This window comes from Dermacentor silvarum, chromosome 7 (assembly GCF_013339745.2).
Source record: "Dermacentor silvarum isolate Dsil-2018 chromosome 7, BIME_Dsil_1.4, whole genome shotgun sequence".
Taxonomy (NCBI): Eukaryota; Metazoa; Arthropoda; class Arachnida; order Ixodida; family Ixodidae; genus Dermacentor; species Dermacentor silvarum.
The window spans coordinates 182,542,013-182,614,101 of record NC_051160.1 but is presented as its reverse complement, the minus strand read 5'-3'; the positions used below and the strand labels follow the sequence as shown (position 1 = coordinate 182,614,101).

General features: G+C 49.0%; 1 protein-coding gene, 1 non-coding gene and 1 pseudogene across 2 annotated transcripts; all 3 read right to left on the bottom strand.

The window, feature by feature from the left end:
- Positions 1-26,365: 26,365 nt before the first annotated feature.
- On the bottom strand, positions 26,366-29,194 carry LOC119459385 (uncharacterized; annotated as a pseudogene).
- A 4,438-nt stretch (positions 29,195-33,632) lies between these two features.
- Positions 33,633-33,706, bottom strand: Trnas-gga (transfer RNA serine (anticodon GGA)). Its single transcript has one exon. It is a non-coding gene; the product is annotated as a tRNA-Ser (tRNA).
- A 192-nt stretch (positions 33,707-33,898) lies between these two features.
- LOC119459384 (uncharacterized) lies at positions 33,899-38,918 on the bottom strand. The gene is made up of 3 exons (XM_037721178.1): positions 38,710-38,918; positions 38,122-38,494; positions 33,899-33,928 (listed from the first exon to the last, which is right to left on the bottom strand). Exons 1-3 carry the CDS (start codon positions 38,916-38,918, stop codon positions 33,899-33,901), a joined length of 612 nt encoding a protein of 203 aa, XP_037577106.1.
- Between the last annotated feature and the right edge of the window lie 33,171 nt (positions 38,919-72,089).

Here is a 72,089-nt window from a genome sequence, read left to right as displayed (position 1 = left end):
AACTACGGATTCTAAATAAAGGTGTCTTAGCTAACACCGTGTGTCGCTTCTTGTTCGCTATATTGTGTGAATGTTAATCGCATTAACTTCGATACTCATCTTAACATGGGTTCTGCAGGAATTATTTCGTCTTCGCGACACCAACTAACTCTTGTCCACATTGTTCCCAGCCTATTAACACCTCGAATTGCTAGAGGTGATCGTCCTCAGGCTTGTGACGGACGACCCGAAGTTTGATGGAGGTAGCGGTATGATTTCCACAGTGGCGCCGCCTATCGACAAGGGGAAACACATTTGGATGGGTCGGAATAGCGGCGAAAGGCACACTTCAAGAGTTGCTAGACATCACAGATTTGAATCAACCTGACAAAGAGTTAAAAATATATATGCATTGCAGTCGCGCTAAAGAAATTGAAAACTATTGGATTGGTGCGAGACTCGCTGCAAAAACCTTCATTACACTGTCTCAGGTACCCGAGCTATCCGTCATTGACGTCATAGGAACCTCACAGCGACGGCGACGGCGACGCCGACGGCGGAAATCTGCTTTGGAGTGTCCATATAATTGCTATCGCAATAAAACTTCCGATACATGCAGGCGCGTCCTCTGCCAAGCGATAACGGTTAACAGATAACGGTTAGCCGGTGAAAAGCGTTCACCGGTGAAAGATAAACATGTATACGTGTCAATAACCTCCGCTTAAAAAGCATCGTCCCGAAGCTACAAAGAAAAAAGCGAGAACAAAAAAACGCGTACAGAGAGAGAGAGAAAAAAACAATAACAAAGTAACAAAGCACCGAAGTTCTTCAGCGGACGTAGAAAGGCTTAAGACGCACCACGTGGATGTTTTCAGGTCGCGCCCGGCGCCGCTGTGATTGCGAAATGCCGTCGGGCACGACCACATAGTCCAGTGTGCCAATACGTCGGATGATCTTATATGGTCCGACATAGCGACGTAACAGTTTCTTGCTAAGTCCTCGTCCCTCGTCGGCGTATGGGAGTCCAGACCCAAACACAGTTGCCGGGCTGGTACTAGACGTAGCGTCGTTGAAGATTGTAGTGTCGGTTGTCGGTCCTCTGCTGGTTCTTGATACGCAGGCGGGCGAACTGTCGACCTTCTTCGGCACGCTGCAAATAGCTGGAAACGTCGAGATCTCCTTCGTCGGTGACGTCCGGTAGCATGGCATCAAGCGTCGTTGCCGGGTTCCTTCCGTACACCAGGTTGAACAGCGCCACGTGCGTCGTTTCTTGCACGCCCGTGTTGTAGGCGAAGGTCACGTGCGGAACGATGGCATCCCACGTCTTGTGTTCGACGTCGACGTACGTTGCCCGCATGTCGGCGATAGTCTTATTTAGGCGTTCGGTGAGGCCATTGGTCTGCGGGTGGTAGGCGGTGGTCCGGAGATGGCTTGTGTGGCTGTATCGCAGGATCGCTTGAGTTAGTTCTGTCGTAAAGGCCGTACCTCTGTCGGTGGTGACTTCTGCGGCACCGTGACGCAGGAGGGTGTTCTCAACGAAGCATCGGGCTACCTCGGCGGCACTGCCTTTGGGCAAGGCTTTTGTAGCGGGTGAGGTAGTCCGTAGCTACGACGATCCATTTATTCTCGGACGTCGACGTCGGGAAAGCGCCAGTAAGTCCATCCCGATCAGTTGGAACGGTCGGCGAGGTGGCTCGATCGGCTGTAGAAGTCCGGCTAGCCTTGTCGGCGGTGTTTTGCGTCGCTTACGTAACGGGCGACGTCGGCAGAGAGGCGAGGCCAGTAGTACTTTTCTTGTATCCTCGCGAGAGTGCGGGAAAAACCGAGGTGTCCAGCCGTTGGGTCGTCATGGAGAGCTTGCAGAAGCTCTGGACGCAGTGCTGAGGGTACCACTAGGAGGTAGTTGGCTCGAAGAGGCGAGAAGTTCGTCTTTAAGCGAATGTGGTTTTGCAAGAAAAGCGACGCATATCCTCGCCTGAACACCTTTGGCACAATGACGGTCTTCCCTTCCAGGTAGTCTACAAGGCTCCTTAGTTGCGGGCCAGGTCGCTGTTGTTGGGTACCAAGAAAGTGTCGTCATCCTGGTCGTCCTGTGGCGGTGGTTCGACGGGGGCACGAGGCAAGCAGACAAGGACTGATGGGTCCCGATAAAGTGTCATCCTGGTCGTCCTGTAGCGGCGGTTCGACGGGGGCGCGAGACAAGCAGTCGGCGTCAGAGTGCTTTCGCCCGGACTTGTAAACGACGGTGATGTCGAATGCTTTAAGTCTCAGACTCCATCGTGTGAGGCGACCTGAAGGATCCTTCAAGTTAGCTAGTCAACACAAGGCGTACGTGGTGGTCGCTCACAACTTTGAAGGGCCTGCCATAGAGGTAGGGGCGAAACTTTGATGTAGCCCAGATGATGGCGAGACACTCCTTTTCGGTTGTGGAATAATTTGTTTCCGCCTTCGACAGCGACCGGCTAGCGTAACTTACAACCCTTTCTAGTCACTCATTCATCTGCACAAGCACGGCGCTGAGTCCTACACTGGTTGCGTCGGTGTGCACTTCGGTATCAGCGTTTTCGTCGAAATGTGCAAGTATTGGCGGTGATTGCAGGCGTCGCTTCAGTTCTTCAAATGCTTCGACTTTCGTCGTCTCCCACTCGAACTCGACGTCGGCCTTCGTGAGGTACGTCAGTGGTTCAGCGATCCGTGAAAAGACCTTGACGAAGCGCCTGTAATAGGCGCGCAGTCCAAGAAATCTACGGACTGCCTTCTTGTCGGCGGGAGGAGTAAAGTCAGCGATGGCCACCGTTTTCTGTAGGTCAGGGCACACTCCAGACTTGCTGATGACGTGGCCCAAAAACAAGAGCTCCTCGTATGCGAAGCGGCACTTTTCTGGCTTTAACGTAAGTCCGAAGGTCTTGATTACTTGAAAAACTGTTTGAAGGCGCCGGAGGTGTTCCTCGAAGCATAAGGCAAACACAACGACGTGGTCCAAATAGACGACGCAAGCCTGCCACTTCAAGCCTGTCAGTACATTATCAATGACGCGTTGGAAGGTCGCAAGTGCCGAGCAAAGACCAAACGGCATGACCTTGAACTCGAACAGTCCGTCTGGTCTTATAAAGGCAGTCTTCTCGTGGTCCTTCTCGTCGACTTCGATTTGCCAGTAGCCGGTTTTGAGGTCCATTGACGAAAAATACTTTGCGTTGTAGAGTCGATCCAAGGCGTCGTAAATACGTGGGAGAGGGTATACATCCTTCTCGGTGATTTTATTGAGGCGACGATAATCGCCGCAGAAACGTAGCGTTCCATCCTTCTTCTTTACTAACAACACGGGGGACGTCCACGGACTCTTGAACGGCTGGATGATGTCGCGTAGCATTTCATCGAGTTGTTGCCTTATGGCCTCGCGTTCGCGTACGGGCTCTGACGGAGTGGGCGGACATATTCGTCGGTTATGATGCGGTGCTTGGCGACAGGGGTTAGTCGAACGTTTGACGACGGCGAGAAGCAGTCCTTGTATTGCAGGAGCAGAGCTTTTAACTGTTCTTTCTTATGATTGGGAAGGTTCTGATTTGCGTCGAAAGTTGGTCCAGGTACTACAGTCATCGTTGCGGGTGCACTAGAATCCGTCAAGGTGACAGTACCGCTGGATTGTACTATTTCGTCGATGTAGGCGACCGTGGTGCGTTTGTTAATGTGCTTGTATTCGTGGCTGAAGTTCATGAGCATCACTCTTGTTTTCCCTTCACGTAGCTCAGCTATGCCTCTAGCGACGCAAATCTCACGATCGAGGAGTAAGTGATGATCGCCCTCGACGACGCCCTCCATATCTGCAGGCACTTCGGTACCGACGGAAATCATTACGCTGGAGCGAGGCGGAATGGCGACTTGTTCTTCTAGCACATTCAAGGCGATGTTTGTATCCAGTGGTATCGCGTTGTGCGTTGAAAACGTTATCGGCTTGGACCTTAAGTCGATGACTGCACCGTGTTGGTTTAGAAAGAGTCCATGCCTAGGATAACATCCCTGGAGCCGCGCTGCAGGATTACGAAGCTCGCCCGGTAAGTGCGGTTGTTTACCGTGACTCGCGCTGTGCAGATCCCAGCCGGCGTTATTAGGTGGCCTCCCGTTGTCCGGATATCGGCTCCTTGCCAGGCCGTTTTCACCTTCTTCAACTTGGCGGCGAACTCGCCACTGCAGACGGAATAGCCGGCTCCAGTGTCGACAAGAGCGGTGACGTTATGACCTTCGAGTAGCACGTCTAGATCGGTAGACCATCGTCTGCCGTTACGGTTAAGTCGTGTCGTCGGATCACGGCTGCGTCGGCTTGCTCCACAGCGGCTACGTCGCATTGGTAGGTCTACTTTCGCCGGCGAAGTGTTGCCGTCAAGGCTCTTGCCAGGCGCAATGCTGATACCTCGTCATGATGATTTGGGAATCAAGTTCGTCGTCGGCGGTGTATCTTCAGCATTGCGTCGTACAGCAACCGCACCTCCATCGGTTGCTGCCTTTAGTTTCCCGGGTAAAGGCTGGGAGACCGGCCCCGGGTTGGGCCGGCATACAGCCGGCGATGCGGTGAGATGTAGCGGAATGGTGACGGCGAGCGTGAGGGTTGTCGTGGTTGCCACTGGGCTCTGGCGAGGTAGTCGGCGATGCCACGTGGCCGCTCGCCCAGCTGTGGACCAGGGGCGTAGCCCGGGGGGGGGGGGGTTCACCCCCCCCCCCCGAAATTTTTTCTGCAACCCCCCCCCCCCCACTTACCTACCCTTTGTTGTCGTCGCTTCGCGCTGACATAATTCATGAAACCGGTGCTACTATCATAATTTCATTCCTGGGCGCTTCCGTTTGGGTTGGTAATTTACAGCGTAGCATGTCTGCATATGGAAAAAACTGTCACGGTGTTTGTCAAGGCTTTGACTCTCTGTGAAGTTTTGGGCGAGAATGTGGCGGTCGCATTCTGAACCAACAAATGCACAACAAATGAAGCAACAAATGCGGCAGCCGCATTTTAGATGATGGCGAAAACGCTCGAGGCCCGTTTACTTAGATTTGGGTGCACGTTAAAGACCCCAGGTGGTCGAAATCTCCAGTATACATTTCCGCCGCTTCACTTCAGGTGCCGCTTAGGCCGCGCTCGCGCAGGATCTTAGGCTACGTTCGCACTTGGTCTCGAAGCTGTCGGAAGCGGCAAAATCTTGCAAAAATCCGCCCGCCTAGGCGGCAAAACAGTCAGAAAAACAGGCTGCGAGCCAAATCGGTCTCGGGCCGATTTTTTCGCCATGGCGAAGCGGAAACGCCGCGGAAAGTCGTTCTCCTTCACTGGAAGCTACACTAGCATGTAAACAACTGGTCGTAAAATTGAACATGGCACCAAAAGTGTAGGCTGGAATGCTGATCAACGCGATCAAGAACCAGCCCTTGCTCTACGACAAGAGTGGCACTAAAACGTACTGTCAGCAATACTCGCGATAGTATTAACGTCGCGCGACCGGAGGTGCGGCAACGAAGCCTTGGCGTGACCCAACTTCTCGCGCTTTTGCAAAGCCAGGCGAACCCACCACCGCCATTTCCGAGGTGTCCGCGTCTTCCGTTTATTCATTGCCCATTTCTAGAAAACAAGTAGGTAGAAGTATAAAAGCCATTTCTTCTTCCACTTCCACGGCAGACAATATTTAGGCAGATTCCTCGTTCGCGCTCCATAATTCTCCTCGCACGTGTACGGTATGTTGCAGAAGTCGCGGGGTGCTTTTCTCGCCGCGACGACAGATTGGGAGCGTAGGTGTCACGTAGGACGCGCAGGCTTTGGCGATCCCCAACACAAGGGCCAGCCCGGGTTTTAGCTGTGGTGTTCCCGTTGCCCTTTTGGTGTCCTGGAGGCGCCGACAATACGAAATTATGAAATGTTATTACAACTTGTAAATAAAAGCTATTAAAGAAATATTATCACGCCTAGGCACCAACCTGTGACTCAGCGCTACCGCGCCCGTGTGAGGAGAATTACGGAACGCCAACGAGGAATTTACCGAAGGTCGCAGATGACACGTGAAGTTGTGCAAAATGATCACTTTTGATGACGGGTGGGTCAACGAATGAACATACGGCTCGAAATGCGATAATGAGCGCCATCACGGCAGCGGCGGCCGCGGCGGTAGCAAAACAAATGTGAACAACTTAAACAGGCGCGGAAAAAATTTTCCGGCCGCTTTGGCCTTACCGCCCGCTTGCCGCTTCCCAAGTGTGAACGTAGGCTTAGTCTGCGATTGCGCCCCTACGGAAGGCTGGTAATTACTGTTGTGTTGAATCCCAAACCAGCAATTACGGAAGGCTGGTAGTTGCTGTTTTGTTGTGGAATCCCAAACCAGCCATGTACACACGAAGGGGTTGATGACAGCAGTGAAATTCCACCGACTCGTAACAGAATGCACGAAACAGACAGCCGACAAGCATGAATTACTGCTGTGCGCAGTACAGCGTAAGTAAACTCTTCTTGCGGGCGCTGGCAGTTCTCGTCGGAGTTCACGCGTCCTGAGAAATTGATTATGTGTACTATGCACTGAACAAGACCGGAGTTCATTCCTGCATCACTAGTACACCAATCAGTCGAGATTCTGTGAGGTACAAGGCCGCTTCCTGTTTTCACCGGCGTAAGTGAAGCAGAAATGAGTTGCACGCACTACTTAAAATGCGTACACATGCCATATCTATGCTGTGCGGTGAAATATTCTGTACAATTCTGAATATGTTGACGTAAAGGCAAATGACGGCTGCACGCTCGCACACAGCGGAAGACACAGCGGCCCATGCACTTGCCGCAGGAAATGCAACCCTCTCGTATGAGGGAGCACGGCGACGAAAGCTTCGAAAAAAAAAGCCTTACGCGTTTTTGCGCGTATTTAAGTTTTCTAGCGCAAAGACGCAGCGAACAAGCTATTGCTATGGGAGTAGGTATAGCCTGGTCACACGTGCATTTTCACGCGTATAGCCGTCCTTGACTTCTGAAACGCACTTCGCCCCGACGAGGACGACGCCATCTACGCTTAATGGAAATTAACGATTAATGATGTCTTCTCCGATTGCACGGGTCGTCTCAATGATGCGTTTTCGAAGACTGGTCCATTCAGTGGCGCGATGAGAGACCGTTGCTCCAAACACCCACAGTACCTGTCGTACTTACTGTATTTACTGAGCTTACTTTACTCTTTACTTAATTTCTTCACAAGCAAACACACACGCGAGGGGGGCGGGGGGTCCCATGTCTTTGATATACATGTCTAGAGTCTGCTTAAACTACCGATATTTATTATCGATCACGTGACATAGAGCAAAGCAGAAGCATTTTCTGAGAGTGCGCGCGAACTTTTCATCTTATTCCTCGTGTAGATGATAATTTCTTTTCGAGCATCTCGGATTTACGGCCGACACTGCGCATTGCACAGCGCAGCTTGCAACACCGACACCGCGGTCCAATGCCGACACCGCGTTCCAGGAGACCGGCTCCGTGAATGCGTCGCTCTCTCTCTCTCTCGCTCTCATAGCACGCAAAACCGCGCAGAGCACGAGCGTACAAACGCGCCAGCTGTGGACGAATACGACGACGCTCGAACGCAATCATATGGTTCGCATAAATGCATGTTCTGGTAGCGTGGCTGTATATAGCCTAGTGGTTACGACGGGCTCGAAAACCACCTCGGCAAGAAAATGTATTTATTTTCTTTCTTGGTAGTTTCTGGGTACGCACCACAAATTACGGCTGGCTTAAATAGCTTCGCTGTTAAAAAAAAGTCGCAGTTTCGCCCGCAACGCGAAGCATCGATTGCGATAGCAAATTGGTAGAGCGCTATTCGGAGTAGGGATAGTAGTTTTATCGGCTGCATCAACTTGGACACATTGGCTTATTAACTGAATTAACAATCGTGGTGTCCGCGCGCACAAGCAAACATGAATAGATCACACTGAATGACCGCAGCCACCGACTGTCAAAACGCTGGCAGCAAGCGCAATTTCGCGCGGTCTATCGCTTCAACGGAAACTGAGCGTCGAATGCACAGCGCATACAAATGTCAGAGCCGTGTGGAGATAAGAGACGGTGCGGGCGACCGCCGGCCAGAGAAGAAGTTGTTGGCAGAGGAGAAGCTGCCCCCCCCCCCCTCCCACCCTCTTCCCGTTTCTTGCTTTCGCGTGGGAGATTGAATGGCAAGATACGCCTTTGATGCCGGAGCACAGCGCCGCCCCGCCGCCCTCCCTCCCATACCCCAACGACCTTTCGCGGGACGGTCGCGTTTGCTTTCCGCCGTGCGCTCGCTCTCCGTGATAGCGCGCGTTGGAGTTCACCCTCCGTGATAGCGCGCGTCCCCCGCGCGCTTTCGCTCGCGCATATGGCGCGCGGGGACGATATTATCGCCCTTGGAATCTATACGGAACCTCACGTCAACGGCGACGGCGACGACGACAGCGAGGCCGACGGCAGAAATCCAGTAGAAGTGTCCATATAATTGCTATCGCAATAAAAAGAAGAAATTCGGCAGAGACATTTCAAACTGCTTACGTGCGGGTTCCGCGAAAGCGATATGTTCCCTTTGGTGCAGTGTTGTAGGGAACGGCGTTCCAGGAACTAGTTCCTTTTGGGAGGAACGGAGGCATACCATTCCTTTAAGGGTTGGTGGAACTGTAACGGTAACTCGTTAATTTTACGAAGGAACGGCAGAGGGAACGGCGTTCCCTCTGTAAACGTTCCACGGCACTAAACAGGCGCACCGACGCACGCACGTATGCGGCCCATCATGCAGGACGCAAAGAACTACCGCTTGTCTGTCACGTGACTATGGTGCATTTTCTTTCGCGAGTTCTGCATTATATTTTTTTTATGACTAGGCTTCAAGATTGTCACGTGACGCTCCCTTCTGTAGTTTCTTTCAGCCATGGTGGCCTGTCGGACATTAGATTGAGATGTAACTCTTGCCAAGTTCAAACAAGGGTCTTTACTAAATTGCGAATATCTATTCTGGACATTTATTTTTTCCACTCACACTGCAATATTGCAACAGCATTCGATATATCATTAAACGCCTATGACGTAATAGTTCAGCGGAAATCCGCTAGGTGGAGATAAGTAATTAAAGGGAAACTGAGACATCCACCCAAATGTAGCAATTTGCTACAATGGAAACCCAACCGGGTTCCTCGAAAGAAAGCCTCGCAGTTCAAGAAAAATTCGTCTTGGTCCGGGACTCGAGCCCGGGACCACCGCCTTTCCGGGGCAGCCGCTCTACCATCTGAGCTAACCAGGCGGCTAGCAGATGGCAGGGCGAAGTCGAATTTGTCGACAACTCGAAGCAAAGGCAAGTGTATGACGTAATAGTTCAGCGGAAATTCACTAGGTGGAGATAAGTAATTAAAGGAAAACTGAGACATCCACCCAAATGTAGCAATTTGCTACAATGGAAACCCAACCGGGTTCCTCGAAAGAAAGCCTCGCAGTTGAAGAAAAATTCGTCCTGGTCCGGGACTCGAACCCGGGACCACCGCCTTTCCGAGGCAGCCGCTCTAGCATCTGAGCTAACCAGGCGGCTAGCAGATGGCAGGGCGAAGTAAAATTTGTCGACAGCAAAGGCAAGTGTATAACGTAATAGATCAGCGGAAATACGCTAGGTGGAGATAAGTAATTAAAGGGAAACTGAGACATCCTTGTACAATACCTTGCACATTGCATTCCACTTTTTTTTCGAAATTTATTCGGAAGTGATTACCCAAAATATTCACTCTGGGCGTGAAGTACGGTGCATGTGTAACTACTGTAAAGAAGTGGTTTACTCATATTCTTGTCATCCGCTTTCGAGAAATTTGATAATAAATTGGTCTAGATCTCTGTGTCGTCCCAGACGGCCGAAAGACTTCGAGGCGTATTTCGAAGTCACCGAGATTTCGTGAAAATACCGTACGCGGCAGCAATATGGCAATGTACTTCACGTAGTTTATCAGCGTTTAAACAATGAAATGCAGTTTTCACCACAGCTAACATGAGGAGATGATGGCGATAGTCATTTTTTTCACGTACATGGAGATGGAGCTTTTGGCATCTATCCGTGGTATTATAGCGCCCACTGACGCTGCAACACGGGGCCCTTTGGTCGGCGCTCTCAGCCGGTGCTGTCAAAGAAGCGAAAAATTAAGAAGCACAGCGCGTGCTCGAGGCGCAAGCTCGGCACGCGCAGTGTCGTTCTAGAAGCTAGCCACGCTGGTAATCAGTAATTCGGATTTCTTGGCAGAGCATGTTATCCCGTTTAGTTTAACGTAATTTTGGACCGTGTCTGCAGCCGTTTGCAGTGCCTCTGTGATTTCGCCATCTGAGCCAGTGTTTGTCCAGATTGTTATGTCGTCTTCATATATTGAATGGCTAACGTGGGGTATTGCATCTAAGAGGGGTGACAAGTTTCTCATGGTAATGTTAAAAAGGAAAGGTGAGAGAACTGCTCCTTGCGGGGTTCCTCGTGTTCCTAAGGTGAAGCGCTCGCTCTTAAGGTCGCCCAGATGAAGTTCTGCAGTTCTTTCCCTGAGGAAGTTTGAGATATATGCGAAACTGCGTTTCCCCACGTTCATCTGGTTCAGGTTAGTTAGGATGGAACGATGCGTAACACCGTCAAAGGCCTTGCTTACGTCTAGCGCTAGTATAGTCCTTGTGGCTCTGATAGGGCCTGGCTGCAGGATGTCGTGCTGTAATTGCCACATGATGTCCTGTGTGGAAAGATTGGGCCTAAATCCCACCATCGTGTGAGGGAATAGCCCCTCCGTCTCAGCGTATTCGTTTAGCCTTTTGAGTATAACATGCTCCATGACTTTTCCTAAGCAAGAGGTCAAGGAAATTGGTCTTAAGTTTCCTAACTCGAGCTTTTTGCCCGGTTTGGGTACAAAAATTACTTTTGCGTGCATCCAGCTAGGAGGGATGGTGCCAGCTTTCCAATGAATGTTGAAGAACTTCGTAATTTCTATGATTGAATGTCATCTAGGTTTCTAAACATCTTATTTGTGACCCCGTCTTTACCGGCTGCAGCTGTGAAATAGAACAGACAAGACAGACAGCCAACAGCAGGCCTCCACAATAGCGGTTCGAATGGAGTCTGGCCCGGTCCCGCCTGTGCTGACCATCCGGGTGCTGGGAATGCTCATACAACACAACACCCGCAACGCAGAGGCTATAGCCGGGCTGCAATCCACGATCCGACAAATGTGCGGATTGTGGATCGCAACAAGACACCCAGGCATGCGGGAAGAGGACCTATGTCGGCTAATTCAGGCCTTTCTGATCAGTCGCATAGTGTATTTCCTCCCTTACTACCACATAAGGCGAGTGGATAGGGACAAAATTAACGCCTTAATCCGTCTAGCATACAAAACAGCGTTGGGGCTACCCAAATATACTAATTCGGACAAACTATTGAGATTAGGAATACACAACACTATAGAAGAACTAATCGAGGGGCACAAAACGGCCCAGATTTTCCGCCTGTCCGGTACACAGGCCGGAAGGTACATACTAGACAAGCTGGGCCTGAATCCCACAATCGCCTCTGTGGGACGAACCCCCTTGCCACAAATCACAAGGCGGCAGCTCATCATTAAACCTATTCCTAAAAACATGCTCAGAGGAAGGCACGACAACCGTCGTACAGCCAGGGCAAAGCAGTTGTGGGTTAAGTATAAGGACGACCACTCTGTTGCCTATGTGGATGCGGCGGCGCAGGGTAACCGAAAATACGCTGTGAGCCTAGTGACCGGGAGCGGTCGCATTTTAAACGCGACCACGGTGGAGGCCTTCTCCGCCCTTGAGGCGGAGGAGAGAGCTATCGCTCTAGCCATCACGAACGACCTCGTTCATACAATCGTTAGCGATTCCAAAAGCGCGATCTTAAATTACAGTTAAGACACTGTTAACAAAACTACGCAGCAAATCTTAAACAATTATTACCACACTTTTTATCAAGCGGACAGACGTATTAATATAGTATGGGTCCCCGCCCACTCCGGAAATTCTGGGAACGAGGAGGCGCACCTCATCGCCCGAGGGTTAACAAGCCGGGAGGCGCGGCGCTCTGACTCGGATTCTATGAGTGAGGTGGTGACCACATATAATGAAATAACAAACTTGTATAAAGAAAGGAGGCGCACTTACCCGGCGCCTCATCAGGACCTTACCAGAGCGCAGACCACCGTCCTTCGCCAGCTTCAGACGGACTCTTTTCTCAGTCCGCACAGATTGGCGATTATCACAAATGGGGAATTTAACCCCATATGTCAAAATTGTAACATGAACGAATTGGCAATACAAGACCACATTCTTTGGGGATGTAGGGGTTTTCCTCCCCCAAGTACGCTCTTGCTAGCCCCCTCCAAACTTACCTGGGAGATCTTACTTAGGACTGCCGCCGATCTCAACGAACAACTGAAAGTCGTCACTTTTGCCGAGGGAGTCGCCCCCAACAGGGGCCACCCTGAGACCCCATCATTATGTTTAATAAAGATGTTGTAACTACCTAGCCACGCTGGTCGTCGCAGCCGCCGCTCGGCTCACCACCTTCGCCATTTTGAGTAGGGACGACGGCACGGCTCGTATGGCCGCTGTCACGTCATCCTAACTGTGGTGCTACACTATTTAAATTAAAAAAAATTGTTTTTCAAGTTCATGACATAACAGTAGGCAATAAAAACTACCTTGAAGAGCGATTATGTCCCGTTGTTGTGTCCGGGTCTCAGGAGGCTATTTGGTGCATGTGAAGAAGAAGAAGAACGTAAACTTTATTATCAAATTGATAAGATTTGAGTGCATGTGAGTGACTTTCGATTTGCAGATCTCAAGTGCAGTATCCTGACTGCGCATTTGAAGACCGAAGTGGAAAGCGCCGTATGTGTTGCACTTGTAATAGACGAGCACCAAAGCTGCAGTTAAACATGTCTGAAGTATGTCCGGTGGTGCTTGAAAAAAATTCGTCTAGGAGCGTTTCTTTGAATTCCTTTTATTTCCAGATAATGTTCCACCGGCAATGTTCAAATTCTTATAATATACTTAGTTCCATGTGAGATTTAAATTGCTCACTTTATTTCGCCGCAGGATTATCCGACACCATATTTTAATTTAAAAAATCAAATGTAACGTTAGTGTAACGACACGTTCCAATGTTAGAAATGTAACTGGAACGCGTTCCATTCGCATTAAAGTAACTTGTAACGGGAACTCGTTCCAAGATTGGGAAGGAACGAGGAACGAGCTTTCGTTCCTGTTTTAGAGGAACTGCTTTGGTGAAATGTTTTTTCCGCACGTTCCGCCTTCGTGCAAGTTCTCCCCTGCGCTCTAACGGCGCCTCGGTGAGGCCAAATGAAAACGCGCTAAACATCTGAACGCACTCGCTTGCCCACGAGTTCATAACTCGAAGGAGCGCTCTGCGGCGTTGAAATGGACATAAATTCAAGGGGCCAGGCCAGGAGACACAGTCGCTCCAATACTATTCACTGCATGCTTAGAAGATGTATTGAAGCTCTTAGACTGGGAAGGGTTAGGAGTGAGAATCAACGGCGAATATCTCAGCAACCTGTTATTATTTTGTGTTATTACTTTTGTGTTCACTTTTACTTTGTATGGCCCTCTCCTCTGTAATGTATTTATACCGTGAGGGTACTGAAAATAAATAAATAAAAATAAAAAACCTTCGGTTTGCCGATAACATTGTCCTATTCAGCAACAATGGGGACGAATTACAGTAAATGATTCAGGACCTTAACCGAGAGAAAGTGCAAGAATGGAGTTAAAGATTATTATGCAGAAGACAAAGATAATGACCAATAACCTGGCAAGGAAAAAAGAATTCAGGATCGCCAGTCAGCCTCTAGAGTCTGTAAAGGAGTATGTTTATCTACGTCAATTACTCACAAGGACCCTGATCATGAGAAAGAAATTAATAGAAGAATAAAATTTGGCTGGAGTGCATACGGCAGGCATTACCAAATCCTGACTGGGAGATTACCACTGTCGTTGAAAGGAAAAGTCGCAGGCCTGCACGGCACACACAGCGCAGTCACAGCGTAAGATGGTGGAGAGGCTTAAGAGTAGCAATTTCGGCACCACGCACAACAGGGTCTTCGCAGCAAAGTCTCTTTGCCTCGTCTTGACGAGAGCGATCTCAACTGTCCGCCCGGAGTCGACGGCGAGCTGCGGTTTGTAATGATCTCTGCACAGCAGTCTGCTGAGCCCGATGATGCATGGTTGTAGCCGCGCACGTAGCTCTACGATTTGCTTCTTCAGCAACGGTTCGTACCTTGCGAGGAAGCGCCATAACGTGTACCGAACAGGTACCGACAATACATTGCGCACATCTCACATCGGAATCGCGTTTATTGCACGCCTCATCTGAATCGCATCTCGTCGTCTGCGCCTGTGCATGCGGCTTTTGCAGGTGCCTCAACTAGATGGCGCCACCATACTGGCGGAGGCTCGGGTCGTCGCGCCTGCGCGCCTGCTTAGGGCGCTTTTATTAGCGGCGAGAAGTTGGAGTGGCGCCCTCTACGAGTGACGTCACAGCCAGGACGGCGCTTGCTCGGCTGCTGCGAGTGCTCGTTCCCTTCGTGCATGCTTGGGGTATTGGTGGCTCGAGCCGTACTTATTGAAGGATATGTCGGCTTCTTTTTACTGTCATGCCTGAACGGCAGTTTCTTCTTCAAAACTACGAGTCGTGAAAATTTGCAGCGCGGATATCGCCAGCTATATAGCATTGAAGGCGTCTACTGGTTTTGCAATGCGTATATGCGCAGTGTCTGTCCATAAACTTTGCGTAAAAAGAATATCCGCATTTTCAACACACGAAGTTGTGTATGATGCTCCGCTAAACACTTATCATTCCCTAAGTGCTTAGCTATGAGAGACATTGCATTTTACAAGGAATAAAAATCTTGGTATTGGTATTTGATGTCAACATTATAAGTTCGTGTTAGAAGGAAACTGCTCAGCGAATCTTTTATGATGATTATTATTACTATGGTGAGTTTTTCTAGTCAAATATGGCTACTTTATTAATGCATAAAAGGAAGAGTTAGGCGCGCATTTTGCATGAAAACGTTTGCGAATACATTCACCGTTCTCTGAAACAGGCACCCAGAGAACGCATTGCTCATGGCTGTTAACACGAGGGCGCGTCACGTATAGAGTATGTACACTTCACGAATACCATGACAGTAATCACCTGAAAGAACAGTTTCGGTGTTAAGATCGAGAGCCTATCAATTGCAAACGAGAAAATGTTTCCTATAGTGACCCTCAGTTGCCTTTATAGACATCATGGCACAGCCTTTACGCAAATAAATCGACCGACTGTCGTTATGGCGAGGCATGCATTCTTCGCGAAACCCACCCGTTCACTACAACTTCGAATTGAAACCATGAAGCAGTTCTTCAAGCGCCAATTGCAATGCCTAAGGTATACTCGAGGCTATACAGCGCAGCTTAGGCTGCGCTGAAGAGGAAAATTCAAACGCTTTCTGCCTCACCATGTCTCGATCCTGCGTTGTTTAATTACACGAACTGAGAACTTTTTGCTTCATGATTACATCAAATAGAACCTCACATACCCGCCGCATAGAGAAGACACCACTAGCCTCAAATGCATTCACTTGATTTTTGACCTCCACAGGGGAATCATGACATCTTCAATAAGCCCCATACTACTAATGAATGAGGCCATGGCTACTTTCTAACTGCAGCTATACGGTCCAAAAGGCATATTTCACTAAAAAAAGTTGGGCCGAGCAGCCTGTGTCAGTTCGCCAAACAGATTCGTAATCTCTGTTCCTCAAGAAAGAAGCAGCAGTAAATTGCACAAGTGAGATGAACGTGTAGCACGAAACCGTGAATTTGTACATTTCGTTGCGTATTCTGCAAATAGCTACAAGCCTGAATTTGCTTTACCTAAATTACCGTCACTTAAAATTAACCAATGAAGAACGGCCTAATTTTGAGAAGCAGTTAAAGGAACAAGTGGTGCTGGTTGAATCTAAACTGCAGTGTCGGGTCCTCGTGTTACTGCCGACCATTTCCGTGAAGAAATGAAAAATGAGATATTATACCGTTAGCTACTCGTCATGAGCAAACACGTTTTAATGGGTTAAAATCAAGGTAATTGTAACAGTCATATGTAGCAGACAGTGACATGCTCGTTGCACCACTCCAGGTATGGTATCCTAACTGGATTCTTATGTGCTATGTTTTTGCGTTTATGCTTTTATTAGTTACGTGCTATTTATGCTTTTTTATTAGTCCCTCAATCAGCAAAGTCTAGATCCGCACATGAAAAACACGCAGTGGGCTGGTCTGAGCTCGTTCGGCTGGCACTGCAGCATTGCTCTTGAGAAATATATTGTCATCTAGGAAATAAGCTCTTTGAATAAGTTTGCGCGAATGAAGACGTCGTAAAAATGTATTTGGCCTGACCGTCATAAGTATAGAAGCACAGGGAACGACAGCGAACAAACGGAAACACAGCAGAAGGCGCCCGGACAGGGCCCAAACGGCATCAGACGACAGGCGCGAGTCCGTGCCCTGACGTCACGCGAGTGGCGCTCGCAGCGCCCAACCGCAACAACCGCGCTCGTCGCTCGCCCGCACCGTCTCTTATCTCCAAACGGCTCTGACCTTTCTATGCGCTGTGCATTCGCCGCTCAGTTTCCGTTGAAGCGATAGAGCGTACGTACCTTCGCCCGCTGCGGCGTATGCGCTTGCTGCCAGCGTTTTGACAGTCGTTGTCTGCAGTCATTCAGTGTGATCTATTCATGTTTGTTTGTGCGCGCTCACACCACGCTTGTTCATTCAGTTAGTAATAGTCGGGCCACATTTTCCAACGCACGCTACACATGCAATGCTGCCCGGATCGGCAGTGCAGCGCTACAGGTGTGTCCCTTCGCACGCGCTGCCCACGGGAAGCGCTTCTCATCAACACCACCGTTTCACACGGGCCTTCTCGTGGTCATCGAGTCTCTCTTCATGTCGGTCTACTTACGCCGCAGCACACCTGCTTACTTAATCAGCTCATGTTTACTACAATTCATATTGCTACCAAAGCCGCTCACCTTAATTCGTATGACATTGCTGTGTTGCTATCGTATTCATTGCTTCGCCCTTAGGGTGAAACTGTGACATTTTTTTATATAAATACACTTGGGTGCCGCAGCTAAACGTCGCCTCCCCTCCCTCCCATCCGCCCACGGCTTTTCGCGCGATGGAAGAAATCGCGTTTGCTCTCCGCCGTTCGTTCGCTCCACGTGAAAGCGCGCGTCCCCCGCGCACATACAGCATACGGTGCGCGGCGCCGATTTCATTGCCGTTGACGCCATACGGAACCTCACGGCTACGGCGACGCCTACGGCAGAAATCCTCTTTGAGTGTCCATATAATTGCTATCGCAATAAAATGTTAGGCCTAACGTTAAGAGACAGAAAGAGAGCGGTGTGGATCAGAGAACAAACGGAGATAGCGATATTCTTGTTGACATTAAGCGGAAAAGTGGAGCTTGGCAGGCCATGTATTGTGTAGGGTGGATAACCGGGTGGCCCAATAGGGTTATAGAATGGATACCAAGAGCAGGGAAGCGCAGTCGAGGACGGCAGAAAAATAGGTGGAGTGATGAAGTTAGAAAAGTCGCCGGCGCAAGTTGGAATCAGCTAGCACAAGACAGGGGTAATTGGAGATCGCAGGAAGAGGCCTTCGTCCTGCAGTGGACATAAATATAGGCTGATGATTATGATGACATTTTATTTCATTTAGTCATTTTATACGCTCATGACGTGGCGCCACCCCCTACCCATTGGCTGTGCCGTCATGTGCCTAACGACGCACGCACTAGACCACACGTTTAGTCAGCCAGAGGGCTTCGATATGACGTGCGCAATGACGCACGCACTATAGGCGCACCTTCAGTTAATCACAACAGCGGAAGTGCTGTGGCGTCGGGGTTGCGCTCGTCTCGCGCCCCGGAGGGTGGTGGTGGTGGAAACATTCATTGCCAAATGATTGAAGAAAGGGGGAAAAGCATCCTTACATGGGTGCTTTGCTTGCCTTGCTTGCCTTTGCTCTATAAGGCGGCTCTAAGGGCTGCCTGTAAGGCAGCGCTTAGGGAGCCGCCTTTATAGAGCAAGGGAGAGCCATTGAAGGGCTATCCGCTTCATGGCTGCGGCGATAATCAGGCGCTGGTCTGTAGCAGTGGAGCTGGCCAGGAGAGTCTCCCAGTGTGACTCCGCCGTGGTTTGGGATGGAGCGTGCGGAAAAGTAGGCCATGGGAAGAGGACATGAAGAAAATCTCTTGGTTTCCCGCAGAGCTTACAGGAGGACAAGAACTGATCGGGGTATCGGGCATGAAGGAGAATAGGGTAGGGAGCAGAACGGGTCTGGAGTCGGCGCCAGTGGGAGGCTTGGGTTAGGATTAGGGAGAGAGCCGGCGGTGCATATAGACGCCGGGTGTCTCGGTAATGGGTAAGGATGTCTCTGGAGGTAAGCAGACGCACCAGGGCTGGCGGAGGGGGTCCGACTCCGGCCCGGAAAGTAAGACCTCGGGCGAGGGAGTGGACGTCCTCGTACCAGGGAAGCCTGCGAGTGCGGGGGTCCAAATAAGGGTTACGGGGCAGGTGGGGTGCCAGAAGCGTAGAAGCCGGGCCGTGGTACCGGATAACAGGCCTTTCCCGAAATTTTATAGGGCGGATTTTGAGTCGGAAAGAATTTTAGCGGAAGAGGAGGAGATGAGACCGAGCACAATGGCCGCCTCCTGTGCAGTTTCGGATGAGTCTGTCACGGCCGCTGGATAAAAAAGAAAGGTGCGGCCTGCCGCGTGCATCGAAAACGGTGTGATCCGCCGCGGCGCCACAGGCCGGGGGCTGTTGTCTGGCATCGGCATAGCAAATGCGTCAGGAACGCGCTTGGAACGCCGTCGCGCGTGCAAGCCGATGCGTTCCATCCCCCACAGATAGCGCCGTTCGGCCCAGCCAAGCGGCCGACAATGCAACTACGGCCGTCACGTTCACTCCCATAGCAGCGCGCCCGACGCGGCAGGCCGCACCTTTTAAATGCAGAGCATTTCTTTAACTCACATGTAGCGTGCGCCGTCCGTCCGCAACAGCTCGAGCACAGGTGCGCCCGCTCCCCCACTCCTCCTCTCCCGCATCACGCTTGCAGCCACGGTGTAAGAATAAGGAGAGGTGCTGACACTCTCCCCCCAACGCGCGCGAAAGCGCCGCTCGCTCGCGTCCAGATTATGTTCGGCTTAGTTGCAGCTGGTTCGGCGCCGTCGTAGAGGGCGCTGCGGTATGCGGTCCCATCAACGCAACTGAATGATGAACGCAACTGAATGATGAAGCAACTGAATGATGAAGCAACTGAATGATGAAGCAACTGATGAATGATGAAGCAACTGAATGATGAAGCGATTAGTGTGTACGCCTTGACCGAAACGCATCTACGAGATTTGGAGCAGCCGCCTGTTATTGACAACTTTGTATGGGAAGGGTGCAACAGAATGACCGGGTCAAGGAAAGGCGGAGGCGTAGGCGTACTAATTAGGCGAGGTCTGAAGTGGCGAAGGGTAAACGAGACATGTAAAGAGCATTTATGGATTAGTGGTACATGGCAAGGTAAAAAGACGTGGCTGGGAGTAGCTTACCTGTGGACAGGTAGTGATAGCAGGGAAAAAAATAAGGAATTGGTCGATTGCATTAGAAGCGATATTAATGAGTTCAGTAACTCGGGCCAGGTGATATTAGTGGGAGATATGAACGCGCACATGGACGATTTAGACGGATATACTGATTACAACGGCTCTCTAGTGCTGGATTTGTGTGATGAACAGAACCTTATAGTAGTTAACAGGGAGAATAAGTGTCATGGACAGGTAACGTGGCAATGCGGAAACAGGCAGTCATGTATCGACTACGCCTTAGTCTCAGAAATGGTCTACGAACAACTGGACCAAATGATAATAGACGAAAATGGAAAAAATAGCCTGGGAAGCGATCATAGACGTTTAGCATTAAAGTTTGGGAGAGATACCAGCGCAGAACATGAACCAATAGCCTCAGAGTTTTTAAAAATGAATGACGAGCAAATAACAGAGATCGCAAACAACATAGAGAAGAAAATTGAGGCTTTTCCTACAGCAGTCTGGGAATATAAGGAACTGGTGGAGGTTATGCAGCATGAAATAAGGCGGACACGGCAATACAATTGTTGGATTGGAAAGAGGAAACCACGTAAGTGGTGGAACAAGGAAATTAAACAAGCTATAGAAGAGCGTAAAGAGGCATCTAGGGTTCATCGAGAAGCCAAAAAGTTGGGATTACAAGAAGAAGAGGTGCTCCTTAGATGGAATACGTACCGAGAAAAGAAAAGGGTTGCGAGTGAGCTCGTGCAAGAGAAAATTAAATGCGCAAGTGAACGTTGGGTGCATAACATTCACAAAAGAGACAAAGGCGCCCCAAAAAGATTCTGGAACCATATAAAAGCACTCGGAGCTCCAACTAGAAACTCGCAAACGGCTATAAGGGATGAAGACGGTAACATCTATGAAGGCGATGATGCGCTGCGGTACATCACAGACGTTATCAGGCATAACTTCGGTACGAGAAAAAGCCTAGTTCAGACACCAGATCCAGCAACAACAGAGAGGCCTGAGAGATCAAAATTCAGCATAGAAAGCTTTTATTGGAAAAAGGCAGCAGAAAATGTCCCTAACAACATGGCAGCAGGACCCGATGAAATCCCAATACAGCTAATCAAAAACCTCGGTCCAAAAAGCAAGGCACTGCTGACTAATGCCATAGAGCAAGTGATTAGAACAAAGAATATTCCCGTTGGATGGCGTGAAAGCAAGATGAATCTTATCTACAAAGGCAAAGGAGATAAGGATAAGACGAGCTCGTACAGGCCAGTTACAGTAACGTCGGTGATATATAGAATGGCAATGCAAGCCATAAAATTAGAACTGTCGAAGTGGGTGGAGGAAAACGGTGTATTGGGGGAACTACAGAATGGGTTCAGGCCAGGCAGACGCTTAGAAGACAATATGTTTGTACTAACTCAGTGCATAGAGATTTCAGTAGCTCAGAAAAGACCTTTATGGATAGCATTTCTAGATATTAAAGGAGCTTATGACAACGTAGACAGGGAATTGTTGTGGGATATTCTTCAATACGAAGGCATAGATGACGATTTCGTGGAGCTGCTGAGGGAGATATATCGAGACAACCAAGTACAAGTGGCATGGGAAGGCCGAAAAGGAAATGAAATGGTGGGAATTCACCAAGGATTGAAGCAAGGATGCCCTCTGTCACCATTGTTGTTCACGCTTTACGTCAAGGGCATAGAAAGACGACTGGAAAACAGCGAATTAGGTTTTGATTTATCCTACATGCGTAATGGACAAATGGTGCAACAGAAGATCCCTGGACTGATGTACGCAGACGACATTGTGCTACTAGCGGACAATAAAAAAGATTTACAGATACTTGCGAATATCTGTGGGAACGCAGCGACAAATCTAGGCCTTAAGTTTAGCACAGAGAAATCAGGGATTATGATCTTTAATGAGCACACGAGTAACTTCGTGGTGTCAATTCAACAGCAAGTAATACCCATAGTGAAGCAATATAAGTACCTCGGCGTACACATAAACGAAGGAAAGAATTACTCAATCAACCACCAAGATAATCTGAAAATAAAGGGGAAGCGGAATGCAGCATTAATGAAACACAGAGCACTGTGGGGCCACAATAAGTATGAGGTGGTGCGTGGAATCTGGAAAGGAGTAATGGTGCCAGCGCTAACATTCGCAAATGCCATTATATGCTTAAAATCGGATATATTGGCGGGTTTGGAAGTTAACCAAAGATCAGTAGGCCGGTTGGCTTTGGGAGCACACGGTAATACGACAAATGAGGCAGTGCATGGAGACATGGGTTGGGCCTCTTTTGAAGTCAGAGAAGCACAAAGCAAAATTAGTTTTGAAGAAAGGCTCAGGAACATGGATGAAAATAAATGGGCAGCTAAAGTGCACAAGTATCTCTACATGAAAAGCGTGGACACAGAATGGAGGAAGAGGTCAAGGAAGTTGGCAACCAAGTACAGGATAATCGAAACTGTAAATAGACAACCAGGGGTCATCAGAAAGAAAGTGAGAGAAATAGAGACCGTGAATTGGATGCAAAGAATGGAAACGAAAAGGACAATGGAGATTTACAAGAATGAGAAGAAAGAAATTAGAAGGGAAAATCTGTACGATAACACAAAGGGCAGTGCCTTGCTATTTGAGGCTCGAGCCGGTTGCCTAAGGACGAAAACATATCGGAACAAATATTCGGAATTAGATGAGACATGTGTATGCTGCAGTAAAGATCCAGAGACCACTCAGCACATCCTAATGGAATGTGACGGGATCCACCCAGCGAGAACCGTAGGTAACGTGCAACTCCCAGAAGCGCTTGGGTTTAAAGTGGAAGGGAACATAAACAGATCAGCCGTAGAGATCAGCAAGAGACGATTAGAGTACTGGTGGAAAAAAAGTAGGGAAAAGATGGATGCGACCTGATCTCTTAAAATCATAGGCAGCGGTACAAGGTAAATTTTTGAAAAAGAAAAATAATGATAGGTATACAAAAATGCAAGATAAAGAACATGTATAGTATACCTGATTAAATCAAGCAGGCTAGGTGACTATTTGTCGCCGCCCCGTTTCAAAGGGGATGCCAATAAATCATCATCATCATCATCATCACCAGCCTCGGCGGCAAGGCGCGTGCTGCCGCTGCTTCGTCTTCCTGCTTGCATGTGCGGTTGCGCTGTTTTGAAGGCATGATTTTATTGCGATAGCAATTATATGGACACTTCAACCGGATTTCTGCCGTCGGCGTCGCCGTCGCCGTCAGGTTCCCTATAGATAAAATCTTCGCCGCGCGCCGTATGCCCGAGCGGAATCGTGCGGGGACGCGCGCTATCACGGAGAGAGAACGCACTCAATCTCCCACGCGCAAGCAAGGAAGCGGGAAGCCAGCGCCGGAGGGAGCTGGGGGGGGGGGGGGGGCGCACTTCTACTGTGCCAGCAACCACGCTCGTCGCTCGCTCGCACCATCGCTTATCTCCACACGGCTCTGACCTTTATGCGCCGTGCATTCGCCGCTCAGTTTCCGTTGAAGCGATAGACCGCACGTACCTTCGCCCGCTGCTTGCTGCCAGCGTTTTGACAGTCGTTGTCTGCAGTCATTCAGTGTGATCTATTTATGTTTGTTTGTGCGCGCTCACACCACGCTTGTTCATTCAGTTATTAATAGTCGGGCCACATTTTCCAACGCACGCTACACATGTAATGCTGCCCGGATCGGCAGTGCAGCGCTACAGGTGTGTCCCTTCGCACGCACTGCCCACGGGAAGCGCTTCTCATCAACACCACCATTTCACAGGCGCCTTCTCGTGGTCATCGAGTCTCTCTTCATGTCGGTCTACTTACGGCGCAGCACACCTGCTTACTTCATCAGCTCATGTTTACTACAATTCATATTGCTACCAAAGCCGCTCACCTTACTTTGTATGGCATTGCTGTGTTGCTATCGCATTCATTGCTTCGCCCTTAGGGCTAAACTGTGACATCTTTTGTTCGCGTTCGTTTCATGAGCTTGTGCTTGGGTATTGTCGCCACGGGCCCTCGACGAAGGTGGCAGCGGCGTTCTGAGGGGCGTTTGAAATGGCTAGAAAGTGCTTCGTTCCGAACTGCAATTCTGGATACCTGACTTGTGCGGAGCGTGTGCCTTTATTCAAAGCGCCGTCCGACAGCGGTCGTCTAGAGCAGTGGCGCCGTGCAAATCTGAGGACAGACCGAACTCTAACGCCTACCGACCATGTCTGCACCAGCCATTTTTCAGAGGATACGATATCGATGGCATATTGTCACGACGTCGAAAGCTCGAGGGACAAACGAAACGCACTTGTCGGCAGAGGCAGTAACAAGAACGGACGGTTTTAAAATAGCGCGCGCTAGTCACTGCTTCTTCTTCTTCTTGCTATGTTTTTCATATGTGGCGATGTGTCTTATGCCGTCGTCATCGCCGCGCTAGACACGTGGCAATATTACGCGGAGCGCTCGATAAAAGGATTCCCACCTTATTTCCAAACTGTCCAAAGAACCTCACACGGTCAAATAAACCTCGAAAGCCGTTGCGGAAGAGACAACCTCCTGTGTGCCGCAGTAGTTTGTGCAAATTTTGCTGCATGTAAAAGATATATACTGGGTGGTTTACTATCATGCGCCAAGATTGGAAAATATGTATATGTCACGTAGCTGGACAGAATCAAGGTAATGTTGTCTGCCGTCGCTTGGAGATACTCAGATTATTTTTTTTATTCCGCTTAATTAACTAATTATTTTCTTAATTGATTAATCAACTCTTTTAATGCTATAGTTTGATAAAAAGTATGAACAAGAGAATTGTACAGCAGTATGGAAAACTCCCAATATAACTTTCTGTTGCTCAATACGTGATACATAAAAGTGTTTTCCGAGCGTGAAAGAAACCCGCGAATACAGCAATAATGCCGCGCGACTGGCCGCTCGAGGCACTTTGCTTGTATTCGTGAGCTTCTTTCATGCTCGGAAAAACACTTCTACGTAACGCGTATTGAGCAATACAAAGCTGTATCAGGAGTCTTTGATGTTGCTCTACAATTTTCTCATTGACACTTTTAATCTAATTATAATAATTGAGAAGTTGATCAATAAATACGACTAATTATCTAATTAGGCGAAATGTAAAAAATAACCGAGTATCTCCAAGGGACGGCAACAACATTACTATGGTTTTGTTCAGCTACGTGACATTTGCATATTTTGAAATATTTGTGCACCCTGTAAAATACTGCTGTTTTCTGTGCAGATGTGTGCCTGATTTTCAAATTTGTTCCATCCTGGCTACTGAATTTTTTTTACAATGCGCGTGCGGTGTATATTACACGCTTGCATGTTTTTATACATTTTTTGTTGTGTGAGTGTATGAGACCGCAAGCTTCTGGGATGGTTATCACCTATTAAAATTATCGAGCTGCTTCATGCACAAGTTTTTTCGTATTGTGTCTATGCAAAAAAAAAAAAAGATCTATGGGATTATTGTGTGGTGGGTGTAAGTGTATGTGTGGACAGGCTGTAGCCTGCATTGTCAAACACGCTTACATTGGCACATTCTCATATGCAATTTAAGAAAAAAGAAAGTTACCTCTTCTTTTTCAGATCCTGCAAGAGTCACTCAGTCCTCAATGGACGAAAACCCAATGAATAATATACACGGTCTATGTTAAGTGGAATTGGAATAAAAAAGGCATTTGCTCGGGTTTTCATCAGTAAACTATGGTAGTGATGCCCTAATTCAAGATAGACGCCTGCCTTCGTCCCGCCTAATAAATTCCCATTTGAAAGAGTTTTTACATAGCTGATGTGCATTCTCATCTTAAGTTCTAGCCATGAACAGCCACATTGCTCTAGTGCATTGCATATCGCAAGCTTGCGCCGTTTCATTTCTTAATTCATATCGCGGCCACATTGAATTCGCGCAACGATGATTTAATGGTTTCTGAGTGTGAATGGAAGCAGCGATAAGCATGAAATACCTTTTCTGGCGCAGTCACTATTTTCTTCTGATCGAGGGGTAGCACGTGGGCTAACACTTTCATTTTTTTTATGCTTGGATGAACGGCTAGACCGGACGAAACAAATTGCGCGTGCGAGGGTAACTTCAGAGGGCTTTGAGTGCTGCCCGATTGATCCGTGTTCACGTCATCCACGCCCTGCACAATGAACCTTCATGTTAGCGAAGCCTGGTACACTTATCACTTTAATGTGAAATCACGATTTTTTTTTCGCGCTTTGAGATTTACTCACTCCACTACGACCGAAAATTTAGCAGGGGCAGAGGAATGCCAAGCCGCCGGCGCCGCTAAGCTGGGACCGCTGGCCGCGGCGCCATCTATCTGCTCGCAGCAGAGCTACTCGGTGCGCCCGCGCGCGGCCGAACATAATCTGGACGCTCGCTCGCGCGCAGTGTCAACACCTAAATATTCTTCCACCGTGCTTGCAGCTCATGTGCAGCGCGCGAAACGTCGTAGTTGAGTCGCGTTCCGGCGCTGCAAGCACCGTAGCAATAAAGTCCCTTGATGTAGGAAAGTACCGCCACTCTTTGTACTTTGCCGCCGGCGCGCGACCTCCTCGCCTTCTCCTCGCCCCTCGCGAGTCCCCTCCGCGACAGACCAACACCCTCTAGAAAAATATGAAGGCCTTAGCTCTCTTCGCGTGACGTCACACGATGGGGCGGATTGAAAAAAAAGATATGGAACGCTGTTCAAGAGAGGTTGTCTCGCAGGTGCATTGCGCGGAAACATTTTTTTTTCTGCAAGAACAAGCATGCATGTATTTAAAAAAGAATAGAACGCCAGAAAACTGTAGCAGCAAAACATTTATTTACGAAGCCCAGTTTCTTTTTGTGCTGGCTTTATATTAGAAGCAATGCATGCAGTTATTTGGCCTCGAGAGTTGTGGCTTTCCTTTTTTTTTTTTATTTATCGGCAGCGTCGAGAAGTTTGTCGTTCAGCTTACTACAAAAGTTCTTTAGCAGAATGTTGGTGCTGCACCGCAGGATGTGTTTAAGCACTAATTCAACTGTGTGGCCATTCTCACACGTATCGAAGTCGGACTGCTCTTCACTAGCCAGCAATTGTAGCGTCATTTTCGTTACCACCTGGCGTTGTTCAGGCATCATAAGCAGTGCTGGCTCTGTAGCGAGCTGCTCTACTACAACGTAGCTATGAGCAACTGCGTTAAGTGCAAACATTGATGGATAAACTAAACCTCCTCGGTCCAGCTCCTTCACAAGACCATAATGTTCGTTTGTGGCAGAGACTGTGATCTTCTTGTCCACGGTCAACGAGTCCCTGCATTGCTCGCACTGCAACTTTTTAAGGGTCCCGTATACTGCATAACCTGCAACGTAGACGAGGACTGGGACGACGTCCTGCATCTTCGTAAGAGCCTGGCTGGTAACAACAACGTTGCTGCTGGGAAGCAATGCCTCGACTTGCTTTCGGACACATTCCCAGTGCTGGTCAGGGGAAACTGTAGGCAAGGTGCTTTGCAGGCGCAGCTTGTTTTCGACTTCATATATCTGCCTGATGGAGATGTGATATTGCGCACCTGCCAGCTGCCTATACTTTCCAAACCGATCTTCAAGGCAGTCTGTCTGAATCTTCCCAAAAAGGACATATGACATTCCAAGCTCTTCGAAGCTGTACCTAGCGAGCTCAACAAGCGCATAGGTGGTGTGTTCGAGAGCAGCGTGAGTCTCCTTTGTCAGAGTACAGTTGTCAAATCCTTTGTTCTTCCACTCATCCAGCCACTTCAGAAACATGTGCAAGAAGTCAATTTTTGGATCGTTATCAATGGAAAGCACTGGTTGTTGGAAGTGATCTCTAAGCCTTTCTCCCTTCCATGGAGTTTTGACGTTTACAATTTTCCACCACTTGAGTATGATCTCGACGAATGTAGCCGTGGCCTCGAAAGAGAATAGGTTGTGCTTTGCTCCAAGAGCACGTAACGCCTCTGGTAAATAGTCATTGAAGATTTGTAAAGCAAGCTTTACGTCCTGCCTTTCAAGACTCGAAGGGTAGAGGGCTTTTCTTGACAGCCCATAGCCATATTTCAACAGCTGGTCACACTCTTTGCTGTGAAGGTCCCTGATTGTTGCAAATGACGCTGTTTGCATTCGCTCTGATTCTGGTGTGTCTCCTTGGATCTCCGGGAAGTAGAAACAAATTTGGTCATTCTTCTGATTGATCCAGTTATTTCGTATGCATTTTAGAATGTGCACTGGGTCTATAACGAAGAACAGCGGCCTTGAAGGGTCTGATGGATGTTGGTACACAATTCTGTTACACGGAGGTGATTCGAAAAGTGACATCGCTTTTCTGTTCACAGAGTTGTTGTCGCTGACGACGCACATAACCCGGTACCCAATCTTTTACAGCCCACAAATCACGTCTTTAAGCGTCTTTTGCAGGAACTCCGCCTCTACTAGGTGCACCGGCACGATGTGCGCAACTTCTTTGAATTTACACGTCACGCTGCGCACCATGAAAACGAGCGCACAGTTAGCAGCTTCATTTCTATTAATTGCAGCGCCGGTAATATTGCCTCCTTTGTAGTCAAAGTAAGGTTTTATATGTATTTCATCAACCATAACTGTGACAAAGCGCTGGTCATCTTTCAGGTCAGAAATTCTTGTCATGTAGCTGAGGAATGTTTCACTCTGATGCTCTTGTTGAGGACTCATACCATAAGACGAGCACACTGATCTTATCGTCATAGGATGCGGCAAGGTGATGCTTCCATGGCTACGTATGAACGCGTATGCATGGTGCGATATAGTGAAAACAATACAGCAAAACATCATGAAATCAGCAGAGTAGCGCCTGCGCTGTTTTTTCGATAGGTGCAAGGTGACTTGCTCTTTCAGAAATTGAATACAGTTGGCGTCATCTTCTGCTTGGGACGTGCAAAGCTGATCAAGCAGTAAACAAACAGCCTCGCAAATTTCGGCGACTGAGTTGGACATCAGGTCACAGTCCCACTTCTCGATGCCTTCCAGGAGTTCCACCATACCCCTTTTACTGTTAGCGATTTCGGGAACGCAGAGATTTGCACCGAGCTTTTTTACGGCCGTTTTCATAACGTGTAGTGTCACGCTCAAATCTCCTTTCACGCAAACAGAGTATTTCAACCACGGTGCTTCATCGTCGACAATGTGAATGAGAAGAAGCCTTTCATTTCTTTCGATAACATCCCAGAACTTCATCTCTTGGCTCCTTAAGTGGTTGGCAAGTTCGCTCACACTGTTGACTTTATCCTCCTCGCGTGCTCTGATAAATGCCTCGTTGGATTCAGCGATGGCTTTCTGAAGGGCTGCATTCTCTATTCGCGCGCGCTTGGAGTCAGGATCTTCCCTCCTCGCGGTCTTTCTGGACAAGTAGCTCGAATGATTCGGGAACTTCGACGGTACAGCGTCTGGGCGAAGGCGCACATGAGATAGCGGCACTGTCATTACGCGGCCAGTTGCTTGATCTGTATGCGTCGCGTCTCGAATAATGTCCTCGTCCATGAAATGAAGTTCACATACCTAGAAAAAAAATACGCTCCAATCAGCAAACCGACGGCTACAGGTCACACAAACATGCGGCTCATGAGCCACTTACACATGTACGTTTATATTCTTTCAATTAACTAACACCTAAATAAAAAACTTAACCTGGAATGTTCGGTGACCGTGAGGTTTTCCCGTGGCACAGCGCGAATCCAAGCGTCCCTTAGAGCTTGATCTCTCGGGAACTTGAAGACGTGCACCTTCGTGTCCCCCGTGTAGTTTCCGCGGCATCGAGGTACACAGCATTTGCACGGCATCGCGGCGGGATTCTTTTCACAGCGAGGAAAACACGTCCGACTGAACAGCGAAGAGATGTACGACTGTACATACGCGCCGGGGAATGAGTTTCTGGAGACGCGCGATCAACGCGCACCAGCGCGATCCGGACGCGCGGATGCGTCGTGTCGCGGCGACGGGCAAAACCGCAAAACGCGCTCGCAGCCTCATGCGTCCGCCCCATCTGCTGACGTAGCGCGAGTGGAAAGGGAAAAGAACTAAGGCCTTCATATTTTTCTAGAGGGTGTTGGACAGACGGCCTTGGGCGCGTTTTCCTGCACGATGATTGGTCTCGCTGCCGTTGCGCTTGGAAACGAGCGGAGCTTGCGTTTTGCTTGTGTTTTGCTTTTTCGTTCGAGCCATCTTGCGCCTCAGCTCGGCTGGCTCGGCGTATAGAGAACGCCGCGCGCTAACATTGCAGGCTGTTTCGAGCACTGTCTGCTGGCGCTATGCCGTGCTGCTGCACATATAACTGTAGCAAGAAGCGTGATGATGGCTATGCAGTTTTTACGATACCGCAAGGAAAGCGTGATGGCTTTCGCAAAGTATTGGTATGCGTGTTGCAGTGTCTACCATGAAGTGATGTGGTGGTGACTGACTATGAAAGACGTAAAGAGGCTCCAGCTGCCTCTATTAAGTCGAATGCTTTACCTAAGCCTGCGAAGAATGCTTAGCAGTCAAGCGTCAGACTCGCTACGCCACTTATACCAGTTAAGCCAGCTTTTTGTGTGGCATATGAAGCCAAGCTCACCAATGTTCACTGCATATATACAGCTATTTTGTAAATGTCACTTGCGCTTTTCATCAACTACACTCGGACAGAACTCAAAACTTTTTACTCATTTACCTTCAATCCGGTAAGTGGCACCGGCCAATATTAATGATGTTGTGGTTAATGGCATTTCGAAGAAGCTCGTACCAGCCAACTGCGATGTCACGCTAGGGGATTAAGCAGGACGTCATGACAAACGGTCGATACCCTTGGTTGGAAGACACGCTTTGAGGGGTGTTTGCCACTTCGTTCTTGGGCGGTATCCAACTATAGAGCTCTTAAAATTAAGGACTCGATTGAGCATGCGCGCCCAGTATGAAACGAATCTCCTGAGCATTCGCGCATGGCATATTCTTTGCAAATAGTGGCTCGGCTCAAAAGAAAACGTGGTATCTCTTACACTTGGAGTGTCGTTTTGATCGCAACAGAGCCGCTTTTTGGAAAGGACAAGCTCTTAGCGTAAGAACGAATTGCCCGTCAACTTTCGGCCGCACTGATACTGCTTTATCATGTATTAAACGGTGTAGGTTTGTGCCATGGCGTAATGTTACTACTGTGGTTTTCTTGGGCATGTCTTTTTCTCAGCTGCCATCCGTACTGCATGGCATATTTGTACACTAGCATTGTTTCTCATTCTGAATATTATATGATACTCTTCTACGTTATCTAGCTGTATCTTGTCAAATGATGTTTTTTGCGCATGGACGAAAATGAAGCATCTTACTGACCATTCTTTTTGTTTTTTGTGTGATAAATGTTTTTCTGATGTCTAATCAAAATCATAATTTTAACTATCCTACTACATAATATAATGGTATGTTGGTGTGAACTATCAAAATACCTTTTCCAGAGGCGTATCTTTTGCCTAAATATATAGAATGCCTTCTCCCATAGGTATACCGAGTATTTTTTAAGCTTCATTGACACCTACGCCTAAAGAATAATCTGTAAATACCTTTCCTCAGCTTCTGTTATTGTGGGTGATGAGTGGCTGCCGGCACCGCTTCATTGCACTGAAATTGTGCAACCGTCCTATTCAATGCAGAAACCACAGCGCAAAAGCTACTTTGACATTGAGACAAACACATGGACGGACGATGCTCTCGCCAGTAATTCATTATAAGAAGGCACACTGAATATAATACCTGCGGTGCACATGCGCGCACATACAAGAAAAAACTGCCAAACATAGAGCGATCTGCCACAAGCAATACTAGATCAGATGCAAAAAGTAAAGCAGCGTATCATGTGGCAGAAAAAATAACTGGAGTATAGAACTCGCCTCAAAGCTCCTTTTACATCAGTGTGTGTCATTCATACGGCTTTAAGATGAAACCAACCTCATCATAAACGTTGCCTTCAGCATTCTCCATGCTGTTATCACCATTTTTCAAAATATTCTACGCCACTGCGGCGCGCAACTGGCCCAAAATAACGCGCCTCCATCGAATTCTGCGGCCCGTCCGCGGGAGCCCAGGCGCAATAGCGTGCCGTGCGCAGCGCGCGCAGCCGGCGGGTGAGGAGAATTGAGGAGGAAAGCGGGCGCGCGGAGGAGAGTGTCGCTACTTTCAAGATCAAGGAGTTTTACGTAGCAACAGCAGGTGCTGGCGTGATAGCGCGCCCTCTCTCCACCCCTCTCCCTCTAACGCGCGCGCTAGGAATATAAAGCGGGTTGGCGCGGGCTCCACAGGCCCCGGAAACTCGCGAGTTCACCAAATGGCCACAGAGGGCGAAAAAATCGCTGCTAACAAAACAAGCATAGTACATCCCCTCGAAAATAAGCCTAAGTGAGTTGAGTAGCTCCCGCTAGAGGCGCCGTAATAAGCGCTATTTTAACCTACAAACTATTTCCTGCGCTTATCGAAGCGTTTTTGTTAATTGACAAAGAGTACAAAATTGTTATTCTTAATTAGAGATTCAAAGAGTACAAAATTGTTATTCTTAATTAGAGATTGTACTATTGAACGCTAACTCTGTTCTTTTTTTGCCATTATAAACGCAAAATAACGTTCATCATCATCGATCTCTCACGTGACCTCTGGCCTGAATTTAAAATTTTTACCGGTATTTTCGCGTACACGGCAAGCACGGATTCATTGGTTCGTACACTTATGCTGCTTGTTTATTTTGTGCTAAAACCAGTTTATTGCGCTTCGACACCTCGCGTTATTTAACTTGCGGTGAAGTGACGGGTTTGCGAGCGGAGATGTAAGCCAGAAAGCTAGGTTTTGATAGTGAACCATGCGGAACAAGTATGCATCGAAACGGGAGCCGGATTCTGCTGCGACTGAGAGGATGGCAATACCGGCAAGTCATTTAACATCGCTGCTGCTTGAATCGTTATGTAATATTCGTCTCGTTAACTTACAGGCGGAGACAAGTTGACGAACTAGATTCTGCATTAGATATGGGCAGTCAGGACCCTCTGTTGCTGTTTCCGAAATAAATCTTTAGTTGCGAGGCCGTGGTTATGCAAACACAATCACGAAAAAAAAAGAGCGATATCAGAACGCCCGTCACATTTTTCACCTCGTTGGATCCGTGGCCGTAGGTGACTGAGTAGCCACAAAACCGGATAACCCTTTGGTAAATTGAAGTGAAAGTACTGACATTTAATGTATTAAACAGTTGCACGCATGATCATTTACTCATATTTCGTACTTGTTGGTTCCAAGTGTTCGTGCTGTTCCATTTGATTTACCTTGGGGCATTTATTTTTGCAGTATTGAAGTGGTGCATCACGTTCGTGCAGAAAAACAATGCAGCAGTTCTAATAGCTTCATGTTTATCTTGCATTTGCTTGTGAAACCAGCAGTGTGATCTCTTCTAGTGTATAAATGAGCGCACAAATGCTCTCATTTGTGATTCTAATCATACTTGAGGTGTTGACACGCATTGTATTTAAGCAGAAATAAATTTTATGGACAGTACCAATATTTAATTAACATGCTGATGAAGCACCCTAGAACAAACAGTGTACATTTGCATGTGTTCTGCAGTCTAAAACCATTACAATATATATGTCTCACCTTCTTGCATTTCATCTTGCAAAATTGTGCTTTTTCAATTTCTGATGCAATCAACATTTCTGTTCCAGACATGCAGTAAAGAGGATGGCACCAGTGTAAAGCAACACACTCCACACACCAAAGAAAAGCTGCTTCCTGCTACAAGGCCATTGTGTGTACTTTGGCTGTTACTACAAGGTAAACAACACCAAGTTCAGAAATGACGTAATAGTTCAGCGGAAATCCGCTAAGTGGAGATAAGTAATTAGAGGAAAACTGAGACATCCACCCAAATGTAGCAATTTGCTACAATGGAAACCCAAACGGGTTCCTCGAAAGAAAGCCTCGCAGTTGAAGAAAAATTCGACCTGGTCCGGGACTCGAACCCGGGACCACCGCCTTTCCGGGGCAGCCGCTCTACCATCTGAGCTAACCAGGCGGCTAGCAGATGGAATTGGGAAGTTCAGAAATAAATATGCTTAATATATACTGTATTGGCTCGCTAGTCTTGCGATACATGTCATTTGTTTGTAGGAAATGATATGAACGTTTTTTGACATTTATGGTTCAGCATAATTGGTTCAAACATAAAAGAAAACACTGCATGAGTTTGGCTAAGCTGTGCGGTATCTCATGTGTTACTGTTCTGTCCCATCAGAATCTGCACCAAGCACACCATTGTCCTCATCACAGGAGCCCCCATCTACCCTGACAGGAAGGGGCTGGAGCCAAATTTACAAGGATTTTACACCACAAACAAAGAAGCGGACGCAGAAGTATTTGGATGAAATATCAAGTCTACGGATGACTGTGTCAAGACTGAAAAGAGCCTCAGCCATCATTGAACCAGCACGGATATTGGCCGAGTCATCCAGGTACCTCAACAAAGAGTTTCTATAAATTCGTCATGTTGAGATGCACCTGCAACCATTGAACAAGCACGGACGACGCTGGCCAAAAGAGTTCCATCAGTATGCCCTTCCTTAATCAGCTTCCTGGTCATGGCGAATTCCATTTGTGCCAAGTATACATTTTTTTCTATACGTGCAAGCTTTTTCATTCCCCACTCTTGTTAGGGATAATTCTTCTTCCTCATCCAAACATAAAGGTCAACCGATTCTTTGCTCATACTTAATACCATTCACTGTCTAGTAGCATACCATATCTGTAGCAGTATTTCTTAGTGTATGTTGCCATGTGCAATTCCTCTCCAGAAATAGCCGATGCAGCATCGGCATGCGTCTTGCATTAACCGTTGCACCGTGTGCTATGTAGCATTCGGCTTTTCTTAATGTTTTTGGCCTTCAGTGCTTGCAGAGCCGAGTGGCTTCTTTCATGAACGCAAGCTTTCTGATTGCCATATTTAATTCCTAGTCTCATTCGCCATTGCTCTTCTTGCTCGATAGCCTGGGTGTAGCATTGCCTTGTTCGATTACCTTCAGTGTAGCACAAGCTACACTGAAGTGATTGATTACAGAGTCTGGTTTCGCTGCTTTCCCACTTGGTAGTGGTCGCCGTGTTACGTTTCTCGGATGTGGGGACCTGGTAAGTTGCATTGGGAAGCAGTCTCTCGAGGTAAGCACCTGCTCCTGCAGTTCACACAGCAACATAGACTCCCAATTTACACGCACCGTCATTGGTGCTCCCCATTCTGTCCTTTCCTGCTGTAGCCATGTGCAAATTTTGCTTGTGGCCTTCATCAGCTGCAATTTGGCATGAACATAGACCAGCATACCTGCTTACATGATCTGAGGTGTATGAAGTTGATAGCCACCTGGGTGAAGTGGCCCGCAAGAGTGGCTGCCGAAGGTGATGCCCACGAAACCGACTTGTCCATACTGAGACAAATTGGGGCACCAAGTGTGAGCCATACATTAGCGGCCCTATAAAGAAAAGAAACGTGCAGCCTGGAAAGGAGTTAATGGTAAAATGCTGGGTAGTCCATGTTGCTGTGTTGACTGCGGCAGTAGATGCCTGCGTCACCCGATTGCTTCGCAATGCAAGTTGCTAATATTCAACAGTGACTGTCGGTGCAAATAGGGGGGACACGCCGCCCAATGTGTTTGCGCTGCTTGTTGTCGCTCATTACCAGACCACCATGTGTGACGGAGGCAAGCACTATGCCTGTAGTCGGACAGCTGAAAGTGCCCTAAGCGACCCATGTACGTCAATGCTCACTGTTTCCATATGGATCTTCACCAATGTATAATGTATTGTGCGGACCTTATGCGGTCTTTGATTTCAGAGTCTCATTTCACTGTTATCTGACTTGGTTAGGGTTGCCGTGTTACGTTTCTTGGATGTGGCGGCCTGGCCAGCTGCATTGGGAAGCAGTCTCTCGTGGTAATGCAGTCTCGCTCTTGCAGTCCGCACAATGACATAGACTCCCAATTTACATGCTCCGTCATTGGTGCTCCCCGTTCTGTCCTTTCCTGCAGCAGCCGTGGGCAAATTGTGCGTGTGGCCTTCCTCGGCCACGATTTGGCGTGAACGTAGACCAGCATTTAGAACAGTGTGGGTGTAGGCCAGTTGGTGATTCATGATTTGGGAAGTTACTGCAAATAACACGCCAGAAAAAGAAAGAGACAACACGAAGTGGTACTGACGACTGTTTATTATTGCGATAGCAATTATATATATGGACACTCAAAAGCACATTTCTGCCGTCGGCGTCGCCGTCGCCGTGAGGTTCCGTATGACGTCAATGGAGATGAAATCGTCGCCGCGCGCCGAACGCTGTATGTGCGATTGAAAGGGCGCGAGGGGCGCGCGCTTTCACGGGGAATGAACGCACGGCGGAGAAGAAACGCGCGTTCTGCGCCGTGCTCGCTTAAGGACTGCAGAAGTAGGCGTCTCTTTCCTCCTTTACAGTAGTAGTAGTAGTAGTAGTGATTTTATTGAAGAAGAAAGTGACGCTTATTTCTGCTGCCCAATAGGGAGCACGGGGGGCGTCAGGGGAAGGCGAAAAAGGAGATAAAGATGTTGAAAGGAAGGGAAGAGAAGAAGAAGCAGCAAGAGTCTCATCCGATCATGAAGGAGGCTGGTGATGGAGGCGATGGCCTGCTAGGGACGAGCGCTTAGCGATGGGCGGAGATTCCGTTCAGTTCCACAAACTCCAAAAGGCTGTGGAGAGCTCGGAGGTGGAGAGGCGACGGGAACAGGAGGTCGCTGGTTGTCGCAGCAGGTAGACCCTGTTGTCTGTAGGCAGTGATGACCCTTGAGCGGTCCTGTGCGAGCGCTGGGCATGCACAGAGAAGGTGCTCGAGGGTCTCGGGGTCGCCACAATGTTCGCAGGCCGGTGATGTGGAGCGTCCCTTGGCGTGCAGCCGCGCCGCCGTCCAGACACAGCCCGTGCGCAGTCGAAGCAACGTTGCGCGTTCCCTCCTGGTAAGGCCACACTCTGGAAGTGGCCTGGGACCGTTGCTATTTGCCACTCTGGCATCCGGGTGGACGATTGTGAGCAGTTTTTTCAGGCGCTGCCTTGAAAAATCTGAGGAAGCGACTGCTCGTGTGAGCGGCACTTCAGGATGGTGGGCGGTTTTGGCGAGGGTATCCGCTGCCTCATTACCGGCTATTCCAACGTGGGAAGGCAGCCAATGAAATGAGATGGTGACCCCCGCGGCAGCCAATGCCGAGAACTTCGAGCTGAGCAGGGCTCCCGTAAGCCCTGATCGGCGGTGGTTGATTAGGCTCTGGAGCGCTGGCTTCGAGTCGCAGAGCACTGCCACCGGTTGCCCAGGAGGGTCCTCAGCCAGGACATCGGCGGCTAGGTGGAGCACCGCTCGTTCTGCCGCGGTGGAGCTCGTGGCAAAGGGGATCCGACATTGTCTGTGGACCGCCGTAGCCGGGATGGTGCAGGCTGCAGCGGCCGATCCGTTCGCCAGGACTGATCTATCTGTGTAGACCAGCAGACTTCCTTCCAGATCCTCGTGGAGTTTGCAGGCAGCAGCCTGTTGCAGTGCTGCAGCTGGTGTCTGTCGTTTATGCGCTCCACTGAGCGAGAGGTGGACGTCCGCTGGTCGATGGTGTGGTGGAGGCAGCACAATTGTCACAGGAGGGTCCGTGATCATCTGCTCGTACAGCTGGCACAGACCTCCCATCCGTGAGGACGGCTGGCTGTAGAGTCTAGCCAGCAGGTCTCCGCCATCCGGAGCACGATGAAGGCGGTCAATGTGCCCCAGGGCGCGTTCAAGCATCCTCAGCGAGAGTGGCCATTCACCAGCCTCTGCCAGCGTTGCAGAGGCTGGTGAATGTTGAATACTTTGGGAGCCCTAGGATACTCCTAATAGCACCTCTGTGCAGACCCTCCAGCTGCTCTCTCCTGGCCCGAGTGAGGTTGACCAATGGAAGGGCATACAAGAGCACGGACGTTGCTGCGGCCTGGTTCAGCCGCAGCGCCCACTTTGTGTTGCAGCCACGGCCATGTTGCTGCAGCTTGCTGACAGCTCCCTGCACGCGGCGCACCTTGGTAGTGGCGGCTTTGGCTGCAGGAATCCACGTGAGCCGGTGGTCAATGGCGAGCCCCAGGTAAGTGACCATTTGCTGCCAAGGTAGGGCACGGCCAGCAATCTTCAGCTGCTTTGTGTAGCGTCGAGCTGAGGCCAGTGGATGAATCAGCATGGCCTCGGTCTTGGCTGTGGAGACGGTGAGGCCTATGCTACCAAGGAATGCGGTCACCGCATCTAGTGCCCGTTGTAGCGAGCACCGAATGGATGGCACGAACTTCCTCGGCCCCCGGGCCCAGAGTGCCACGTCGTCGGCATAAATGGAGCAGCGAACAGGGAACCGTGGGTCCGCCGGGAGAGATGCGGGTAGGCCCGCGAGAGCCATGTTGAACGGGAAAGGGCTGAGCACCGATCCCTGTGGGACGCCAGTCGTGATATCCCTGGGCTCGCTGAGTTCCTGTCCAACGCGCACCCGGAAGGTTCTGCCGGTCAGGAATGCGGAAATGAAGCGTCTGAGGCAGCCGCTCAGGCCGAGGCGGTCTAGGCAGGCCTTGATGACCGCATGTGGAAGTCCGTCAAAGGCACTCTTGACGTCCAGAAGCACCAACATTGCCACGTCCCCCGTGGCTTTGGCATCCTCCAGGGTGGCCACCACATCGGAGATAGAGTCTGCCGTGCAGCGTTGACATCTGAAGCCTGACTGCTGCTCCGGGAAGTACTGGAGTTGGGCAGCAATCCACTCTAGGCGTGCAGTGCCACCCTTTCCATCGCCTTGCAGGCGGCTGAAGTGAGGGACACCGGCCTATATGAGGGTAGGGCTATGGCAGGCTTCCGGGATTTCAAGATTGGTGTCACCACTGCAACCAGCCAGCTCTCCGGGAGGACACCAGTGTCCCAGATGGTGTTGAAACACTCGAGGAGCCGCTCCTTCTCGGCATCAGCCAAGTTGCACAGCATTTGGAATGTGATTCTGTCAGCTCCCGGAGCACTGCATCGCCTGGTCTGATCGAGTGCCGCCTTCAACTCGTACACGCGGATTGGTTCGCTGCACAGTGCCTGTATTTGTGCAGCCACCCAGTCCGCATGATGGCAGGAGGATGGGATTGACAGGGCGGCTGCCTCTGGAGGTGGTGCCTGCAGGGCTGGGGGTCTGGCCGCGAATTGGTCCGCGAGAAGCTCGGCCAGGTTACCCGCGCTTATGCCCATGTGGACCGCTACGGAGAGTACCTGGCGTGTGCACGGGGCGCCAACAGGAGTGACGTCAGGAGGCGCCAGGCTTGTGGTCCGTTGAGAGAGCGGTTGATGGAACAGCAAACGCCCTGCCAACTCTGATTTCGGCGTCGCCGAGCATGACGCCTGCAGACGGCGTCTACACGGCGGAACGCTGTCCAGTGTTCCGGTCGAGAGATGCGCAGTGCTATGCGCTCTGCGCGGCGCCTCGCGGCTCGCAGTTTTAGGTGCTGGATGTCCGGGACTGGCTGGCCCACCTGAGACGTGGAACGGATGGTGGCCCCTTTTGCACTGTCCGCTACCAGCTGGAGAAAGGTCCCGGAGTCAGCATCTTTCTGGCAGTGCTTGCGAAAGGCCCTCCAATCGACAGTGAGGCACTCCCTACTCCTAGCGGTCTCGCCTCTGAACGGGTTGAACAGGAGAGGAAAATGGTCCGACCCCCAGCTGTCCGGAAGTGCTGCCCACGTGTAGTTACAGCCCTCCGTTGCCAGGCTGACATCGATGGCGGATAGGACCACCTGCGCCGCGCGCCGGATGAATGTGGGTGCTCCGGTGTTGAGAATTGACAGGCCTAGTTGGTTCACGACGTCCCACAGTCCTTGGCCTCGTGGGCAGCAACGGCGGCTTCCCCAGGCGGTGTGGTGGGCATTGACATCCCCGCAGAGGAGGAAGTCTTTCCCGAGGCGTTGGGCCAATGTCAGGAGGCTGGCTGGGTTCCATGGCCGGCTTGGCCGGACATAGATGCTGGCCACGGTAGTGTCGGAGTCACCCAGTCGTACCCGAACAGCACAGCATTCAATAGCACCGCTCAGCAGGTCTGCCACGTGGACTTCCGCCTGTGACAATTCTCGCCGCACGTAGATCGCACAGCGTGGTGATCCCTGCTGGTGGCCCTCATCAAGGCAAGGGGCACACTGGCAGGACTCTCGATTGCAAGAAGTGAGGCTGCTGTAGCCCACGTATCCAGGAAGGCGCAGGATGGCTGCAGCAGCGTAGACCTCCTGCAGAGCAAGCACATCGTACTCGTTCCGCAATAGGTGCATGGAGAGGTCTGCCTGCCGCCACCGCAACGAGTTTGCGTTCCACTGGAGCACGCTCGGGCGGCGGCGGCAATGTCCTGCTGCAGGCGGGAGGGGACTAGCCATGTTGACTACTGGGTGAGGGCGCGCCACCTGCCTTGAGGCAGATAGAACGCAGCTGTTGGTTCTCTGGAGGCAGCAGGTCGGCGATAGCTCTGAGGAGGAGTCGCAGGTTCTTGTTATCCACATCGCTGGTTGACTTAGGAGCCTCCTTCGGGGACGGCCCTAGCTTGATGCTGCCCCGCTTCTTTGCGCCTGCCATGTTGTACATGTTGCTGCAAGCGGGGTTGGGGGTGGTTGATAGAGGTCGTGGCCTCCTTGTCAGGAGCACCGAGTGCTGCAGCGTAGGTTTTGCCTTCTGTCGGTGTAACACGTGGCGGTCCAGAAGCAGCTGCTACTGAGCTGGTGGGGGTAGCCCGTAGGACCGCCTGGGCCTCGCGATGCGACAGGTGTGTGGGAGCTGACGCCTTTATCGTGGCCAGGCGCCGTTCTCTCTGCCATAGCTGGCAGTTAGGCGAGTCAGCTGGATGTGGTCCCCCACAATGCAGGCATCTGACCCTACTCGAACAGCACGATTCCGTCTGGTGCGGGCCACCGCACCGCAGGCACCGTACCGGTATCTGGCAGGTTGCTGTGGCGTGCCCGTAGCACCCGCAACGTAGGTACTGCAGAGGGCGAGGCCGGGAGGGTCGCACCTCGAAGGGCATGCTGAAGAGGTAGATCCTTGCGGGGGGTAAGGGGCAGCAAAACACAGCACCAGGGTGGTGCCCTGTCGCTTAGCCGCGACCACCCGTACCTTTGACGATACGGCAGCCAGCAGGTCCTCATCGGCGTAGTTGCCATGTACGCCTTGCACCACGCCACTGCTCTGGGTGCGGTCGGTTGGAAGGCGCGCGGTCACGGGCATCCCGGCGATCACTGACGTGGCCAGCAGGTGCTCCGTCCATTCCGGTGATGCCGCGTCCGCAGCCACAATGTTCTTCTTCGTGTTCACGCGAACCTCCTTTACTCCAGGCAGCGCGCAGAGCGCCTGCGCGATAGCGAGGCGGGAGGTACGGGGAAAGGCGGCGCCGTTGTGTGCCGGCCGAAACAGCACTGTGCGGGATGTCAGTGGCGAGGTGGGCACAGAAGTTCTGGGAACCCCGGCAGTAGCAACGGGATCCACGTCAGGAGGTGCAATAGGCGTTGGTGAACTACAGGGAGCCGTAGGTCGTGCGGCAGGAGCGACGGCAGGCTCAGTCCCGGGAGAAGGGATGTTCCCGGCTAGGCCCGGTGGTAACGCAGAACGCTGGCGACGTTTCTGCGCCTTTGACAGAACCTGCTGAAACTCGCCTTTGGTGGTAATGCCACTAGCCAGGGTGAGGTGGCGATCGTCTTCACCTGTGACATGTGGCGGCAATTTAGTCGTCGATGCATTGTGTGGCGCAGTCCCGACTGCTTGCACCTTGCGCGAGGCACCCTCATCATCACTACCGAGCTCGCTGGGACGCGAACGCTTACGTGTAATAGTGGTGTCCATATCTTCGAGGTTTGCGTCTATCGGTAGTGGGACGTACTGCGGTTCGACGAGAGACGCACCCGGCAACCCAGTAACAGCGACGAAATCCCCTTCAAGCAGTACATCCGAAGAGCTCGTGGGGGTTGTCGAATGCGCAACGGCTGTATCGAGTGTGCCGGCCGATAGTGTCTGCCGAGCCACCGCAGTGGCCAGGGAGGCAGCAGCGGCGGTAGCGGAGCAGGAGGATCCCGAAGTAGGCGGGTTCCCGGCGATCTCGTGCAGCTGCTCGGCCGGGTGATCCGTCAAAAGAGGCGGCGTCGCGAACATCCTCGTTCCGGAGGTGGTCGTTGAGGAGGCAGTAGATGTCGGCCGTCCGCTGATGGCCCGGCACAGGCGTTGCGCCTGCTCGTGTTGCAACCGCTCTGCCTCAGCGCTGGAACCCCACTATGCTCTGCATTTACACGTGTCCCACGCGCGGCGGCATGCAACGGAGCTTTTTTTTTATCCAGCGGCCGTGAGTCTGCATGTGATGATGAGCCTGCTGCGAGTAATCAGGCCTGATTGTTAGCGACGGCGAGGACCATGCAAGAGCCCGACGAATACGTTGCCACGTCCACGTAGGTTACCTCAGAACTGTTGCCGTACTGCTTGTATAGGGCTTTGGCGCGGTCTGCCCTGCGTTTCCCGTCGTGCTCGGGGTGCATATTCTTCGGGATGGGAGGAATGACAAGATGGGAATATAGGTCTGGAGGCAGGGGGGCCGCCTCAGTAGAATGGGTGATCGGGGCAATGCCTAGTTGAAAGAGTAGAGTGCGGCCTGTCGCTGTACCCGACAAGCGAGTAAGCTGTGCTGTTAGGGTTGCTTCTGCCAGCTCCTCAAACCTATTGTGGGTACCGAGGTTCAGGAGCCGAGCATTCGAGGTGCTGGGGGATAGGCAGAGGGCGACCTTCGTACAGCTCCTGAGGAGCGCGTTGATGTGGTCCCCCTCCTTCTGCTTTAGGGGAAGGTATGGAAATGCGTACGCCGTGCGGCTCGTGATGTAGGCTTGGGTCAGGCGGCAAGTGTTCCGCTCTCGTAAACCCGCGTGTAGATGTGCCACGCGCCGAATGAGACGGGTGGCTTGTTTGGTTTGTGTCCGGAGAGCTTGGGTGGTGTCGTCGTGCGCGCCGTGGGAGTGAAGGACGAGGCCCAGGATGCGAATCTTAGAGACTAGGGTTCTATCTCACTCATGCTAGGGGGTTCCCTAGCATGAATGAGATAGAACGGCTGACGGGGTCGTGCGGCCTGGGGCGGTAGAGGAAAAGTTCTAATTATGAAGGGGAGCAGGCTAGGCCGCACGCGTGAACGTGCGAGTCGGTGATTTTGAGGGCCGACGGCAGGTTTTGCTCCATGTCGGCATCACTACCGCGGTTGGCCTAGACAGTGATGTCATCGGCATAGAAGCTGAAATGTATGTCGGAGACTTGGGAGAGTTGGCTAGGGAGTTGGAGAAGGGTTATGTTGAAGAGTATAGGAGACAGCACGGCACCCTGAGGCGTCCCCCGCACTCCCAGTGAGACACGGGAAAGCCGGTGGTCCCCCAGGGTGAGTGTCGCTGTGCGTTGGGAAAGGAAGTCGCGGATGTAACTGTACATCCGCGGGCGTGGAGGCATTCTAGGACGGCTGTGTGGGTAACATTGTCGAAAGCTTTTGTTAGGTTGACAGCGTGGATAGCCTTGGTGTCACCCGTAGGGGAGCCGAGGATGTTGTTTTTGAGTAGTAGAAAGACGTCCTGGGTAGACAAGCCCGGGCGGAAACCAAACATGCACGAATGAAACAGGTTAGTGTCCTCCAGATACGGGCTCAGCCGGGTCTGGAGAACGTGCTCCATAAGCTTGCCCACACAGGACGTAAGGGATATCGGACGGAGATTAGTGGGTAGAAGTGGTTTGCCTGATTTGGGAATGAAAGCTACCTTAGCGTCCTTTACTTGGGGTTGGGAGGGCGCCGCGCAGGCAGCATTCATTGAAGTAGTCGGTTAGGGCTGTGATGGAGGGGGAATCGAGGTTGCGTAGTGCCTTGTTGTGCACTCTGTCTGGACCGGGAGCTGAGGACGTATTGAGGCGCTGAAGTTCTGCCCTGACTTTTGCCTCTGTGATGGGTTTGTCGAGGAGGTCGTTGGGGGAGCCTGTATAGTTGGGGTGGTCTCCGGGGGGATATGCAGGGAAGTGTAGACCACGAAGCGTCTGGAGGAGTTCCTGCGGGGAGGTTTCGGATGCGTGTATGAGCTTAGTCATGATCTGTTTCTGGTGTGTCTTGCACTGAGTCGAATGAATGAGATGGCGGAATAGGTTCCATGTCTGGGGCAGGCTCATGTTGTGCTCTAGCCTGTTACAGAGGGATTCCCAATTTTAGCGAGAGAGAGACGCAACATGCGTCTCAATCTCCTTGTTGAGCTGGGTCAGCTGGCGTCTGAGTGTTGTATTCCAGCGCTGGAGCTGCCACATCCGCTCGAGACCCGCCTTGTCTTTAAAGAGGTGCAGGAGATGAGAATCCATCGCGTCCGCAGGGCAGTCCTCTCAGAGGGGGCGAGTCACTGCGCGGACGCCGCACTAGAGCTGGTCGGACCAAGTAGCTATGTCTGAGATGGTGTGTAGAGTGCGGGCTGCTCGGAAAGTGCGCAACGAGTCTCACTTCGCGATGGCAGCACCACGAGCGGGTCTGCGTGCTTAGCCTGCTTGTAGGAAAATCTCAATAATGTAGTGATCACTACCCAGATTCTCCCAGGTGTGGACGTGTGGACCACCAGCGTGAGGTAGGCGGTGGCTAAATGTGAGGTCGGGAGTAGTGTCTGCGCAGACACTGTTTGCGGTGCGAGTAGCGGTGGTGGGATTTGTGAGAAGGGAGAAGCCGGCCTGCTGAGCGGCGGGCCATACCCTGCGCCCGTTGGGGGTGTCCGTTGGGTAGCCCCAGGCGGCGTGCGGGGCGTTGAAATCCCGTAGAATTAGGAGGGGGCTCTTGTGTGCGACGCGCTTGGCGAGCGTGAAGAGTCGGTCGAAGTAGTTGCCGCATGCACTTTGGGTGGCTGTATTGACCCTTTTCGCGGCGAACCCGTAGGTGCTGCCATGTTTGATCACGTGGTGACGCGTCCATTGCTTGCCTCAACTGCCTCCGTTGCCTCCTTGTTTACAATGGAAGTGTATGACGCCGGCGCGACTTAGAAAACCTCTGTTTTCGGAGATATCGTAGACGGCGACCAGGTGGACAACACGAAGCTTTGATCACAGCTTCAGAGAACATGCAAAAGCGCTTTCGGAGCTGATTAAGCTATGTCCAAATGGCGAGAGCAGCGTATATGGTGCTTGTTCTAAAAGCAGGGCTAAATATGCATTCCAAGCTATCCTAACATTCCGCTCATGAATTCAGTCAGGATTAGTGTGTTTTGCTCTTTGTTCTTTGTTCATCAAATATTTTGAAGCAGTGGCTTGTCAGTTTCTGACTCAGTGAAGCTCCATGGTGCGGCCACTATCTGATTATGTTCTGCCTAATCGCTCGTGGGTGTGCTCAGTTCCGTTAGATTTGTTCTTGCTGCGCACAAGGCTTGAAACGTAGCTGTTCTGTACATTGTAATACCTTGTAGCAAATATACATTACAGATAGTAACTTGCTTACTCTTGTGGACCATCACGAAACATTCAGCTTCGACCATTCGTGTGCCATCGGTGTAGTCCGTTATTTATTGTGCATATACAGTGCGCATATATTCAAGGGTGCGCCCATTCATTTATTATTAATACATCGGCGAGAGAGTGGGCGTAAGTTTTCCTGCCATTTGCGATAGATGTGTAGAGATAACGTGCGCAAAACTTACTATGACAGGAAGCGGCCCTACTCCCATTGTCATTGTTTAACGAGTGGTACTCACTCTTGCCGACGTTCTGGGGATGAAGCCCTTTCTTTGAAGGTTAGCGATTCAAGGCTGGCGGATGAGCAAATTTATGTATCCTCGAGGAAAGCCGTACATCACGAAGTGCCGGTAACACGTTCCGACAGTTGCAGCAGCGGTTCGCGAACTTGTCCACATAGATTCATTCCATTCCTTAATGTGCCAGTCACTATTTTTGCAGCCAGCTACTGCATACGTCTTCAATCCTCATGATTCAAGCTAGCATGATTGGAGGACAGTGTGTTAGCAAAAAGTCAGTTGCATTTCCGACAGCTGATCGCACAGAAGCTAGGTAGAAGCGGTAATGGTTTCGTATTCGTGCGCGGTCGCTGAGGAGACGTATGGCACGCCGCCGTGAGCGCCATCTCGTTTCTCTAAAACAAACTGCTCTGCGAAAAGGGTCCAATATGTTAAGGATGAAGAGGGTATCGCGAGTGCACTGCGGCACGAGGTATGATTTATTTCCGGGACGTCTAGCGGGTGGGAGGTGGTAGTGAGCGCACGGCGTACGAGGAATGGGACTCGAGGGGCCGTAGGAGAAATGGGGATGATGGACACGTAGCTTGGTAGGGTGAGCGGATTGGAGGGCTCTTGCAGCGCGAGCACGTCGGGGCCGTCTGCCCGAGCTAGGAACTGGTGAACCAGCTCCCGCTTGGAGCCAAAGCATCGACAGTTCCAGTGCCAGATGGTGAGGCTAGTGCGAGGTCTAGCCATTACTGAGGGTGTAGTTTGCAGCGGAGTGGTGGAGAGTGTGTGGAGCTTGGCCTTCTTTTTAGGCCGAGCGGCAGCACAGGATGTCGCGTGGAGGGCCTCTTTCTCCTTAAATCGCTCGTCAATTTGGCGAGCAAATTCGTCTAGACGGCTAGTGAGGTTGGAGAATTGTTGGGTGAAGGCTTGGATGGCCGTCTGCATCGCGGCCTGAAATTTGGCTTCCTCGAGTTGTTCGAATTGGGGGGGTAGGGCCGCGGTTGCCGCAACCGATGTTGGTGTGGCCGAGGAGTTGGAGTTGCGGCCCTCTTTTTGGCCGGCGGTTCGCTAGTAGGTGGAGAAGGTGGTAGGGGAGGGAGTTTATGAGCGGCTGAGATCATTGTCGCCGGGGCAGGGGTGTGGACCTGCAGGAAGGCGCGCAGCTGCGACTGAAGGCGTTGGTTGGTGGTGTGGAGTGAGGCGAGCTGTGCGCGGACATGCAACATTTCCTTATAGATGGGGTTGGCGGAGTCCTGGGAGACTACGCCTGCCCAGCTCACCTCACTTCTGTGGCGGCCGGGTACCTGTGCAGCTGGTTTTGGGGGGACTGGAAGGGGGTTTGCCTGAGTCCGGTCCAGGAGTGGGATTAGACCATGGGCTTAGTACGCTTGGAGGGCTGTTTCAGTGCGGCAGGCTGCAGCAGCGGGATGGACTCCAGGGTGAGCTGCAGGGCCTGAGGGTTGCGGGTCATGGAGCAGCTGCGATGTTGGGGTGGAGCTTGATTGGTGGGAGCCTCGTTGGCGGTTGCCTCGGCGGCTCGCTCGGCATCCTAGCACCTCTTCTTTACGAGATATGGGGTGCGGTAGCGGGCCTTGCAAGGATCTGTCGCCATCAGGTGTGCTTTGCTGCAGATCTTGCAGAGCGTCGTGCTGGCGTGGTCCTCGGGGGGGGGGGGGGGTCTACTTGGTCACAGCCAGGGCAGCGGCGTTGCTTGGGAGCCGGGCACACATCCTCGCGGTGGCCGAGTGCGCCGCAGTTAAGGCAGTGCCCGATATTATTTTTGAAGATGTAGCACCTATATAGTACGGAGGAGTAGTAGATGTGCTTGGGCACCCAGTCTTGTTCGAAAAGGATGATGATGGACTCCATGGAGCCCATGCGTCTAAAGTCGAGGATGGGAGGGTTTTGCTGGTGATTGAGACGATCCTGAATGTCTTCATAAGAGTGGGCGAGAGGGACCCCGTGGACCACACCGCGGGCGCAGTCTTCCGGGCCCGCTTGGTAGGAGTAGTCGCAGGCAGTGTCTTTGATGAGTACAGACTTGATGGCGAGGTAGTGTTGTCGGCGTTGCGGGTCGGGAGTGTTGATGAGGACGACGTGTTGGAGGGTGCTGATAATTACGGTGTCTGGCTTGGCCTCTTGGTGTCCGAGGTGGGCTGCTTGTAGAATGACATCGCGAAGCGCAACGCCGTTCACGGTCCGAAGGTTGAGGCCGCCACGGGGACGGAGGATGATTTTGTGATCATCGATGGGTAGCTCGGGGTGGCGTAGGGCAGAGAGTTGGGGCGGCCGGGGCCGGTGCCTCGCCAGAGCTTGAGGCGTAGATGGCTGCATACATTTCTCTGCAGCGGCAGAATTCGGAGTAGTGGTGGGGCGGGAGTTGCGAGTCGAGGTAGGATGAGTTGGCTAGGATGAGTTTATCCGGTCGTAGGGGACAAAGTCGGGTCTCCTCCGTGCCCGGAGGCTCGGTTTCTATTCCCGCCCAGATCAAAATTTACCTATTTTTCTTTTCAAAGGGATTAGTTTACTTTGTTTACCTGAACCTGCCTGCTAAATTTGTCATCATTTCGAGCATTTTGTACGCGTTTTTACTCTTTGCCTTCGGCCATTTTTGGTAGCGTCGTTCGGTCACGCCGCCGACTAGAACTACGGGTTTTCGCGTAATGGGGCATATAATGATTTCGCATTAAAAATGGAAAGGAATCGGCCCCAACACGGAGCCTTGCGGCACACTAGACGTAGCAGCAACATCATCTGAGCAACTCCCATTCAAAACAGCTCTTCGACGTACTTACTTAACAACACGGAGTTACAGCCTGTATATTCATAAACGTATTCACGTGTTCATACTACCGCTTATCTTACCTGATCAACCTATTACCACTAATCTCACCTGGCATATCGACATTAGTAACAATGCTGATCTAACGTTCGGTTATTGGCTCCTGTACACTTATATTGCCACCATCCTCTCTCATGTTACTACTATAGAAAACACTAATAGGAAGAAAATTTGAGTATATATCCAGTATATGAAATTCCACTGTATTTATTACCTCATTAGAACTCAAAATTTCTCCACTCGTTTTATATTGTTACGGTGAAGGGAAACAAGAAGGTGACGCGAACGAGAGGAAGACGAAGACTCTGGCCGTTGCCTGAACGCCATATTTCTTCGCTTGTAAATATACATCCTTCTACACTCGTGGGCCTGCTTTCTTCCTGCAACATTTTGGTGGAAGGTGCTGGGTACAATCACGGAACTTCGCAGTGGACGTCATCTACCTGCCGCCACAATGGCAGATCAACCGACACAACCGACAACGCCTCAGCAGTCCACGCCAACGGTCATCCTCACTCATCTGCGGGACCCGGGGACATTTTGTGGCACGGACAACACCGACGTCGAGGACTGGCTTACGATGTACGAACGAGTGTGCGACAACAACAGGTGGGATCCAACAATGATGCTAGCAAACCTCATGTTTTATCTGACAGGAACTGCGAAGCAATGGTACGATACGCATGAAGCTCAACTAACCAGCTGGGATGTCTGCAAAGAAAAAATGCGTGACCTGTTTGGCAGACCTGTCGGTCGTCAGTTGGCAGCAAAAAAAGAACTTGTATGCCGCGCTCAGACGTCCACAGAATCCTATGTCGTGTACATACAGGATGTGCTGGCTCTCTGCCGCAAGGCTGATAACACCATGACCGAGGCGGACAAGATTGGTCACATACTAAAAGGTATTGCAGACGACGCCTTCAATCTCCTGATGTGTAAGGATTGTGCCACTGTGGATGCAATTATAAAGGAGTGCCGGCGCTTCGAACAAGCGAAAGGCCGCCGCGTCCCTCAACATTTCGACAGGCTGCCCAATACCGCCGCGACATCTTCGTGCGCAGACCCGCCGCGCTTCGTTCAGCTGACAGGATCAGAAGATCTAACGCGTATCGCTCGCCGTGAGCTTGAGGCCATGGCTCCGGCTCCAATTCGTTCCGACTGTCGGGAAAGTGTGCCCGCTATCTCGCTTATACAAGCGGTCGTTCGGGAAGAAATAGCGAGTTTGGGCATTCCATCTCTCTGCTCGGTCCGCCATACGAACACCTACCAGATTTCTCCGGCCGCTCGCTCCCAGACGCAAAGCTTTCCGCCACTCCGCCGCAACCCCGCTGACTGGCGCACACCGGATGACAGACCCATCTGTTTTAATTGTTCCGGTATTGGACACATCGCCCGTCATTGCCGTAATCGCTGGTCGTCGTCTCCTCGGTGGTCGTCTCCGAGTCACTACCGCCAAGTACCAGACAATCGCACTTTCTCGCCCTACACACCGCCTCGGAACATCAACGCCGACAGTGCACCACCAAGATCCAGCCGCTCCCCGTCTCCGCAAGGCCGTCGGTCCCGTTCGCCTCTCGTTCACCGCTCTTCGTCCCCATCTGCAACCGGTCGCTTCCCTTCGGGAAACTAGGCGGTGCAGCTCCCGGAGGTGAAGCTGCAACTCCGACCCGGCCCACAAATCCTCTGTTGACCCTGCCTACACGTGGAAACCTACTGGACATTGAAGTTGATGGTGTTCCTGTCACATCTATCGTTGACACAGGAGCGCAGCTTTCAGTTATGAGCGCTGCTCTCCGCCGAAGGCTCAAAAAGGTTCTGACTCCCGCCGTACCGTGCACTGTGCGAGTCGCCGATGGGAGTTCTTCACCTGTTCTTGGAATGTGCACAGCACGTGTGACCATTGCGGGCCATTATAGCGTTGTTTTATTTATCGTCCTCGAGCACTGTCCACACGACCTAATTCTCGGCCTCGACTTCCTTTCGAAACACTCTGCCCAAATTGACTGCTCCGCAGGTGTTGTTCAGCTGGATCTGCCGCTTCCTGCCGACGCAGACGCAACAACTTGTGCTTCGCCCCGCTTATGTTCAGCTGAGTTTGCACGGCTGTCTCCACAGGCGGCTACCAATGTCCTCCTGACGCCCTGTCCTCCCGTACCTGATGGCGAGTACGTCGTGTCTCCGCTTACTGACGTGGTTTTGTCACGAAATATTGCCCTACCGAGCACCTTAATCCGGATCCTCGAAAACTGCGCTCGGGTGCCCATCCTCAATTTTGGATTTTCGACGCATGTGCTGCCACACGGCATTGCCGTCGCACTTATCACTCCTTTGGATGAATTTGAGATTTCTTCTTTGGCCTCCGAATCCTTCCTGAGTACCAACGCACCTTTGTCACCCATTCCTTCGTGCTCGACGCCTGCGGACGATGTTTGTAAGATGATCGCCCCTGACCTTCCTTCCGAGCAAAGAACAGCTCTTCGTCACCTCCTGTCATCTTATCGGGATATCTTTGATTTGGACGACCGTCCACTTGGTCAGACGTCTGTTGTCACGCATCGCATCAACACCGGTGACGCCAGCCCCATTCATAGGCGGCCATATCGTGTCTCCGCAACAGAAAGGGCCATAATCCAGAAAGAGGTCGACAAGATGATGGACAAGGACATCATTGAACCTTCCAGTAGCCCGTGGGCATCACCGGTTGTCTTAGTAAAGAAAAAAGACAACTCGTAGCGCTTCTGCGTTGACTACCGTCCCCTCAACAAGATAACAAAGAAGGATGTTTATCCCCTGCCTCGCATTGACGACGCTCTTGACTGCCTTCACGGATCCCAATACTTTTCATCAATTGACCTCCGCTCCGGCTATTGGCAGATTAGTGTCGACGAGATGGACCGCGAGAAATCCGCCTTCGTCACACCGGACGGCCTGTACCAATTTAAAGTCATGCCCTTTGGATTATGCAATGCGCCAGCTACATTCGAGCGCATGATGGACTCTCTGCTGCGCGGCTTGAAGTGGTCTACATGCCTCTGTTACCTCGACGATGTGATTGTGTTTTCGTCGAACTTTGAAAGCCACCTGAGGCGCCTCACGACCATACTCTCCGTGTTTCGCAGGGCTGGCCTTCAGCTAAACTCTTCCAAGTGCCATTTCGGTCGCCGTGAAATTACCATGCTTGGCCATCTCGTCAACGCCGCCGGAATCCAACCTGATCCACAGAAAGTCCACGCTGTGCGCAATTTTCCTGTACCTTGTTCAACAAACGATGTCCGTAGTTTTCTGGGCTTATGCTCTTATTTCCGGCGATTTGTGAAACAATTTGCCGACATCGCTCGCCCTCTCACTGACCTTCTTACGAAAGATGCCTCTTTCTCTTGGGGACCAATGCAGGGGCAAGCCTTCTCTACCCTGATCGAGCGGCTTACAACCTCCCCGATTGTGTCACACTTTGACCCTTCTGCGCCTACTGAAGTACGAACTGACGCGAGTGGTTATGGCATCGGCGCTGTCCTCGCTCAACGTCAACAGGGCCACGACCGTGTCATCGCTTACGCCAGCCGCCTTCTTTCAACGCCCGAGCGAAATTACTCCATCACTGAGAGGGAATGCCTCGCGCTCGTATGGGCGGTCGCGAAATTTCGGCCGTACCTTTTCGGTCGGAGCTTCTGCGTCGTAACCGATCATCACGCCCTCTGCTGGCTCTCCTCTTTGAAGGACCCAACTGGACGACTTGCACGTTGGGCATTGCGTCTACAAGAATATACATTTTCTATTACGTATAAGTCAGGGCGCCTGGATAACGACGCTGACTGCCTGTCCCGCAATCCCGTGGATCAACCGGACGATACCGATGCAGACTCGGACATCAGTATTCTGTCTCTCTCCGGCTTTCTCCATATTGGCGACGAGCAACGCCAAGATCCTGTTCTTCGAACACTTATGGAACGCCTAAGCTCCTCGCCTAATGACCCGTCTCTGCGGATGTTCACCTTGCGCGATGGAACTTTATACCGTCGTAGTGTTCGTCCTGATGGCCCGGAGCTGCTCCTAGTCGTTCCCAAGCACCTTCGACTGGCCGTGCTCCAGCAACTTCACGACGCTCCTACTGCTGGACATCTGGGCATCACTCGTACTTACGACCGGCTGCGGCGCCGCTTCTTCTGGCCCGGCATTTATCGCTCTGTGCGCCGTTATGTCACTTCTTGCGACCTGTGTCAGCGCCGCAAGACGCCTGCTATGCCTCCTGCTGGTTTGCTTCAACCAATTGCTATCCCTACAGAGCCCTTCTTCCGTGTGGGCCTCGACCTCCTTGGCCCCTTTCCTATTTCTATGAAAGGAAACAAATGGATTGCTGTAGCAACAGATTATGCCACGAGATATGCCATTACACGAGCGATGCCAACCAGCTGCGCTACAGATGTCGCCGACTTCCTACTATACGACGTCATCCTGCACCACGGCGCCCCTCGCCAGTTACTCACGGATCGCGGCCGCTACTTTCTCTCGAAGGTCGTCGATGATCTGCTCCGCTCCTGTTCTACAGAACACCAGCTCGCTACCGCATACCACCCTCAAACGAACGGCCTCACCGAACGACTCAACCGCACACTAACCGAAATGCTGGCCCTGTACGTTTCCGACGATCACCGCGACTGGGACGTCGCTTTACCGTACATCACTTTCGCATACAACTCGTCCCGTCACGATACTGCCGGATTCTCCCCATTTTACCTTTTGTATGGCCGCAACCCCACCTTGCCCTTCGACACGTTGCTACCTTCCGCAGTGCAATCACCCAGCACTGGTTACGCTCGCGATGCTATTGCCTTAGCCGCCCAGGCCCGAGAGGTTGCCCGTCATCGCCTCATAGTCTCGCAAGCTTCTCAAAAACGACGCTACGACCTTCGGCACCGAGACCACCATTTTTCACCTGGTTCCCTTGTCCTTCTCTGGACGCCTTCACGTCGCGTCGGCTTGTCGGAAAAACTGCTTTCCCGTTATTCTGGTCTGTACCTGATCTTACGTCAACTGTCCGACGTGACATACGAAATCGCCCCAGTCGGTCAGCCTTCAGTGCCTCCCAACGTCACCAGCGATGTTGTTCACGTCGCCAGGCTCAAGCCCTATGTCTCCCCATTAAGCGACGCTCCATAACCTACACCGGGACGGAGCTAACCCCACCGGGAGGGTGATGTTACGGTGGAGGGAAATAAGAAGGTGACGCGAACGAGAGGAAGACGAAGACTCTGGCCGTTGCCTGAACGCCATATTTCTTCGCTTGTAAATATACATCCTTCTACACTCGTGGGCCTGCTTTCTTCCTGCAACAATATGTTCAACTTACGATCGAATAGCTATTCTAACCCCAAGTAAAACTAAACTTGAATTTTTTACCCGTAAACTGATACAGTCAAACCCGGATATATCGAATCTGAAGGCGATCACAAAAAGTTCGTTACATAGGTAATTCGATATATAAAAAATAGGCCCTCAGGTAAACGGTGGCTTACCGATTAGTGCATCCAAGAGCCGCTTATTTACTGCACGCAACTCGGTGGAAAAAAGCAAGCACACTTTATTTACACGCAAAAAAAATTGCTGGTTCACTTTCAACTTCATTGAAAAGTCCAAGCTCATTCTTTTCTTTACACTTGTAGCGGCCATCGCTTGCCGAAAATAAACTCGTAAATAGGCACTCAACCCACACGACGACGCCTCGAAAATCGGATAGAAGGAATGTTGACGTCCGAGGTAGTATGAGGGCTAGCCGAACAGCCTGACGGGGCTCAACTGACTGCACTATCTCTTCTCCACCTCCACCAGAACACCTTAAAGTGTACAAATAAGTGCACTATGAGGTCTTCTGCGTGGCGCCGCGCTCGATATATCGAATGTGCTGGTGAACGAGCGTTCTTTGTACGCGTGCACCAGCCGGATACATTTGCGTGGAATATTCAAGGAGATTTTAAAGCTGTTCGATATACAGAATAATACGTTATAAGTTGGCTTGATATATCCGCGTACGAGTGTATCTCTGTCACCACATATATGGCATCGTATTGATCAACTGTACAAAATACGTATCAGATTTAGTCACATTAACTTCCTTGAGCTCTTTCTGGCCTCGCACAGCCCTTGAATGGTATCGCCTCCCCAACGAAATCCTAAAGAGTACTAATAAACGCAAGTTTCATGCAACATCAACTAGCGTCAATTGTGTGATCTAAATTTGTTAATTACTTACTATGTTCCTTTTAAAGTCTTTTTAAGGTCAGATAATATGGTATAATTGTGAAGCTGCCTTCGTCGTGCGCACTGAAGCTTTTTTTCCACGTACCACCAGCTAAAACTATAAGATTAGAAAGTTACTTTTTAATAAGTGCATTATTTGTTTAGCCTGCTCAACCCACTTCCTTCCGTAATGCCTTCGAGTGCTGACGGCGCCAATAAATAAATTTTTAAACTGTAAAAGATATTTCTTGGATGAGGGGTGGTCACCTCCGGCAATGTTTCATCATCATCATCAGACTATATGTCAATGGCAGGACGAAGGCCTCGCCCAGCGATCTCCAATGACCCCTATCCTGCGATGTATAAAATGTGTGCATTATTTAAAGCTACATAGTTCAACGCTACATAGCTAAACTCAGTTATTCTTCTGAAATAACTAGTCAGTTGTTCCTCTTAGCAGCTTATTTTGTCTGTACATGAAAGTCTCTCATCTTATTTGCTCAAATGACGACCTAATTAACGAGCTCTTGAAACTTATGTTGCTTTGGTAAATAAGTTGCTATGTGTTTTTGGACTCACGCGCTAAAATAAAAAAAAAACGTACATTGCTTTCTAAATGCAGTGGATGAAATTGCTGCGAAAAGACAAAGCCGTGTAATACATTACATTACATTACATTACACGCCTATGGCCAGGAAGTTTATGCAACCAAACGATTGTGTATTATTACATTCTCAAATTGCTACGGCATTTCTCCTATGTGGAGAGGCCAGTTTAACTTTTAAATGATTCACAATTCGACTTTGCGACGTTTCGACCATATATTTGATAGAGAGAAATATGCATGACCAATAGGAACATATGTTCATATTGGTCATATTGGTCAAAATTCATATCAAATTTTGCAAAATAAGCTGTGTTTACCAACTGAACAGCATATTTCTATCCTGGAACAGATAGGAAATTGCAATGAATCACATGCATCAAAGTTTGCAGCGCGAGTATTATGAAGTACAGTTTCACTTTTATTTCTTTCAATTTATGATATATGATAGTTGATGTGATGACTTCAATTTCCTGTTTTATGTTTAGGCTAATGACACTGCACAAACTATATTTCTTGTCATAATACGGAATACAGGCCGCAGAGTGCGGCTCATAAACACATCGGGAGAATGAGGTGTAATTTGTGGATACATTTCTCGCTGTGGGTAATATAGGAGCCCCTTTCTCGCAAATATGTCTTGGTTGAGAGCGCGTTCGCTGAAAGTGGACTGATTGTCCGCGCTTTCCGTGCAGCTGCCGAAGTGACTGTGACAGTCTTTCGCTGTTTAAAGGTTTAAGCATTTCGATGCCAAGCGCCTGAAATATACACAAACAACGCGCTTGTCCGGAACCAGGAAGGTCGCAAGCATCATGCGAAGGGAGGGATTACCCTTCTACGGGTTAGTCGCGTCCTTGAGCAAAAAATAAAAACCGGGGAGTGACGAATCATTTTTAACGCTTAACGCAGCAGCGCTTCGGGAACGATGCTTCAAAACCCGTTCTGCTTCTCGGTGCAGGTTCTCGCTGCCCTGGTCACAGTATGGTCACCGCACCTGGCTTATGCATCTGACGGATTTCACTGCCACAATCTTGGTGACAACGTCATCAGGGTATCAGTGGATGGTGACATGTGCGAGATCAGCGAGAACATCACGCCTTTCATCCTGACATCTGCGCTTGCGCCTTCTTCTGTGACGTCTCATCACGTGGGGATTTCCAGCGGCTTTAAAACGAGTCGCAGTGCAAGTTACCTCCTGTGGGCTTGGCAGCAGCGCTTCGGGAACGATGCTTCAAAACCCGTTATGCTTCTCGGTGCAGGTTAGTTCTTACTTGCCTACGAAGTGCTATCGTAGTGACAACCGTTTCCTGATGCTGCTGCCGTGCCCACTGCTGTTGTCTGATATGCTTCCTTTTGTATTGAATCTTTTATCATGTGGCGATATTGAGGCAAACCCAGGTCCAACTGAGAAGGAGCTTTTGATGAAGCTACTTGATGGGCAGAATAACATGATGGCCACTATGAATAGCCTATTATCGAATCAAAATAGAATGGAATTAGATATAACAGATATGAAGGAAAGACTAAGCGGTTTAGAGGCTAACTCGTCTGTTCTGCAATCTTTGGAACAAGAATTTAAAAATATGAAGTCATCCGTCACTACTTTGCAAACACAGGTGTCATATTTACAGAATAAGTTAGATAACCAAGAAAACAGAGGTAGACGAAACAACCTGATCGTTTACGGGATACAGGAAGATGACAACGAAACATCGGATAGCCTAACGAATATGCTAGAAAACGATATTTTCAAGGATAAGCTGGGACTCAGTGTTAGTGGCATAGAGAGGTGTCACAGACTAGGCAAAAAGAGCGGAAAAAACCGCCCAGTGATAATTAAATTCTTGGATTATCGTGAGAAACTAACCATTCTCAGATCTTGTTCAAAGTTAAAAGGAACAAAGCTTTCCATAACAGAAGACTTTTCATTCAGAGTGCGTCAAATAAGAAAGAAATTATGGCTAAGTGCGAAACAGGAAAAAGAAAATAATGCTAAGGTGAAGTTGTTCTTTGATAAGTTAAGCGTGGACGGCGTAATGTTTGGATGGGACGAAGCCAAAGATAAGCGCTTTAAACTTACTAAAAAGAAATGAATTCACAAGATAAGCAGTAGGCCCTTCACAATTCTTAACATGAATTGTCGCAGTGTCGTGAATAAGACTGTCCAGCTCGAAAGCATGCTTTTTTCGCTAGACCCCGACGTGGCCGTACTAACCGAAACTTGGTTAAGCGATGATATATTTGACAGTGAATTCGTACCAAAGAATTATAAAGTGTTACGTAGGGACCGGGATAGAAGAGGGGGAGGTATTGCTGTACTGTATAAATCTTCCATTATGCTGCAGACAATGCCTGATGTTCCCGATGTAGAAAGCGTATTTTGTAAATTATACGTGAATAATTTTAGATATATCATTGCAGCTTTGTACAGACCTCCTAACTCCACTGTTGATAACTTGGAGCGCTTGTCAACTTATATGCATTCATATGTAACGCGAGAAGATAGATTAATACTAACCGGAGATTTCAACCTGCCAAATATCAATTGGGAAGCTTTTTCTTCGTATCCAATTCAGAGTGCAGAAAGTGTTATGACTGATATAGCTTTTACCTTTGATCTACTACAAATTGTGGAGGAGTTCACAAGAATTCAAAATGATTCAAGGTCCATTCTTGATTTGTTTTTTGTAAGTGGCGCCATAAAAGACTGCGTCTCATGTAAAGTAACGTCCAGTATTTCTGACCACAAAGCAGTTGTCCTGACGTTGAAAAGTGCTTTAGTCAATCGAACCAATAAGGTTCAATATTTTCCCAATTTTTCAAGAGCACAGGATGACTGTATAATAGATGTGCTAGCTTTTAACTACGATCACTTTCAGGGCCTTGCGTGTGGCGTAAACGACCTCTGGCTTTTTTTCAAAGGCCTCATTCTTGATTGTGTGGAACGTTTCGTTCCTAAAATCGTGAAGAAGTCCGAGCGCCGTAACCCATGGATTACACGGGAGACGTTACAGATGAGGCGGAAACTTAAGCGATTAAAAAAGAAACGCGCCAAAATAAAGGACGGCGAAGAACTGAAAGCCGATATTGATAACTTGTCCGAAAAACTCCACGAAAAGATTGTCAACGATAAAGAGTATTATCACAGCACATTACTACCAGACTTTATCAGATCATCTCCCGAGAAATTCTGGAGGGTTGTGACGCCGGCCTCTTCATCTTCCGACGCCTTTTTTATAAACGGTGAAAGTGTGCGGGATGAGAAAACAGTGTGCTCTGCTTTCAATAACCATTTTAAGAGTGCTTTCACAAGTGATGACGGCTGTTTGCCATGCTCTTCTGCTGAGCTGCCTTCCCTTCCCGAAATTGTTGTTTCAGAACAGGGCATTCTAAATTTATTGTTAAAGCTTGACATTAAAAAATTTCCAGGGCCAGATGATATTCCGAACTGTTTTCTAAAGCGTTATGCTGAATGGTGTGCAAAATACCTGTACATTCTATTTGCGAGGTCAATCAACGAAGGATCATTACCGGAAGACTGGAAAATTGCTAGAATAAAACCTTTACGTAAGTCAGGGGATAAATCTTGCATCAAAAATTACAGACCGATTTCATTAACTTCAATATCTTGTAAGCTCTTAGAACATATAATTCATAAACATATAACTGGTTTTCTAGACGAACATAACGTTTTTACAAACATGCAGCATGGTTTTAGAAGTGGCCTTTCGACGACTACTCAACTAGTTGAAATCATACATGACTTTGCTAGCACTGTAAACAAAGGGAAACAAACAGACGCGATATTCATGGATTTCAGCAAGGCGTTTGATAGGGTGTCTACTATTATAAAGAAAGACTACTATTATAACAAACTAAAACATAATAAAACTAACAACTACTACAAAAGCCAGTTTAAATTTTTCCGGAACAAATCAGTCATGCTAATTCGAAAGTCGAAGAAAGCCTATTACACTAACTTAATTAAGCGACAAAATGGCGATGGAAGGCAAATATGGAAAATAGTAAGAGATGTAGTAGGATTAGAGGATAAACAATATGTTACTCCCGAAAATGTGTCCCCAGAGATTGCTAATAAATTTAATGATTATTTCTCAAAAATTGGTGAGGATATATATAGACAGTCTGCTCTTACAATTCCCACAACCATTGTCCAGAGAAGCGTGAGCAATGATTTTTATTTTCGTGAAGTAACACTTGAGGAAATAAAATGTATCATTGGCAAATTGTCGGTTAATAAAGCATCCGGACTTGACGGTATTCAGGTTAGGATCCTGAAAAACAATATTGACATCTTATGCATACCCCTTCGTCACGTGTTTAACCATGCGATAAGAAGTAATTCTTACCCAAACATATTGAAAGTTGCAAAGGTTATCCCTGTGTACAAAACTGGCGATCCGAACCATCCGAGTAGTTATCGACCAATTTCAATTCTTAGTGTAGTTAACACAGTATTTGAAAAACTCATTGTACTACAGTTAAATGCATTTTTATTAAACAATAACATTATCTGCCCACAGCAGCATGGCTTTGTTGCGGGTAGATCTACATCAACTGCGGTTTTAACCCTTTCGCAGTTCATTAACTCTGCTCTTAACAAGCAGAAAATTGCTGTGTCAATTTTTCTTGATATAAGAAAGGCGTTCGATACAGTCTGTCACTCCATACTGTTACAAAAATTGGAAACTTATGGTATTATTGGAAACGCACTTCAATTCTTAAACAGCTATTTTAAAGCACGAAGGCAACAAGTAGTAATTAATAAACATCACTCCGATTTCACTGATGTCATATGTGGTGTGCCACAAGGCTCGGTTTTAGGCCCTATTCTGTTTTCATTATACATTAACGATTTACCGCATGCACTTAGGTTGACACAAGTTTTAATGTATGCTGACGACACCGCCTTAGTTTACTCAGGTGACTCGCTCTCATCATTGCAAGACATTATATCTGGCGAACTACTAAAGGTAGACCAATGGTTTTCGGAAAATAGACTAGCCCTAAACACTGATAAAACTAAATATATCATATTTCACTCCAACAGGAAAATACTAAATTACAGTACCTTTAATTTGACTCTAGCGAACCGAACTCTGGATCGTGTTACTACGGTTAAATATTTAGGAGTTGCTTTAGACTGTCACTTGCATTGGAGAGAACAAATTAACCTTGTCTGTAGGAAACTCGCTTTCAGCTGTTACACCCTGGCCCGTGCCAGGCAATATTTTCCTCGTGCTTTGCTTCGTTGCATATATTTTTCTTTATTTCATACCCACCTGGGCTATTGTTGTGAAATATGGGGACTAACATATAAAACTTACTTAACACCTATACTGCAGTTGCAAAAGCGCGCCCTAAGAATAATAACATTTTCTTCTGTTCATCACCCTAGTAGCAGTCTGTTTATTGACCTTCGTATCCTTTCTTTTACGGCTTTAAGAAATTATAAGATCACCTGTTTAGTTCATAAAATACTGAACACTAACTTCCCCTTACCCAACACCATACTCAACTTCCCACGTGCAAACACCAGACAAGCAACTAACTTTAATCTAAACCTTCCTTATTGCAGCAATGTCTACGGTGAACGATTATTGGAGTTTTTTGGCGCTATAACATGGAACACTGTGCCTGTAGAAGTAAAAGTAACCAGAAACTTTGATCTTGCATGTAAACGCTTCTTCTTGTCTAGACAATCGGAATAACACCTCCTTTACAAATTAATACTTGTTCATGTATGCAATGTTATTATTAACTAAGAAAATATGTACGTGGTTGACCTATATGCTATTTCTGTATTGGACCAGGTACTAGCCACATAGGCTATTGGTCCAACTATTTTTGTATAAATTATTTGTATTGTATAAATAAAGCTCATTCTGATTGATTGATTGATGTTAAATTGCTTCATAAGCTAGGAGCTGTGTTTAAAAATGATAAAATATTAGCATGGAATAAAGCCTACCTTACAAACCGCCATCAGTTTGTTACTGTAAATAAAACAACCTCTGATATTGCTGCTGTCAATTCCGGCGTCCCACAGGGATCCGTTCTTGGCTCCCTTTTCTTTTTGATATTGTCACGGAGCGGCATATTTTCGAATGGTTTGGACGCTGATTAACGACACGCCGAATTACGAGCGTCAAACACGTGGGCTCCTGACTGTGCAGCGTATAATGCATTCGACATCGACACGCCGAATTACGAGCGGCAAACACGTGGGCTCCTGACTGTGCAGCGTACAATGCATTCGACATCGACACGCCGAATTACGAGCGGCAAACACGTGGGCTCCTGACTGTGCAGCGTACAATGCATTCGACATCGACACGCCGAATTACGGGCCCCGAAGTGTGCGCGTACGGCCACGTGGTAGTGCCGGGATCAACCTTGGCCCTTGACATTGGGAGAGAGGCTAATCTGCGGTTCTTCGTCCATAGTGAGAGTGCAGCCAAGATTGTTGGGAGCTAAGAGAGCTGAATTCGGAGAATGCTACGTTGCGGCAGTTTCCCTACCTAGGGAACTAGGGAAAGGAGAGGCTATTTAAGCGCATGTTTTGGGCCCTGCTGATTAGTCTAGAAGCTGAACCTATGCGCTGCTGAGAAGCCGTTGGGGGGCTAGTGCCGTCCAGTATCGCCTGGGCCGCCTGGCCACGTCGGAACTCCGAGGAACTTGTTGACGTACGAGACGTCAAACCAGCGTCTGCAACGAAGCTCACGGTAGTTCGCCTCAAGTTAGCTCAACCTGCTTGAGAGAAGACGTCCAATCTAGACTCCCGGGAACCCCAGCTCAGCAATTCGCATCCACCTCGACAAGATCGGACCGCCAGCCTTCTTCGGGAAAGCTTTGTGCACCGACTTCACGGCTTATGGACTTGCTGCTGCTGCCCGGCCATGCGTATGACATCGTTGGTTTTCTTTTCAACTTTGATTTCCTTTGAACTTTGATTAGTGAATTACTGTTAAGTGTTCTTCTTGTATATTTGATCCGCGCCATGTTTCATTTGTATGTCTACTGTTAATTGCTCGTAGTTATTTGTCTTCATCCTTGTGCATATTAAGTTCAGGTGTGTTAGTCTATCTTGTGTCTTTTTTATTTTACTTTATTAATTGTGTATATTTATCAGCCGATAAATATCTTGTTTTTTGTTTACTCCCGACTCTGACTCTTTTCACTGTGCTCGCTTGCGTACGGAACGACCAACCAGCTTGTCTACCCCGTCGATCGACTTCGCGCCGACGACGAATCGGGGACAGCTGTGACATAAACTGGCGTCCGCGAACAGGACGTTCCGTACAAAAGCAGCACGGGGAACTGAGAACGATAATCGTGGAGATTGATCGAGTAGTGCTACTGACACATTCTTGTGCAGTATCGAACGCGCATGCATGCGAATTGTGAGCGCTCGGTTTTTGGTGGTGTAGCAGTAGCGACATTTTGGAGGAAATGGAGTTCGAAAAGTGGATAGAACTAGGCAAACAGTTAGGCCTAAAGGGCGCTGATTTGGCGACATGGGTTGTGCAACAGCAGAGACAGGCAGTCCAGGAAGGGCAGGAAGATCGGGCGTTGGTCCGAGAGAAAAGGCAGGAAGAGCGGGCGTTGGCCCGAGAGAAAAGGCAGAAAGAGCGAGTGGCGGCGAAGGAAGCTGTAGAGCGCGAAATACGGTTGCTGCAATTAATGATTCAGTTTAAGCAAACTGGCAACCTCAGCAGGGCTAGCAACGAGCACCTAGAAGTAGAGGAGGAGCAGCTGAAATGCAAGGCGCCCGTGGAAGTCGCGCACGGAAAGTGCGAAGAAATCACACGCACGGTTCTGCCGATAGTAGGTAGAGAGGCTAATCTTTGCGAGCCTAACAAAGGTGATGCCAGATCCGCAGACCGGGGCGTAGTTGTTGAGGGACCCGTTGATTGGGACCTGATTGAGCGCGACGTGATACTGTGCCAAGAGAATGCTAGAGAAGCAGCTAGTATGGCTGTAGATGATTTGACGCAGTTATCCCGGGAGTTCGTCGCGAATGTTGCGCCTACAGAAGTAGTCCGAAGTGACGCGAACGTGTTAGGCAAGGGCACCAGTGGAGAGTGCCATCGATCAGAAAAGTGCGCTGAAGCACAGTGTGGGCAGGACAGTGCAGTTGGGGACAGCGCACAAGTAGGCGAGCTACGGTGCGCTAAAGAAAATAGCTGTATTACACCGAGGTTTTTGGAGCTCTCCGACAGTAAAGGTGGATTTGAGAGGGGTGATTTACCCGCTAATCATCAAGACCGAGCGGTTGAGGTGGAAATCGTGACCGACGATATACGTGCTGGTCACCACGAGGAACCAGAGGAAGGCTTGGAAATTAGCACCGCGAAGCGTGCTAGGAGAAAGAAGCGGCGTCGTAAAGTTCGTAATGCGGCAGAGAAGGCAACACAGCCGAGGAAAACAAAGGGCGCTAAACCCTGCGGGGAGCGCAGTGAAGAATTTCGAAAGGTGCGTTTGCAGATTGCAATGTCTCCAGCGAGAGCGCGTCCGAACCGCCGGGTGAAGAAGCAGGGAAAGAGCCGTTCGTCGCGGGGGCGGCCAAAAGCAAGGGTGCCTTTATGTTCCCCCTCGTTCGGTTCCTTGAAAAGTGTGCACGGCATGGCACAGAAGAGAGAGCCGATACGGCGCCGCGAATTAGGCATACGCGTTAGTAAAGTTGCAGTGCGATGCGTGAAAGGCATGCTGCCCGTTTGTCAAGTGTCGAGGGTGGGCAGCGAGGAGCATGGCCGCTGTACCTTTTGCATTCTCTCGCTGACAAGATCAGCTGTCAAACCGCGCCCTCCTCGAGAACGGCTTAAGGATATGGCTCTACCTTAAGCTACTAGAAATGAAAGTGACGCAGGTTTTTGGTAGAAACAGCTTGTTTCTTTATTTTTCCGTGTTAGGTTAATCTTTGAGAGATCGGCTGAATGAGCAAGTTTGGAGCTTTGTGTAATTATCTTGGAAGCCCTCCGATATTCTGAGAGAGCTGGCTTGCGCGCGTAGAAAGTTTTTGGAACTTCTTTTTTTTTATATGTCGTTCTTTCTGTAGCAGTTAGGCTCGCTTGTGGGGGAAATACGCTGTATCGGTTCACTTTACCGAAGGGTTCAGGATTTCTTTTTTCTTGAGAGTGGGTCGCTTTATTTGAGGGAGCCGTTGTGGCCTCGCCTGTTAGGAAAATGTTTGTGCCGTTTCGTTAAAGCGTGGCTCGCGCGGACACACAGGAGCAAGGCGCTGGTGCGTCTATCACACGTATATTTGCAAGACGACAGCAATTTTTGGTTGCATTTAGTGCGTGTAAGCGCTTTGCAAGATCCGCGAATGTCCTGGTCGTCTTGAGCGCGTGTTTGGCCCACGTTTTGGTTGCCATTGCACTAGTACGTGTATTAAAGCTGATGTGGAGTGTGAGCAGACTATTCATGGCAGGTGTGCTGCATATGTTATTTCGAGTACCATTTATTTGCGGTCATTGTGCAGTCGAGTTGGAGAATGTTGTTGTTGTGTGCCTGGACGTGTGGTGTTGTGTTCGATTTTTTTTGCATGGTACACGTGGTTATTAGATGTATAATGTTATGTATACATAGAATGGTCTTCTTTTTCTTGTTTTTGTTTTCGAAAATGCCACTCGTGTAAGTGAATATTATGTGATAATATTCTGAAAGTGGGGGGCTGTGTCACGGAGCGGCATATTTTCGAATGGTTTGGACGCTGATTAACGACACGCCGAATTACGAGCGTCAAACACGTGGGCTCCTGACTGTGCAGCGTATAATGCATTCGACATCGACACGCCGAATTACGAGCGGCAAACACGTGGGCTCCTGACTGTGCAGCGTACAATGCATTCGACATCGACACGCCGAATTACGAGCGGCAAACACGTGGGCTCCTGACTGTGCAGCGTACAATGCATTCGACATCGACACGCCGAATTACGGGCCCCGAAGTGTGCGCGTACGGCCACGTGGTAGTGCCGGGATCAACCTTGGCCCTTGACATTGGGAGAGAGGCTAATCTGCGGTTCTTCGTCCATAGTGAGAGTGCAGCCAAGATTGTTGGGAGCTAAGAGAGCTGAATTCGGAGAATGCTACGTTGCGGCAGTTTCCCTACCTAGGGAACTAGGGAAAGGAGAGGCTATTTAAGCGCATGTTTTGGGCCCTGCTGATTAGTCTAGAAGCTGAACCTATGCGCTGCTGAGAAGCCGTTGGGGGGCTAGTGCCGTCCAGTATCGCCTGGGCCGCCTGGCCACGTCGGAACTCCGAGGAACTTGTTGACGTACGAGACGTCAAACCAGCGTCTGCAACGAAGCTCACGGTAGTTCGCCTCAAGTTAGCTCAACCTGCTTGAGAGAAGACGTCCAATCTAGACTCCCGGGAACCCCAGCTCAGCAATTCGCATCCACCTCGACAAGATCGGACCGCCAGCCTTCTTCGGGAAAGCTTTGTGCACCGACTTCACGGCTTATGGACTTGCTGCTGCTGCCCGGCCATGCGTATGACATCGTTGGTTTTCTTTTCAACTTTGATTTCCTTTGAACTTTGATTAGTGAATTACTGTTAAGTGTTCTTCTTGTATATTTGATCCGCGCCATGTTTCATTTGTATGTCTACTGTTAATTGCTCGTAGTTATTTGTCTTCATCCTTGTGCATATTAAGTTCAGGTGTGTTAGTCTATCTTGTGTCTTTTTTATTTTACTTTATTAATTGTGTATATTTATCAGCCGATAAATATCTTGTTTTTTGTTTACTCCCGACTCTGACTCTTTTCACTGTGCTCGCTTGCGTACGGAACGACCAACCAGCTTGTCTACCCCGTCGATCGACTTCGCGCCGACGACGAATCGGGGACAGCTGTGACAGATATATATAAATGATATTGTCACTAACCTCTCTGTTAAAATCAGGCTTTACGCTGACGACTGCGTTCTGTACAATGAAATAACAACGGAAGAAGACCAACTCAGGTTAAACAGGGACTTTAATAAGGTAGTTCAGTGGTGTAAACAATGGCAAATGTGCATTAATTTCGAAAAAACAGTATATATGCGAATAACTTTAAAAAAGAAGCCACTGCTATATCGCTATGGCACAGACAACGCTTTTTTGTCAGAGGTAACGCAATATAAGTATCTTGGCTTGTACATAACAAAGGATCTTTCCTGGTCAAAGCACCTTGACACAGTAATAGCAAACTGTCGCCGCAAATTGTTTTTTCTAAGACGCGTATTAAAATCCTCCACACCAGCAGTACGTCTATTGGCATACAAAACACTCGTCCGCCCCGTTTTAGAATATGCTGTAGTTATATGGGACCCGTTCACTAAAAGCGATATTGGAAAGCTAGAAAGCTTCCAGAAAAAGGCAGTCCGATTCATCTACAATACACATGGGCGTAGTTCTGTTACTAACCTTTTATCTCGGAGCGGCTTGCCTTCTATAAGTGCTAGAAATCGTGTATGTCGTTTAAAATTCTTTTACCAAATAATAAATGGTCATTACAACATCGACACGTCTCACATTATCGCCTATACAACAGGTTATGCTACAAGACAGCGACACTCACTATCTGTAACTCCATTTACAACACGTGTAAACTGCTTCAAGTATTCATTTTTTCCTAGAACAATAGTAGACTGGAATAAGCTGGCCGATAAAACTGTAACACAGGACTCATTATCACTTTTCGAGACATATCTTTAATAAAAATCATTTTGCAGTTGCTGAAATTGTTAGTGATAGCACTGTTTCACTGTTTGATTAGAAAATCGCTGAAGTAACGTTTCTTTTTTCCGTCTTTTTTTTCCCCTTTTATCTGTTCGCTTGTGTGAAGCGCTTGTTTTTGCGCTTGTTCTTGCGCTTGTTTTTGCGCTTATGTGAAGCGCTTGTGTGAAGAAACTTTTGAGTGCAGTTCCCAATTTTTGTACTTATTTTCTTTTGTATGTAAAATTTCGTGTACCACGCTGCTAAGATCTTGCTTAAGATCGCAGTATTTATAAATAAATTTATAAATAAATCACAAATGACGACTTGCGCCAACGTACTGCGCTTTGTCGGGAAGCTGTTATGGTTCATTCTTTAGAAAGGCATTTTTTTTTCCGCAACGTCACTTACGTCATCGGGGCAGATTTTAAAACATGAAGATCATGTGTCAGGTGGTGGCACCTAGGTGACATGAACGCCCGAGAAAGATGGACTTGTACAGTCACTTTCTTTTGGAAGCGCTGATAACGTTGCAATTTAAACCACAATAGAACTTCGTACATGGTATTTTTCCTAACAGCTTAACTGAAGGTTAATCATTCCTCACATTATTAAACTTATAACTTTTTAGCAGAGACACTCTCAGATGACTTCAATACATATATATATATATATATATATATATATATATACATATCTGACTCATGACTCTGACAATTAACTCATGACCCTCAGTTCCCAGTGGCTGCGGAGCACCTGACCAAGGCGGCGGTCAGACCTGCTACGCGGCAGAGGGTGCTAAGAATCTCTGGGTCAAGAAAGGCCGCCAATGGAAACTGAACCTGGCAACGTTCAACACGCGCACCCTCTCGAGTGAGGCTAGCTTAGCAGGACTATTTGAAGAATTATCAGGCATTTCCTGGGATATTATTGGCCTTAGTGAGGTTAGAAGAACTGGTGAGACTTACACAGTGCTGACTAACGGCCATGTCCTCTGCTACAGAGGTCTTCCAGATAAGAAAGAATCCGGGGTAGGATTTCTAGTGCATAACAACATAGCGGGCAACATTGATGAATTCTACAGCATTAATGAGAGGGTAGCAGTCGTCGTAGTAAAGCTGAATAGGAGGTACAAAATGAAGGTAGAACAAGCCTATGCCCCAACCTCTAGTCACGATGATGAAGAAATAGAACAGCTTTATGAAGATGTTGAACTAGCAATGAGAAAGGTGCAAACTCAGTATACTTTAGTCATGGGCGACTTCAATGCAAAAGTGGGGAAAAAGCAGGTTGGTGAGCAAGCAATTGGCAACTACAGCATCGATTCTAGGAATGCAAGAGGAGAGATGTTAGTAGAATTCGCGGAAAGGAATAGGCTCCGAATAATGAATACCTTCTTCAGGAAGCGCAGCAACAGGAAGTGGACCTGGAAAAGCCCTAATGGAGAAACCAGGAATGAAATAGATTTCATACTGTCTGCCGATCCAAGCATAGTGCAGGATATAGAAGTGTTAGGTAAGGTTAGGTGCAGTGACCATAGGTTAGTGAGGTCTAGGATTTCTCTCAATTTGAAGAGAGAGAGAGTGAAATTAGTCAAGAGGAAACAGGCCAACCTAGAGGCAGTAAGGGTAAAAGCAGACCAATTCAGGCTGGTGCTCGCAAACAAATATGCAGCTTTAGAAAAGGAAGATAAAGAAAACATAGAGGTAATGAATGAAACCGTAACTCGGCTGATCTCAGAAGCAGCAATTGAAGTGGGAGGTAGGGCACCAAGGCAACCAGTAGGTAAGCTCTCCCAAGAAACAAAGGACCTAATAAAGAAACGACAGAAGATGAAAATGTCCAACTCAAGAGATCAGATAGAATTCGCTGAACTGTCAAAACTAATCAACAAGAAAAAAGTAAGGGGTATTCGAAATTATAACGTGGGAAAGATTGAGGAAGCCGTAAAATATGGACGCAGCATTAAATCAGTAAGAAGAAAGCTTGGCATAGGACAAGGCAAGATGTATCCATTGAAAGATAAGCATGGTAATATCATCAGCAATTTCGATGACATAGTAAAAGCAGCGGAAGAATTCTATACTGACCTGTACAGTGCCCAAAACAGTCAAGCTACTTTCGCTCAAAATAGTGATGAACCGGATACAGAGGCTCCTTCTATAACTAGCGCTGAAGTTAGAAGGGCCTTGAAAGACATGACCAGGGGAAAAGTGGCTGGAGAAGATGGAATAACAGTAGATTTAATCAAAGATGCAGGAGATATCATGCTTGAAAAGCTTGCGGCCCTTTATACGCAATGCCTCACAACTTCATGTGTACCAGAGAGCTGGAAGAACGCCAACATTATACTAATCCATAAGAAGGGAGACGTTAAAGAACTGAAGAATTATAGACCCATTAGCTTGCTTTCAGTACTGTATAAAATATTCACCAAGATAATTTCCAATAGAATCAGGGCAACACTTGACTTCAGCCAACCAAGAGAACAGGCTGGCTTCAGGAAGGGATATTCTACGATGGATCATATCCATGTCATAAATCAGGTAATCGAGAAATCTGCGGAGTACAATCAACCTCTCTACATGGCTTTCATAGATTATGAAAAGGCATTTGATTCAGTAGAGATTCCAGCAGTCATAGATTCATTGCGTAATCAAGGAGTACAGGAGGCATACGTGAATATCTTAGCAAACATCTACAAGGATTCCACAGCTACCTTGGTTGTCCACAAGAAAAGTAGAAAGTTACCTATCAAGAAAGGGCTCATGCAAGGAGACACAATCTCTCCAATGCTATTCACTGCATGCTTAGAAGAAGTATTCAAGCTCTTAGACTGGGAAGGCTTAGGAGTGAGGATCAACGGCGAATATCTCAGCAACCTTCGATTTGCAGATGACATTGTCCTATTCAGCAACAATGGAGACGAATTACAACAAATGATTGAGGACCTTAATCGAGAAAGTGTAAGAATTGGGTTGAAGATGAATATGCAGAAGACAAAGATAATGTTCAATAGCTTGGCAAGGGAACAAGAATTCAGGATCGGCAGTCAGCCTCTAGAGTCTGTAAAGGAGTACGTTTTTCTCGGTCAAGTACTCACAGGGTACCCTGATCACGAGAAAGAAATTTACAGAAGAATAAAATTGGGTTGGAGTGCATACGGCAGGCATTACCAAATCCTGACTGGGAGCTTACCACTGTCGTTGAAAAGAAAAGTGTACAATCATTGCATTCTACCGGTGCTAACATATGGGGCAGAAACTTGGAGGTTAACGAAGAAGCTCGAGAACAAGTTAAGGACCGCACAAAGAGCGATGGAACGAAAAATCTTAGGACTAACGTTAAGAGACAGGAAGAGAGCGGTGTGGATCAGAGAACAAACGGGGATAGCCGATATTCTAGTTGACATTAAGCGGAAGAAATGGAGCTGGGCAGGCCATGTAATGCGTAGGATGGATAACCCGTGGACCATTAGGGTTACACAATGGATACCAAGAGAAGGGAACCGCAGTCGAGGTCGGCAGAAAACCAGATGGGATGATGAAGTTAGGAAATTTGCAGGCGCAAGTTGGAATACGCTAGCGCAAGACAGGGGTAATTGGAGATCGCAGGGAGAGGCCTTCGTCCTGCAGTGGACATAAAATATAGGCTGATGATGATGATGATGATGGTGATATATACATTAAAGGGCACTGTAGTTTCTACCGTGACTTTACGTAGGTATGTTGGCGCACTTCATGTAATAATCCCAGTCAGCCTGCTCACATATACCGCATTACTAATCACATCTACCATGGTCTCGGCTACATCCCAAGAAGCAATTGCCTACCTATTTTGATTACTTAAGACTCGGTAGGCTGAAGACAGGCCAAAATTCGAATAGGAATGCGTAGTATGGAATTAGTATGGAAACTACAGTGATATAGAACGTATGCATTACACTCGAGTCTGTCCAGAATCGGACAGTAACATTCATTTACTCTGACTATTCATTTATCATCAGTATTAATAAACAAAACGCATGCTGTGCCGATCTTTCCCCCCACCTCACCCCAAATTCAGCTGGGTGCAGGCTACCACCCTGCGTCTGTTACAAACAAATACGTACCCTTCACCCGCCCACCTCCACCTTATATTCCCTGAAGTTTACAGTACTCCCAACTGTGGCACTCACCCGGCTACGCTTCCGCATATGCTGTGGGAGAGCCCAGCACTGTACACAAACATTAACACAACGACCCCCTCGTCGAGGTTGCGTGAGGCTATGCGGAGCTCCGCCCTCGACGACCAAACCTGGGCGACCCAGCACGCCCGTGAGGTGGCGGCGAGGCAAGCCCTCGACGTCCCCTCATGGGAAGCTTAGGCCCGGCCATCATAAAGTGCTGGTTCTACAATAAATGTTTATTCCTTCTCCTGAGCTTCTATCGCTAGGTTTGTGTCGTGAAGTCGCCTGAGCTTGCACAAGTCCTACAATTCTACGCTCCAATATTCCATCATCAAGAGCTCGGCGCTTGTCATCACGAATAAGCTAAAGAGCAACCTCGCCTTCAGAACATATAACCAGTGTCAAAAGCTTTCGTACCTCGGAAGGTGAAAAAATATTTATATTTCTACGCCTTAGGCACGCATCGTGGTATTCGGATTTACCGCGTACACTGGTCTAGAGTAAACAAAACAAAAGTTTTGCATAGTTTTACTGGCTGCGGGCGTAGCTGCATTGAAAATGAACTTATTCTCAGAATCTCGGCCTCATAAACTTTTGACGGTGACTGTGCGCTTGAACACCTACATTTTCTTTATCCTGCACATAATGTTTTTAATGAATGGCCTTCCAGCTAACGTCATGCAGTGCTTACACCTGGTTAATTTTCAGGACAGCTATCTCAGACATGACTTATTAAGTAGTTTAGAAGAACTTCTTGCTGGGCGAGTTGGTGCATAGCTGTATCGGGAAGCGTTGCGCGTACAAACGGACAAACACAGGAAAAAGATTTATTTGTGTAGAAGCCACATTATGTAGACTGCTTTGACACGTGCCCGAAAAAGGAAGGGGGGAGGGACAAGGAGGGGGAGGGTTGCAAATCACGCCCACCTCAATTCAACAGCAGCTGCGCAGAAAATTATTTTCCGCTCGATACAGGGTAACAGAAGTGTCACTTATGCAAGTATCGCCTTTTTTCTTGATATAGAAGGCTTCTAAAAGTTCTCGGGAAGTTTTGTCGTTACTCCTGCCTAAAACCTTAATGCTATGGAACATAGGACAATT

Coding starts and splice junctions, on each gene's coding strand:
- LOC119459384 (XM_037721178.1), bottom strand. CDS start 38,918: ATGGGCATAAGCGCGGGTAACCTGGCCGAGCTTCTCGCGGACCAATTC. Junction 38,495..38,709: donor GCGGCACTCGATCAGACCAG/GCGATGCAGTGC, acceptor CCCTCACTTCAG/CCGCCTGCAAGGCGATGGAA. Junction 33,929..38,121: donor CTGGCGTCCCACAGGGATCG/GTGCTCAGCCCT, acceptor TGCTTGGTGCAG/ATTCTGATGGGACAGAACAG.